Source organism: Ursus americanus, chromosome 14 (genome assembly GCF_024610735.1).
Source record: "Ursus americanus isolate L20-20 chromosome 14, mUrsAme1.1.p, whole genome shotgun sequence".
NCBI classification, from domain to species: Eukaryota; Metazoa; Chordata; class Mammalia; order Carnivora; family Ursidae; genus Ursus; species Ursus americanus.
The window spans coordinates 45,434,487-45,504,284 of NC_142140.1; the positions used below are offsets into that span (position 1 = coordinate 45,434,487).

The 69,798-nt window shown below is 52.0% G+C and overlaps 3 protein-coding genes across 6 annotated transcripts; all 3 read right to left on the reverse strand.

The window, feature by feature from the left end:
- Window positions 1-1,571: 1,571 nt before the first annotated feature.
- Window positions 1,572-20,300, reverse strand: RAB8A (RAB8A, member RAS oncogene family). Its single transcript, XM_045778635.2, has 8 exons — window positions 20,143-20,300; window positions 15,678-15,738; window positions 13,728-13,788; window positions 10,112-10,189; window positions 8,477-8,566; window positions 7,788-7,853; window positions 6,406-6,456; window positions 1,572-3,027 (listed from the first exon to the last, which is right to left on the reverse strand). Exons 1-8 carry the CDS (start codon window positions 20,264-20,266, stop codon window positions 2,935-2,937), a joined length of 624 nt encoding a protein of 207 aa, XP_045634591.1. The 5' UTR covers window positions 20,267-20,300; the 3' UTR covers window positions 1,572-2,934.
- A 2,860-nt stretch (window positions 20,301-23,160) lies between these two features.
- Window positions 23,161-44,676, reverse strand: TPM4 (tropomyosin 4). 4 transcript variants are annotated; one of them, XM_045778571.2, is made up of 9 exons: window positions 44,522-44,673; window positions 38,498-38,623; window positions 34,039-34,172; window positions 32,066-32,183; window positions 31,516-31,586; window positions 30,482-30,557; window positions 28,812-28,874; window positions 28,657-28,726; window positions 23,161-24,606 (listed from the first exon to the last, which is right to left on the reverse strand). In XM_045778571.2, exons 1-9 carry the CDS (start codon window positions 44,633-44,635, stop codon window positions 24,524-24,526), a joined length of 855 nt encoding a protein of 284 aa, XP_045634527.1. In that variant the 5' UTR covers window positions 44,636-44,673; the 3' UTR covers window positions 23,161-24,523. The 4 variants fall into 4 exon arrangements, with proteins under 4 accessions (XP_045634527.1, XP_045634528.1, XP_045634529.1 ...); XM_045778573.2 differs by lacking the exon at window positions 23,161-24,606 and adding an exon at window positions 24,613-27,628 and having other exon boundaries at window positions 44,522-44,676; XM_045778572.2 differs by lacking the exons at window positions 38,498-38,623; window positions 44,522-44,673 and adding an exon at window positions 37,957-38,244.
- An 11,686-nt stretch (window positions 44,677-56,362) lies between these two features.
- On the reverse strand, window positions 56,363-57,310 carry LOC123780037 (olfactory receptor 1f45-like). The gene has a single exon (XM_045778800.1). It carries the CDS (start codon window positions 57,308-57,310, stop codon window positions 56,363-56,365), a length of 948 nt encoding a protein of 315 aa, XP_045634756.1.
- Between the last annotated feature and the right edge of the window lie 12,488 nt (window positions 57,311-69,798).

Consider the following 69,798-nt stretch of genomic DNA (forward strand, 5'->3'; position numbering starts at 1 on the left):
GACAAGACGAGCACTGTCCCTGCCCGACTGGAGCCTGCAGTCCCCGGGGACTTGGTTACCGCCCAAGTCCCCACACGGGAAAGGCTTGTGTAAGAGGGAACGGCAAGGCAAAGGCTTGGTGTAGGAATACACCTGGCAAGCTTGAGGAACAGACGGCTCAGGCGTCCAGAAGGTGGAAATAACTGAACGACCCAGTGGATGAACAGATTGAGAAAACATGGTCCGTGCACACAATAGAATGTTACTCAGCCATAAAAAGGAAGGCAGCCCTGACACACGCTACATAATGGACCTAGAGAACCATGCGGAGTGGAAGAGTCCCACTGCAAAAGGCCAGAGTGTCTCTCTTTTACATGAAATGTCCAGAACAGGAGAATGCAGAGACAAAAGACTAATGGTTGCAGGGGGCTGGGTGGGGGGCATGGGGAGTGACCGCTCGTGGGGACGGGGTGATGAAAACACTCTAGAACGGACTGTGGTGACAGTCGCACAACTCTACGAATACACTGAAGACCGCTTAATTGCACTTTGGTGGGGGGATTGTTCCGTGTGTGAATTACATCTCAATAAAGACGTTATAAAAAAAAAGTCGAGGTGTCATCTCTCCCAGTACAAGGGGACAAGAGCTGAGGAGCCACTCCCCTGCGTGCCACGGCATCGAAGTCCTAGTGACTCTCTGAGGAAAAGGCTGGGTCTAAGGCGGGGACTGTGGAGTTCAAAGACCCCAGCCCGACCTGGTCGGGAACAATGGGGGCAAAATTGGGGCATCATGGGGCAACTACTTCCAGCTCAGAGCTGAGAGATAGTTCTATGACTTGTGCCCTGTAAAGAGACAAGATGTGAAGAGAGGAGTGAGTTTTCCTCTTGGGGCACAAGACAAATAGTGATGCTAATAGTGAGGATGAGGACCATGATGTCGATGGCAGCTCACCTCTTAGGGCTTCCTAGGCAGCTCTCCCAGTCCGAGATGCGCCGTCTTGCTGGCTTGTGCCTAGTTTACAGACCAGGGGAGTGAGGCTCAGCCCACGGCTACGCTGGGGTGAGGACAGGGGCTTGGAACCCAGCACTCAACAGACGAGAGAACGGAGGGGTTACGATGGGGTCTAATGTTGACCGGGCAGGTTCAGCAGCGAACGTGGTGTCCCACAGTGGTGCTGTGGGTGCATACACCTCTGCTCTCCTGGGGAGGGGGGGAGGGCAGAGCTGGGGTTTGGGAAGCTTCTTCCAAGCCGGTCTTGGTCACAGTCTCATCTCCTCAAGAGCTTGGGGTAACTGACCTCCTCTGCTTTGCTCCTGTCTACAACTAGGGTAGGGACAAACCTGGCACACTTGAGGAGTAGATGAGAGCCAAGGCACGCCAAAGTGGAACGGGTCCAGAGGCCCCACTGGCCGGGCCTGTGCTATTAAGTAACAGGCCTCCTGAGGACCCTCGACCCAACACTTGGCCATACCCGTGTACCTACAGGGAACATGGGGACATAAAAATCCATGAACTTTAATCTAGTCCAATCTCTAATTTTACAGATGAAATTAAAACCAAGAAATAAGGTAAGCTATAAAAAAAAAATCTGTTAACTTTAAAATGAGCTTTAATTTGTTTTCCTTAAGTGCATTTATCGATGTAAACAGAGCATGTTAAGAGATTTCAGGGGAGAGCAGACTATTGCTGGTATGTTGGTTTTAATTCACAAAAGAAAAAACTACAACGCCAATGGCTTGGACTGACAGCAGCTTGGGGGGGGGGGCGAAGAGGGGGGAGAAAAAGAGAAAGAAAGGCTCCCGGGTGACGCCCCTCCGACCAGGTCACCTAGCCCCAGTTGCACAGTCTCTACAGAAGGGCAGAGCTGTCCCAACAGAACCAGGTGACAGCAGTTAAAAACCAACTCAGACTGCTCTGCGGTCAGTCCGTCGCCTGGGCCTTGGCCCGCGCCAAGCACTGCCTCACGCTTCCGGCCCGTCCAGCCAGAGGTGTGCACGAACTCCCAGTCGCCTGGGTCTGCCACTGGAAATCAAAGACGAAATCACTTCATGGACACTACAGATCTGGAAAAATAAAAATCTCAGCTAGAAAGGACGTCCGATTTGGAGACAGCGGGAGGGAAGAGGCGTGGGGGGGCTGTTTGGGGGGCCAAGAGGCAGATGCCCCAAGCGCAGGTGGACCATGTGTGGTTGTGTGTTCAGGGTCACCTCTGGCCCACGTGGCGTCCCCTCGGTGCTACCAAGAGGCCCGCTGACCATGCCCGAGGCCTCGCTGGACTGCAGACCAGCTCCTGGCTGTGAACAGGAAGGGCCGCCCCATGCTTCTTTCCTCAGGATTTCCGTAATTTGTGCTTCCCTTTGGTTTGGTTTGACAGTTGAGAAGAAGAGAGAGGGAAGAAAAAGAATGGTTTTTGTCACTTGTCCAAAACTGACAGAAGAGGAGAAAGTAGGCGTCAGATGTGCTGGGTGGATGCTTCGTGGGCCCGGCATGCGTCGCCCCGCTCAGGGTGTGGAGCCCGGAACTCCTGGAACCCTCACTGGCCTCTGGGGGCCTGGCTTCTGTGATGGGGATGTGAACGGGCTTTCCGGTGGGGCTTTAGTTGTGTTGCAGTAAGATGAGGATTAAAGGCCTGGAGACGGAGGCCCACCACACTGGCTGATGTCGACGGCCACACCTCAACTCCATCTTTCTCTCTGGTTACACGACGAGAGGGCCCGTTCAGCAGACATTGAGGGAAAAATAGCAAATTCTTAACTTATTCCATCTCCAAAGTTGAAAAAGATCAGACAGTTACTAAAATAAACAATTTCTCAATTGTGTCTGGTGGCCATGGGCTCAGTGGCCGCGGCACGGCAGGGAGTGTTGGAGGGGGAGGGCCCCGGCTGAGTGAGGGGCTCACTCAGGACAGGCACAGTCAGCTCAGCTGAGCGAGGCTCAGAGTAAGGCAGTGTTCCTCACAGAAGAACACATCGGAAAAAGCTGCTCCTCTTCTGCTGGTCTGGTGTGATTTTGACTCCCTGGTTGCTCCCTTGGGGACTGTTGCCTTCCTGAAATGGCAAAAGGTTTTCTGGGGTCATGGCTGAGCATCAGCTCTATGTCTCTTAACCAATCAGCCAACCAACCAATGAACCAACCAACCACCTGTCCGCCAGTCCATCCACCCCTCTGTCCCCTCCCATTTGTCAAACCTCTGTCACCTTCCAACCAGCCAACCATCCAGCTGTCCTTTCCAACTGACTTTTCTCAGACCCACACAACTGCTACCTAGCTCCTCTTTCCAACCATCCATTCCTTCAATCTCGTACTCGCCTGCCCACCCCCCCTCTTCCATTCACCCCTTCAACATCTTCACTCACTTCATCCATCTCAACCTCCTTCTCCTATTTCCTTCTCTCCATCCATCTACCCAACTGTGCTGAGTCCCTTAAAGTGAGGCAGCCTAGGGGCAGCAGAAAGACTGTCCTCTGGGATTGGGGGGCCGGAGAGGGGGGTTGGGTTTCAAGGTCACAATGCCACTCACACCTGGCTGGTCTCCATGTCCCTGTGCCAAGGCTCTGACTCACCACCTCTCCCCTTGTCTACCTTCTGCCCCACAGCTGGTATTGTAGGCCCTAAACTCTAATCTGGTCCACTCAATCCATACTGAAACCCACCCATACTCCCCCATTTTCAGGGGGAATGCCCTAAATCGATCACCCAGCATTTGAAGCCTTTGCCTGTGATCTGGCCCCTGCCTACCCTGGGAACTCAGATCCTATTTTCTCCCATTCCACCCTCTTTGCATGGTTTGGTCCCCTTATCTTTGACTAATTCCATCTCCTCTTTCTGCTCTTAAGTCACACCTGAATTTATTCAAGTAACCATTGAATGCCTATGCTGTGCTAGGCTCTTGTGTGGGCACTGGGCATGCGGTGGTGGGCAAGTGGTCCTGCCTTGGGGAGCTCACACCGTACAGGGCAGACAAACCACGTGGGTCAACAAATAAGCAGTGATTTCCTGTAGCGGCAAGTAATGAGAGACAGAACAGAGGGTGGAGAAGAGTTTTGATGGTGATGTGTGAACAGAGGTGTCGTGAAGTGAGGCCTGGGACAGGCCAGGGGTTGTGGTCAGTGGAAAAAGTGCACCCCCAGATGTCCACGCCCTCATCCCTGGAACCTGTGCAGAAGGCAACCTGACCTGCAGGAGGGACTTAGCACATGTGATTGAGCTGAGATTGGGGGGGGGTGGCCTGGATCATCCAGGTGGGCCCCATCGAACCCTGTGACGCCTCAAAAGCAGAGCAACTTCCCAACTGTGGTGGAGAGTAGGGACGAAGAAGCAGGGTCATAGAGATGCTGAGTGGCTGGCTCAGAAGATGGAGGGAGGGCTCACAAGGCAAGGAATGGCCTCCAGAAGGTGGACAAGGCAAGGAAACAGGTTCTCCCCTGGGGCCTCTGGGGACGAGGGCGCCCCTGCTGACACCTCGGTCTTAGCCTGGTGAGACCCGTTTCCGATTTGCGACCTGCAGAACTTTGACATGCGTGTGTTGCAGAAGCTGCTAAGATTGTTACGGGAATTTGTTGCGGTAGCCCCAGGACGCTGATGCAAGAGGGGAGCACTGCAGGTGGAGGGGACAGTCCGAAGGAACTTGGGGGTCCAAGGAAAAGGAAAGGGCCAGTGTGGCTGCAGCGGACGACAGGGAAGCGACAGGGTGACAAGGTGGAGAGGGCGGCAGCTGCCGGGGCAGCATGGAGTGTGCTCTTGGCGCAGCGAGGAGCGCTGGGCTGAGCAGAGCGGGAGAGCGCCAGAGGTCTGGGAGTAGGGTGGGCACTGGTGGAGCCTGGCTTTCTATGACGCTCTCGAGAGAGAAGACGGGTGAGCAGAGCTGGCCCCATCAGTGCTGCAAGACAGATACGAACTTGCAACTAGGAGATACGTACTTCTGGAGAGCTAATGCGCAGCATAGAGATTATAGCCAACAGCACTGTGTTGACTCTCTTACACCGTGTTATAAACTTCAGAGTTGCTAAGAGACTCGATCTTAATTGTTCTCAACACAAAGAAGGAATGATAATTATGGGAGGTGATAAAGGTGTTAGCTCACGCTACTGCAATGATCATATTTCAAAATATCAACGTACGAAAACCAACGTATCGTACACCTCAAACTTGCTCGATGTTACGTGTCAATTACATTTCAATTAAAAAGAAAAGGCAGAGAGGAAGTGGTCCCGGGCTGCAACTCTGAATATAAACAAAGGTGTCAGGAAATGAGTAGGAATTTAACTGTCTGTGATTTGCAATTCAGTTCAGAAAAAGAGGAAATGCAAGGACTACGGCTGCAATCAGGGCCTCATGCTCTATGTCGTGGACGGAGGTGATCCACAGGCTGAGGAAAGCAGAGTGTCGCCAGGACGCTTAGCGTACCTGCCAGGGGTCAAGTGTCAGAGGATCACCAAGAATCACGATTTTACTGTCATATTGAAGAGGAAAGAAAGGATAGGAAAATGACACGCTGTTGTTGGTCAGTGTGTTTGTGTATGTGGACTGCTTTCTGTTATGGCTAAAAGGCTGCTACTAAATCGATCATATCCCTTATGATTCCGTTCACAGCACCTCAGAATTACGGAGGCACGTTTTAAATCAGATGTGAACTACCTGAGTGGTGTTTTTCGTCACACGTGCCCTCTTGCGTGACCAGATGGAACCCAAGCGACACATGGATGGCTTTATGCTCTTGTATCAGACAGCGAGCGGTGGGAAAGGGCTGGGAGAGAGGGGCCGCTGGGCTGGAGGCTCTGGGGCAAGACTCCCAGCAGCATTTAGGTGCTAAACACGCCCAAAGTATAGTCGAGTGCGTAGATAAGACCAAAGGCAGCACTAGAAATGCTGAGTGCCTCGGACTATGTAACAAAAAAGCCAGAAAACAAACAAAAAGGTGGACTGGGGGGGAGGGATCCAAGCAGGGCCCAGGGCCCTGGGACCCACTGAAGGTCACAGAGCTGTTCCGACCTACAGAATTAGGGATGGACTCATCAAGACGGGAGCCAATGACTGTCAGACACAGCCCTGCAGGTGGCCTCATATGGGGTGCGCTGTGGCTCTGGGCCTGCCTGGGGCTCTTTTGCTAGAGGCGCTCTGTCCTCACGCATGCGGTCTCCCAGGCAGATGGAAAGGGCCCTGTGTCCCCTGCTAGCCCATGTGCACAGCAGGCAGAACCTGGCACGGAGCAGCTCCGAGCCGCGGAGGAAGGATGGAGCAGAGCAGTGCATTCGGGCGCGGACGCCCAAACCTGTCCTGCTGATGCTCGCCACTCTCCCGGAGATGCCCTACTGGGGCTGGCTGCGCCCCGACGAGCAGGATCTGCCCTGGGCTGCATCACAGCAACGAGGATGGCTGGCTCCAACAGGGACCCGTGCAAGGATTCAAAGAGGACATACACTCACCAATTTTTTGTCCATTTTTGCTTTGATGTCTCTGGCGAGAGTGAAAAATGCCTGTGGAATAAGCATGTCGTTAGTGCCCTGGAGCAGGGAGCAGACAGGGGCTTGTTGGTTCCGGGCCACCGCTGTTTAGATGTGGTGGGACCGTGGGGTGGGCAGGGGGGGCAGTGTTAGGTCAGCTCGCTGGGTGTGGGTGTCCCCTGTCCAGCCCCATCTCCTGCCACTGCTGGGCTACTCCTGCCAACCTGGACCGCCACCTTCCCTGAGCCCCTGGGATGTGGTCACACCCTTGACTGCGTAGAGAGGAAACTCAGGTTCAAAGGGGTCAGTGAGTTGTCTGAAGGCACCCAGTACCTAACTGACAAGAGCTGGAAGAATCCAGGAGGAGGACCTAGCTTTCCATCCCCAACTCCTGTGTCCTGTCCACTTTTGTCCCTGCTTCTGATGGTCAGGGGCAGGGCAGAAAGAAAGACAAGCTGTTCTTAGTCAAACAAGCTTCATCTGGGGTCCCTGCCAGCAGGGAGGCCTGGAAGGGCCAGTACCAGGTGAAAGGTTTGTCTCCCCACGCTTGATGAAGACTCGACCTGGCCTCTCTTGGGGGCCACACGATGTGTAAAGTTCTGTTGTGGAAGGTGACTTGGGGTGCTAGGGAAGTCCAAAGCAGGGGGCCTATGGGTCTGGGAGACAAGAGGCTTCCCTAGGGAAGGCTCACTTGGGCAGGGCCCTGAGGGAAAAGGGGATATGAGGAGGGTGCTGCACAGGCCTGGGATGGAGAGTGGTGAGCGAGGCCCAAGCTGTGGGTGGTGCACACGGGCGGGGGCTGGTATGGGAGTGCCTCTGCGCCAGGTGTATTGGGTTGAGCTCAGGAGTGACAGGGAAGATCCACTTTAGAAAGATCACTGGGGCGGTGGCATGGACGTCGGCAGGTTAGCTGTGAGGCTGGCATCCCCGTGGAGAAGACAGGGTAGCCTGGGCCAAGGCTCAGCCAGGGCCCCCTACTCCATCTGGGCTGTGACTGGGGACTATCTGTGAGGGTGGCACGGCCAAGAGCATAATCTTGGAGCCAGGCCTGGGCACCAGGCAGCTGGGTCGGTCCGAGGCTCAGTTTCTCTGTCTGCAAAACTGTGCCTGCTCCCCAGGGCTGCCCAAGAGCCACTGAGGTAATACCCTAGGGGGCCAGCCGGGGCCTGCACCTGCTGATGTCACAACATGGCAGCAGTTCCCCCAAAGGACCTGGCACATGGCACTGCCCAGAAAGTGCCTCCCGCCCAGCTGGCTGATAACGTAGCCCAGAGCCTGAGGTCAGTCCCTCTGGTAGAGCCTCCCCAGAGGGTGCAGCCTGTCTCTCAGCCCAGAGGGGTCTGTGCTGTGGGCCCAGGACTCACGTTCTCCACATTGATGTTGGCCTTTGCACTGGTCTCCATGAACTTGATTCCGTAGTCCAGGGCCAGCTGTGAGGAAGGCAGACACACACGTGCACCTCAGCCACCAGGTGCCCCTGAACCCCACAAACCACCCTGAGTGGGGAGCAAGGAAGTTGGGGTGGGGGGCTCTCAGCACGTGGATGTGACCTCCTGGGCTGCTCCCTCAAGACCCCATGGAGAGCAGGTGGTAAAAGGGTGAATGTCTCTGGTAGGAAGATGGAGGGGGCCTGGCTCAAACCACGGCTCTGCCCTCTGCTCCCTGCGGTCTCCACAGGCTCCCATCTGACGCTGTATGGGAGAACGCAGAGCACACCCCAGAAGCCCTTGCGCTTGCAGCCTTTAGACTGAAGCCCAACTGGGTGAGTGCTTTCCATTCTCTCTTCCCAAACTAAGCACCATACCAGGACAACCAACATGTCCCGGTTTGCCTGGCAAAGTCCTGAGTCTCAGACCCCCTCAGTTTTGTACCAGCCAGGATGGCAGGTCACTGTATGCTCACAAAGACTGTGAAGGAATCTCCCCCAAAGCTCACTCCATCAGCGAGCAATCGGGGACCCCTTGGGGCAGAACAGGCCTCCATGCAGAGAACCCTAAAACCCCGAGGTCCCTCTGCCACAAGGCGCCAGGCCCACGCCGGTTGCTGTGCCCACCTTTTTTCCCCGTTCCTTGGAAACTTGTCTCTTGTCGTTCACATCACACTTGTTCCCAAGTATCATCTTTTCGACATCTGCAGAAGCATGCTGGGGGGAGAGGTAGACAGGGGAGGTGAGAGGTCAGATGGGACTACAGGCCAATACATGGTGTGTCCCAAAATCAGTGTGGTGGGCCAAGACTGCTAGCACACCCTTGTACAGGTGACAAGCTGAAGCTCGGAGGCTGAGTGGCCTGTCCCATGTCACACAGCCAATACAAGAGCAGAGTCCAGGTTCTAACACTCTGACCAAGCACACACATTCTGGCTCCTGGGGACAGCTCCTCCTTGGGCTGTGTCACCCAAGCTCCGAGGCCATCCTTGGGCTCCTGGCAGGGTCTGGTCTATAGGAGGCAAGCAAGGCTGGGCTATTTACCCCCTGCTCGCCTCCCTCCTTTTCTGGCTCCTCTGCCGGAGGTCCCAGTTGCTGTCCTGGGACCTTCTGCCCCACTCTAGCTCACTCTGTTTGGGCTCTGGAAGTGGGTGATGCCTGTTTGGGGTGCCCCCCCGAACCGGGGCCAGCCCTGGGTACTTCCCCATCCCCTGGCACTCCCACGAATGCCCCCCCATGCCTGAACAGGGTTCCTTCTCCAACCTTTTCCCAGGCCCCAGTGGAGGGGTCTGTGCTTCCTGAAGGACCAGGGTATGGAAAAGGACCTTTTTTGTGTAGCTCAGATCTGGTCTTGGTGAGACACGCTGCACTGCTCCCTGCCTAACGTCCTGTTAACTGCAAGACCCCCTATGGCCCACTGGCCAGAAACAGTGAGTTTCCACAAAGACCAACATGAGCGGTTCCTTGTCCTCAGCCAGGGCCCAGCCTCCCGCCAGCCAACATGGGGCTGTCAGGAAGGCGGCCTGGTGCCCCTGCTCATAGACGCCAGCGGCAGCATGACCTTCGGCCGTGGCTTTATGGATGGCTAAAGTCCTCTGGCTGCACCTCAGACCCGAAGACCCACCTGATGAGTCATCAGGAGCCTCAAGTGCCATCATCCAAGGCTTTGTGGGTGACAGCAAGCTCTATGGGGAGCCAGAAGGTGAGGACACCAGCTTTGGGACAGGGAGGTGGGGCTAGCTGCCTTCTTTTCGCTCCTCGGTTCTGAGCTTTCCTTCTCAGCCAGCTGCAGTTGAAGAGCCACTGGCCTGAACACGGGTAGCTTAAGCCAGCTCCCACCCTGCTCCGCTGAAACTCAGTACAATCTGAAATGCCTTACCACCATGTCCACCAAACACAAGGGTCATGTCTATTCTAGAACCTTCCTTTTCTGGAAAGCACCCAATGCTCATGGTAATCGAGAGCTTGGATACCTCTTCTCTTGTGACTGAGAACACTGCCCAAACCCAACAGTCCCTCTGAGGAATGGGCTCTCAGGGCCACCCTATGAAGAGGCCAGGCCCATGTGTGGTCTCCAGGGTCAGCCGCCTGGCTTCCAGTCCCCATTCCTGGTATGTCCTTAGCTACAGGGCTCTTGGCAAGTGACTTCCAGGGGTCTCTGCGCCTCAGTGATCTCATCTGTGAACCAGGCAGCTCTGGCGTGGGGACTGAGGAGAGGACATGTATGCAGTTCCTGTGCATGTAAGCAGTTGCAAGCCTTACCTCCTCAATGTTCCGAATCCAGTTCCGGATGTTGTCAAAGGATTTCTCGTTGGTGATGTCATAGACCAGCATGATGCCCTGAGTGGAGGGAGACAAGACATGCACGCTGGACAAGCCGTGAGCTGAAGGGGTGGCCCCCAGCAAGGTGGGGTGGCCAGGACCAACCCGAACAGGACACCCTTCCCACTAACTCCCTCCACTCCACCCCTGGGGCTCTTCCTTCTGCTGGACTGCAGCACCAGCTCCTCTCTGGTCTCCCAGGCTCTAGTCCTTTCTACCCGGCCACCAAGGTGACCCTTCACCCTGCAGACCAGATCCCATCACACCCATGCTTACAAACGAGCTCTGCAGGCTCCCCAGTGCCAGCAGGGTAAGTATGGCCCACACCCTGGCAGCCCTCAAGGTCCTGCCGACCTCCCAGCCTCATGTCCCACAGCTCCCTGCCCTGCATGCTGTGTTTCACGGCCCCAGTGACCACTAGGCTCCCCCTCACGTCCACCCTCTGCATGCTCAGCCTCCTCCACACCCTCCCTCACCCCACTCTGCCCGAGTCTCCTCTGGGTGCTCCAGCATGACCTCTCCTCTGGCACCTACTATGTGCCAGGTACTGCAGTAGGGTCTCCCTGAACCCACACAGGTCCTGATCAGATGGGTGCCACTCTGCAGATGAGGACCTTGAGGTGGGGGTATGCCCAGGCCCGTCTCCCATCCCATGAGAGAGTAAAGAGCACAACTGGAGCCTAAACCCTGGATGGCCTGATCCTGACACCCTTGTGCATTCCAGTGACTCCACCTAAGTGGGGGCCAGCTTGGAGCATGGGACTGGGCAGCACTGAGGCCCCTAAGGTTCCATAACCAATGCATGAGCACCCAGGGGTCCTGAAAGACCTGCAGAGTGAACCCACCTCCACCTGGGCTCATGATCTTGCTGTCACTGAGCAGGGCAAATATCCTTGTTTGATACAAGGGAAACTGAGGCACACAGAAGTGACCTTTAAGATGGAAGCCCAGGTAAGGCTAACTCTGAAGAAGCTGATCACACCAGCTCCCATTAGGAACGTCCCTGGGCCCTCATCAGCAATGCTGAGGGCCACCTTTGAGGCCAATGGCCCCTGCTGTCCTGCCCTGGCCTGGCTTACTCTAGTCCCTCAGCCTACCCTCCAAGGGCCCAGCCCTGCACCCATGACCTCTGGCGCTGGCTAAGAAATCTCTGAGGCTGCCTGAGTCTGCAGAGTGAGAACATGGGCTGTGGGGGGTGGGGGGATCATGGGGAGGATGTGTGACAAAACCTCAAAGACGGGGTGAGACAGCCACCACAATCCCGAATCCTGGCCATGAACCTGAGGGGATGCACAGCGGCCTCGTAGCCTTCCACAGCTACGGCCATGGCCAGGACCCCTCAAAAATGCCATGTGGGGGCCCTTTCTCAGGGCTCTCTTGGGGAGACTGAACAGAGGCCACTTGAGGGATAACTTGAGGGAGATTTTAGCAGCCACGCTGTCTACCACACCCCAGCCAAGGCCAGCCTGAGCAGAAGCAGCTGCCCTCTGGCCATCAGGGGCAAGAAATGCCACAGGGTCCTGAGGCCTTTCCACTTGTTTATCCAGGGACTGGCCCCTCTGGTGGCCCAAAACTCTGGCCACCACCAAGCTGATACTACAGGCTCAAGATTCCAAGGTCCCAGATATGTACCAAGAGGTACAAGCAGTGGGTAGATCTCTATCAGGAAAGAGAAGTCCCTAGAAAACATGGGATCACCCTATTCCAGGTTTTCCCAGAAACTCTCCTTGGAGCTGCAAATTCCCAGCCCCCGTTGTGCACAGCTCCCCGTATCGGGTTGTAAGCTCATGATGGGACAACAGACATCAAGTGTTGCCCAAATTTGGAACCCAAGAGTCTAGTACTATGCAGGGAGAGGATGATGGCTTACATGGTGGCAATGTTCTCTGAGCTGTCCCATGAGGTTACCACTGGCCACACATGGCTCTGGGGGTAGCTAAAATGCAGCTGGTATTACCGAGGGGCTGGATTTCTTAATCAATTTAAACTCAAAGAGCCACCTGTGGTTGCTGGCTTCTATATAGGTTAGCACAGATCTAGGACTGGAAACCACAAACACCTTGGGGCTGGACAAGGCCACACAAATGGCTCAGCCTAGTGTCACCAGGGGCTGACTGAGGATGTGGGCACTGGAGACAGCCAATCAGTACTGGCCCAGCCATCCACCCTCTGCCTGAACTTAAGCAGGGCACGAAACTGTGCTGAGCCTCAGGTCCCCCATCTGTAAAATGGGGATAACCATGGCACCCATGCTCAGGGGTTAATGGCCAAGACCTGGGCCCTGTAGCTGGCCCAGGAAGGGGCTCAGTGAATGGGGCAGTGGGGGGCTCTTTCTTTTTTTTTTTTTAATTGTAAAATTTTTTTATTGTTATGTTAGTCACCATACAGTACATCCCAAGTTGGGGCTCTTTCAAACCAGACAGGGACGGGGCCCACCTGAGGCCACACAGTAGAAGCTCCCCCAGGACCCCAGATCCCCAAGGCCCCTGCCCCACTACAGCACAGCAAGGTGAGAGGAAAATGAGTAAATAAATTTTAATGAGGAGCACTAAGGTTGCAACCCACATGACTGAATTTCTATTATGTTTCAGAAGCTGTGTGGGATACTCTAAATACTTAATGGCTCCATTCATTTCTGCTGTCTGCCAGTATTTCCTGAACACCCACCACATACCCAGCATGGTCCTGGGCACAGAAAATGAAGCAGTGACCAAGACGTGGCCCTGCCCTCACAGAGCTTACGGTCTAATGGAGGCAACAGGCATCTATACAGTTATAGGATGGGGTGTACACTGGGAAGGGCAGGGTACAGTGGGAGCTGGAAAGGGGGAGCTGGCCATCTATCCTGGAACACAGTCTGTTCTCTGTTCCACTTTCCAAGTCAGGAGACGGAGCTCAGAGGGTGACCCAAGGCGCTGAGCCAGATTGCAGGTGTCTGCCTCCCTCTCCCTCTGGCCCAAGCGCTTGGCTCTGTACCCGCCTCACAGGTAGACGACCTGCTCAAAGCCCTCGAGGGCAGGAACTCAGCCCATTCCAGGTCCTCCTCTACATCGAGCTCAGGCCTGGCCTACAGAAGGGCTCGGTAAAAGTACTCGAGCGATGAGGAACGAGTCTTCCTATCACATCACCCTGCCTCTGGCCCAGGTGAAAAATATAACGGCCAACAGCCCAGAGCAAGTCAGCTCCTGGATGATCTTCAAGTTTTCAGTAGCAGATTCCATAGAGACTACGTGGGCCACGTGAATACTCCTAAGTGTTGGGGCATGCCATCTCCAATTTCATTGACCTCACCTGGAAGAACCGGCTTCCTGGGTCTTCCCTCATTCCCAAAGAATTAGGTTTCCTTAAATCCTGCATTGTCTCTAAAGCAGAAGGGGATGTATGTGGGGGCAGGGGCAGGGTACACAGTCTTCTGAAACTAACCTGGGACTGAGGACCCCTGAGAAGCCCAAGCATGGACTCCCCAGAAACACCCAGGCTTTGGTATTCAAGATGGCGATGTTCATTTTGACTTTAAAAAAAACAAACAAAAAAAGAAACAAAAACCAATCCATACCATTGCACCCCTGTAGTAGGCTGTTGTGATCGTCCGAAACCGTTCCTGACCAGCTGTGTCCCTAAAGCAGAAGAAGGGATACTAGTGACAGCAACCATGAATAATCATTACAGTGGGAACAGTGGACATTTACCCAGGATGGACACCCACTTTCTCACAGGTTATTTCCTGATTCATCGTCCTGCCGTGCGGCACCACCCCCATCCTCCCCATTCTTACTGAGAAGGCAACGGTGACTCCAGAGGTGTTAAGGACCCAACCCACTGGGAATAAAGTCATGTCCCATCTCCCCCCGTGATTCCTCTGTTTCCTGGGGATTCTGCCCAGAGCTTCTGGGTCACCAAAGAGCCAAGGTCAGATACTATCTGTGAAAGTCCAGGGCCACATAGGGCTGGAAAGAGCTGGTTACATGGCGAGTGGGCCGAGCTGGGCAATCTCGGTGGGGCCCCGGAAGCACTTCTGGACTTGCTGCTTTGGTGGAGGCCAGGGAGAAAGCCCTTTCTCATTGCTGCAGGGGTGACACCAGGGTGAGACACGCCGTGCCCAGCCTAGCTCCTGGCATGGAGAGCATTCAGTGTTTGGGATAAAGGGGACTTCACTGATTGGTGGCAGGGCCAAGGCAAGACCCAAGTCTTTTGTCTCTGGACCCAGGGTTCCTTTCACAACCCTGTACCCCCTTCCTCCCCAGCCGAGGGCTCTGCCTGTCTGGACCCCACAGAAGCGCCTCACTTGGGGCTCTGCTGACTTTCTGACGCCAACAGCAGGTGACGTTAGTGGTTATGAACAGTCATTTTATTCCCAACCATGGCCCTTGTCTAGAAAAGTGTTATGAAAGTCACTAACCCCGTGTAGACTGCTAAGAGCAGAAGAAGGAAGAGAGGGGAAGAGGAAAGCAAAACTTCTGCCTGCTACCACAGTGTCACTTTGGACTTCGGGCACCGAGGCTGCTGGGAGCCACGTGTGGTAGGTGCAGGTACTTCTAGAGGCAGTCAGAAACTGCCTGATTACCAACAGACAAGGTGTTAGGCCTCATCCAGATTTGGACTCCGGAGTTCGAGTCAAGAGGTGAATGCCACGGAAACCGAGGGGATGCACTTGGCAAGCAGGGCAATGCTTGCGCTCTGACGCTGGGGTGAGGGAGACAGGCTGCAGGGAAGGTGGCTCTGTGGCCCATCTCAGAGCACCCCATCTCATCACAGGTGCTTGCTGGGACCAGGACACTGTACCAACCTCTCAAACAGGACTTCTCTTGAACTTTGCTCAGGACGCATACTTCCCTTTCAGTGACGTGGCTATAAGGAGGGACTCCCCTCCATCTGACCATCTGCGCTCAGCCTTCCCGGTGTCATGGGCTACAGACCACAGTCAGCGTCAGTGACAGGGACTCACAACATCTCTAATTTTATGTATCACAAGAAATCAGCCCCAGATAAGTAGAACAGAAATGGGTCTCACCATTGGGCCCAGGCTTCAGTTTATTTTTGGTTCTGGGGTTTCGGGTCTGCATGTTAGAGAAGTAAGGCCTGGGCTTCCCCAGGACAGAAAAGAGGAAATGATGTCTGGCCTCTTTCAGCGAGCTGATAGGCTCAAAGAGGAAATACTGGGCTGGGGAATTTCGCTGCCCCGCAGCCTTCACCACTGCCCAGGCACAGAGGGCGCTCTCCAAGTTCAATGGAAGTAGGCCACCGGGAAGCCCAGACCCAGCTGTGCCCACATCGGAATGCTGAGCTAACCAGGACTGGCAGCTATGTCCCCAGAAGGTGCTGACACAGACTCCAGGCCCCAGTAACCAGCAGAGCACAGTCTCTGCGGTTTCTGAAGAAAGCCTGACGTGTACACCTAGGCACAAAGAGATGGAGGCCACGGTCACAGGGAAGGGGAAAGAGGCACCACGGCTTCTGGCTCTAAGAGCTCAAGGGTGAAGCGGCTGATGGTGGCAACGACTCTTACCATATCTGTAGCTTAATTCTCTTGCCATCGAGCTCTATGGTCCGAATTTTAAAGTCAATTCCTGAAAGAAAAGAAAAAAAAAAGGCACATCACTGTCAGCCCATTTCCCAAGCACTGCCCACCTGTGCAGGTAACAGCATCCATGGCTTATAGAGCACCTGTCTGCACCAGGCACAGGGGATCTCGGAATCTCCCACAACAAATCTGGGGGCACCTGGAGAGCTTTCTCTTCTCGTGCAAGGGGAGGCTGAGGTTCAGAGGGCAGACACAGCTGCCCAGAGTGAAGCCGCAAGTGGCACAGCTGGAGGGTAAACCAGGTACTTCAGGTGCCAAAGCCCTGTTCTACCCCCTCTCCCCACTGGGCCACCTCTCGGAGTGGGCCTCCATAGAACACTTTGCAGGCCAGAGCCCCATGCTTCTCGCCACCCAGCACACAGGGCATGGAGCCCCATGACACCCCACAATGTCACTCCCACAGCCTCCAGGCCTCCAGCTCCCCCACCTGCTGTCCCTTCTCTGTGGGTGGTCCCCACCCCGGCCGCCTGTCAGCCCAACAAACTTTCTCCTTTAGGACATGCTGGAAGGTTACCTTCCAAGAAGCTTTCCTGGCCTTGCCCCCTTGTCCCCTTTCCCCAAGACCAGGGTGACCTCTCAGCCTCTTCAACTGTTCTCCAGGTTCCTACTCCCCCCTCAGTCCCCTCCCAGGCTTTCCAAACCACATTCAACCATGTCACAAAGCTAACCTCTGTTCCAGACCTTCCAGTGTGTCCACCAACGGATGGATGAACAACATGGGGTCCATCCATACTACTACTCAGCCACGAAAAAGAACAAAGCCCTGACACATGCTGCAACATGGATGAACCTTGAGAACATCACACCGAGTGAAAGTCGCCGGGCATGAAAGGTAACAGAGCATAGGACCCCATTCTTATGAACTCTCTGGGACGAGGCAAATCCAGACGAACAGAAAGGAGATCGGTGGTCGCCATGGGTTACAGGGGGAAAGGGAAATTCAGGGGCTTGACTAAGGGGAATGGGGTTTCTTTTTCTCATAACAAAAATGTTCTAGAATTGGCTGCGGTGATGGTTGTACAACTCTGTGAATATACTAAAAGCCGCTGGCTTGTATGCTTTAAATGGGTAAACGCTATGGTTCACGAATTATACCTCAATAAAACTGTTAAAAAACAAACAAAAAAACCACTTTCCACTGGCTTCCTACCACCCCGTTGGCCCCAGAATAAAGTGAGAAGAGTTGCGTGTGTGCTCCCAGGTCCTGCCTAGCCTAGCCACCTCTCCGTACCCGCGGCTCATGTGACTGTTTCCTAAATATCCCAAGTACGATCCAGTCTCAGGGCTCTCATGCCTGCTCTTCCCGGTTCTTGCAATGTTGTTTCCTTCCACAGCTACCTGGCTCCCTCCACCTGGGAGCCTTCCTGACCATCTTCACTCTCTCTCCTCCCACTTCTTTTTCTTCTTCATGCGCTTATCCCTGACATTGTCTATTTGTTTATATGCTCCATGGACCTTGGGATAGAACTTGCCCACCTGAATGGCCTGCATGGAGGGCAAACAGCCCAAATCTCTACCCATAAAGCCTTGACCCCTCAGAACTGATGATAGGGATGCTAATTGCATCCCTGCCAACCTCAGGAACTGTCCAGGGGCCACAGGGAATATTAGCCTGCACTTGAAATTTGCCCACTAGAACATAAACTCCAACAGGGCACGGATTCTCACTCATGGCTGTTTCCAGTAACTCAGCATGGCAGAGGCCAACTACGTATTTGTTAGAAGCTGATCGCCCAGTCCTGCACACACACCTTGACCACAGTCCTTGCTACATTTCTGTTTCCTTCTGATTCATCCGAGTCATCTCTGCAGCCCCTGCAGCCCTGCTGGCACACGGCAGGTGTCCAGGAAAGATGGCAGGACAACAGAACTAAGAGCAACGGGGTCTACGTGGTGCTGCGTGGTTTACAAAGCACTTTGATGCTACGCCATCTGTCTCCCTGAAGGAATGAGTGAATGGGGCCCTGAGGAGACGGTGGAAGCAGAGCCAGGCTGCGAAGAACCAATTCCAGGAGCCACGGGGCCAAGTTCACACCACAAATGATCGATGGAGCTTATGAGAATAGGCTTTGGTAGGAAACAAACAGCCACTTAATCCCTGATCTATAAAGAAAACCCAGAGGTACACTTAGTGCCAACAGAGAATCACCTTTATGCATTCAGTTGTATTTCAGGACTAAGAGGCCCAGTGCTGTTCCTGCCTAAAATACCACCCACCTCCTGTCACAGATGCACAGGGATATAGAAAATCAAGAAGCACCATTTCATCAGCAAAGTCCCACAGCATCACTCTGTCCTCTCCTCTTCTTGGGTTTCATTAATATACCAAATTTAATTAGAAGTGTAAATTTTACAAGGCTAAGAATTATGAGGCCATTACTTCAAGGTCAGGATGAATTTAATTTTCTTAGAAGACAGAGGCCTGCAGGAAAACTACAAATGTAATGAGAATACCAAGGTGGGAGGGAGGGATTCTGGGTTCAAGGGCCACCTCTACCTCCCCAGGTGACCTTGCCCAAGTCATGTCTTTGTCTGGAAGTGGAGGCCAGTCTCCTTAGAGCCCTAAAGTGCTAGCCTGGGTCAAGAATTAGGAACCAAACAAAAAAGCCCAATCCCTGAATTGATCTCACTAGTGCTTGTGCTGAACAGGAAGCTTCTGATGCTGGGAAACTGAGGTCTGGGTTGCCAGCCAGCCACAGTCTGCCAGGAGTTAACATCACTTCCTGATTGGTGGAGACACAAAGGTTATCCCGAAGTTTGACCTTGGGGTGGTAGAGGGGGAGGAATAAGAAACATCTGTGTCCAAGGATGGGCTGCTGTCACTACAGGAGCCATTATGCTTCCTCCAGGCCGCCTCTGGCCATGATGACAACCCCTTCCTCACTGTACCTTTCTGATCCTCAATCATCTAGGGCACTGGTCAAGGCAGAAAGCATTACTCCTAAACTGAAGAAACAGGGCTCACAGAGACTAAGTGCTTGTTCAAGGGCAAACAGCAGCTGGAAAGCAGGCATGGCCATTTCCAGTCCAATTCTCTCTACTCTGCATCCGGCACATAAAAGTGCAGCTCCTGGAGGAGGGCACAGCTGGAAAGAGCAGCTCCTCATGGGGTTCAGGGAGATAGGTGACAGGGTTCAAGTCACACCGTGGTAAAGCAAAACCTGGTCCCCAGGTCGTCCCCATTCAGAATTAACTCCTGGGCATGGTGACCAGTCTGGAGCAAGGCTGCATAGCTCACACGCCACTCCACTTGATGAGTGTTACTTTCAGGTCAAATGTTTTCACATGGGCAATGGCTGTTTTTGTGGCATGGGGAGAAGTCAGCTCCACTTTTGTGGATTATCAGAACTGAGAAGCAACAAGCCAATTCTGTTCAACCACAATGTGGGCTGGCTCTGCGGGAAAGGCCGTTCTGCAAAGTGACAACCGGTGTCCTGGGCCTCAAGATAGGGAAGTCAGGGCTGTCTGTGGCAGCGGCTGATTCTGGTTTCTCACTGAAGTTTTTATCTGGCATCTCCTTGGTGATGACAAGTCCTTGGACAGGCAGCTGTCACTCGCCATTGCTGTCACCCTCAAGTGATGGAAGGGTGGGCAGAGAAAGCCTCTAGACTCCTTCTCACCATTCCTTCTAGAGGAAACTCGCCCGTGGGGGAAACAAGGTCAGGGAGAGGGGCTTAATCCCTGAACATTCCAGAGGAAAAGAGCAGGAGAGAGCTGATTTAGAATTCTGGCTCTCAGATGGACCAGCTGTGCTTGCTGGGGGTGTGCTCACACCTCTCTGGGATGGTTGAGCCTTGAGTTTTGGGGTTAGACCCACATGGATTCAAAGTCCATCTTTGCCACCTGCAGACTGTGACCTTGGGTGAGTCTCGTCCCTCCCCGAGCCTCAAATTCCTCATTTGTGAGACGGGCTCATAAGGGCACCTAACACTGCAAACTGAAGAGTGTGATAATGCACATAAAGCGCCTAGCACACAGTAAATGCTTAAGAAGGTCAGATGTCATAGGCCTCTTCCTATGGCCTACTCCCCAAGCCTGTTTCACTTCTGCAAGGCGGGGACTCCAAAAGAACAGCTCCGAGGGCTGCTGTGTGGACAGAACGAGATGACCGGCGCCAGGACCCCAACCCAAGACACACACTTCCTGACGAGCAGGCTAAGGGTTGGAGCCTCAGTCTCCCTATCTGCAAAATGGGCACTTAGTTCTCTCCCCCCCAAAGCCCAGGAACCTCCGAAAGGCGGCGACGGCGGTTGCTCTTCTCCCCTCCGGTCCCCTCGACCCTCTCAGATCCCTGGATCCGTCCGGCCCAGCCGCTCCCTCAGCCCCAGCCCTTCAGGGGCGCGCCCGGCCCGGGCCTCCGGCGTCCCCGGCCGCTCCCCGGCCCCGCTACCTATGGTGGAGATGAAAGTTGAGTTGAAGGCGTCCTCGGAGAAGCGGAACAGGACACAGGTCTTCCCCACCCCCGAGTCCCCGATCAGCAGCAGCTTGAACAGGTAATCGTAGGTCTTCGCCATATTACACTCTCTCCCCGACGGGAAGTGCGGCCAGCGCCTCGCCACTGGCTGCTAGTCCCGTCCATCAGCGCCGAGCCCGCCCCCTATTGGCTCGCGGCCCGCCGCGCGTCACCGCGGCCGTCGCCCGCTCCCGCGCCCCGCCCGTCGCCGGGAGACGTGGGGAAGGGGCGAGCAAGGCGCGGTGCCGGAAGCGGCCCGGGCGCGCCGCTAATTGGTCGGCGCTGGGGACAGAGAGGGCTCCAATTGGCCAACAGTGAAGAGTCGAGGGGCTTCAAATGAAGACCAGCGGGGGCGTGGTATGCCGGGTCCCCGCCTTCTTCCAGCGACTCTGAGGCGGCCCCGCCCCCCGGTGGGAGGGGGAGAGGACGGGGAGCGTCGCCAACGGCTCCGCGCTCCCGCAGCTCGGGGGCGGAGCTCAGGGCGCGGGCGTACGCGGGCCAGGGAGACCGTTAGGCGCCAGCAGAGGGCGCACGCGCGGCGGGGTCTTCGGCTCCCGCCCTCACGGCCTGCGCATCCTCCGTAGGCGCCGGGAAGAACGCGGGAAGGGACAGCGGTGGTGGCTGTGTTGTCTGGAGGCCACTGCGTCAGGCCAGAGGGAACCGAGGAGGAAAGGACAGTGGTGACGCCCGTCATAGTCGAAGCGAGGACCCCTCGAGACGTCCTCCGGAATCTCAGCGCTGGCCAGGGGACTACTTAGTGTTACCCAGTCCTCCGCCACCTGAGCGGGTTCACCACCACCAGCTGCGCCGAGGCCCGCGGGGACTCCTCGCGACGCGCCCTCGGACCTGATTAGAGATTGTCCAGACCACTGTCTGCCTTCAGCTATCCCCCAGAGCCTTGGCCGCCCCAACCCAGTCAGCCGCCGAGGGAGCTAGGGTCGTGAGGATCCTAGGTGATCGTTCCGAGCGTTGTTCTTTGCCTGCAGGTGTTGTCCGCTATTAAAAAAATACACAGAAAGTAGTTAATCCCCACCCTAAACTGGGGTCTGTATTGGGTTTCCTGCCTTTTTATGGTGGGAAAACCGAGGCCAGAGCTTCAGTGATTTTCCCAGGCTCCAGGATGGGAGGTTGGGTCCCAGCTCGGACGCGCAGGCTTCGGAGGCCGGAGATCACCAGGGTTTCCTGCGGGTCAGAAGTGGGCCATGCAGTCGCTTGGGCGTCGGAGAGGCGTCTACACTCGCGGCCGTGGCCGCCCCTCCTCAGCCCACCGCGAATCTGACGCCGGGGGGAGAGGGTTTCAAGTGGAGCCGCCGCGGATGTCGTCCGTGCCACTGGCTACCTTCCTGGGACGCTCCCCATTCTACTTGCTTTTTTCTTCCGTCGCCCACACCTCCCCTTCTCTGGGTGCTGCTTCTCAGATTGCGTTGCAGTCTTGGGGTCCTTTAAGAGTTCCCCGTGGTCCCAGGTCTGCTCGCACTCTGGGGGAGCTCGTTCGCTCCTGCGGCTAGTATCTCTGAACGGGTGATTCTTTCAGGAAATCCACAGCCCGGCCATCCTTGTCTCCAGCCGCTTTCTGGATCTGGCAGAGGTACTTCAACATGTCCGCAACTGAACATGGCAACTTCTACTCAAACTAGCCTGGCCCGAATTCCCTCCTGAGTGAAACCGAAGTCATCCTCGATACCGCCCTTTCATCCCCGCACATCTTAGCTCTAGATAGTTGTTGACCCTTGCTCTTCTCTCCAGTGGTCTCCCTGATTATTCTGTTCTTTAATTCTGATTGCACTCTGCAGTGTGTTCATTCTAAAACACTTATCCAGTACCCATCCAGGGTCTGTCAGGATCAGGCTTTCACCATCTGGCCCTAAGCTCACCCTGTGTTCCACATACACGTCATGGGATTGGGAACTCCCGGAGATGGGAGATCAGTTTAACAAACATTGAACACTTCTGTTAAGTGCTGAGGCATGAGATTGACTGTTACAGTATCCTGAGATTAGATTATAGCCCAAGGGGGTAGGCAGGAGGGAGAGAAGGAACTTCAGTCTAGTAATGGTAGAGCCCTTAGAGAAAGCAATTATGCTTTAGTCATTGATATTCCCTGCATCTACCATCTAAACAAGCTCACAGCATCAGCTAAATGTTGAAATCATATGAAGGAAATGTTTTTAATTATACTTGGTGACAAAAAATTGTTTGCATACCACATTAATGTTTTAAAGGCTTTCATTTCTCTTTTTGATTCCCTACCCCACTTCCCCAAGATCAGATCTTGAGGCAGATAACAGAGCAATTCAGGTAGTGAAACTGCAGTCATCTTTGACTTTCTTCTTTAAGTACCTGCCAGGTGGTCAGCTGTCTTAAGACTACTTCCTCCAGATTACTTCTTCCTTTTCATTCCATGGCAAGCACTACCTGGGATTAATGCAACATCCTCGTAACTAGCCTTTCTGCCTCTAGTCTGGCCCTTCCTGAAAATAAGTGGATTTTCCTAATGTGTTTCTTTGTTGATTAGTCTTCAGCGACTCTCCGTTCCTGACCAAATTAAGTTCAGGCTCTCATCAGTATGGACCCAGCTTACCGTCCAGCTTTCCTACTTCCTTCTTTTATATATGCAACACACAGAAGCCTTACGCAGGCAAGCCTTGTGCTTTCCTGACTCAAGCAACAGAGACCATTTTCCCTGCTCCTGTCTCATTGATTAAAATTCTAGTTATTCTTCACAGCCTGGCTCAGGAAGGACGGGGTTTAACAAAGGACAGGAGCTTTTGAATTACTGAGGCAAAGTGCTCTCACTTGAATAGAGATCATAATCCTTATATGAAGTCATGGTATAATGCAAGTAACATTTGTTAATGATCTTGGCACGGTTATCTTTCCCTCCCATCCCATCAGCGTTCATTGAACCAGAGTACCTTCAGTATCCCCCCAAACACATTCTGAGGTTCACACAAATTACAATTTATGTAAAAATTTATTTGACCAAAATGTAGAAAAAGTGATACTATTACATATGATACAGTTGCAAGAATCTAAATGAAAAGTGTGGGTTTTATTCAATTGCACAATTTGCTAGTGTACCTTCCGGGTAGTGTGATGCTTAATAAATAGGAGTGAGGGGCAGAGGATTTGGATAAGCTAGAAGCAGGGTGATTTTGTCAGAATTGTAAACTTGAGTTGGCCCCCACATTGCTGGGGAATGTGGAATGTTTCAGCTCTGAGATGTTAACCAAGAAAGCAGAAATATAACAAAGCCAAAATGTGCAGCCCTGCCTACAAAATACTCCATATCCAGTTTAATCAGGAGTTTCTTGGTCTTTTATTAACTTGGTCCTGAAGAAGGAATTAAAGTCCTACATAAGTAAGTCTTCAGTCTGCCATTCCCTGAAGTATAAAGGAGATGAAGCTACAGGCCGATTACTTTATCTCTATTTTGCTGTCAAAGGCCCCTTCTGCTCAATATTTGCTAACAACTGCTCAGTTATTGATGGCTAGTGGTCTTCTTGATAGGACTTCTCTGAATAAGACTGAATTCTACCACATTCATTCCTGCTGAGGAGATGGTCTCAGATCAGAGCAGACAAGCATGGGTCATTATTGGAATAAGCTATCTGCTCCTCAGAGAACAACTTTAGAATGAAAGGAACATGTAGAAGAGCCTAACATCAAGAATCTACCCAGAAAATATTGGGGTAATTATTATTATTATTTCCCAAGCATTCTCATGCTGACTGCCCAGAGGATGGTTTGTTCTGCATGGCGGAGTGTGGGAAACAGCCAAGATGATTAGGTTAATCTGTCTATGGTTTACGACTTCCCACAAAGTCAGCCCCGTCCCCCTGGCTTTATTTTTTATTTTTTTGCTCTACATGGAAAATCCCTACCCATATTTTAACCTGGTTACCTGTCATGTGACCAACAGTGGCCCAGAAGGTTATATATTCTTTGGACTTTTAAGTTGACCCATGACTAGATACTGGAGTTGTTTTAAAAAAATGTAGGGTTGTCTATTCTCCCAGGAACCAAACGCCCTCAGTCTTAAGAGAGTATGCTCAATATGAAATACCCTGCCTACCTTATGAATAAATGCAACTTAAGGATAAAAAATAGAGCTGAAAAAGCTGGTGCCATTTGAAAAAAGGAAGGAATTAGATTTAACTGGTGCTCAAAGCTTCTCTGATACAAAATATTTGGTCATATATTCATAATTCGCTTGACATTTCCAGCAAAGCGAAGATTCAATAGCAAAAGAAACTTCTTACAAGAGAAAGACATGGAGCTCTGGAGTTTCTGTTGGAACAAGACTCTTCTGTTTTGGTTATATACAGTTAAGTTCGTTTAGCGTCTGATCCAGTGTCTGATGTAAGCCCACATTCTCTTCTTTGGCCTGGGCAAGTTTTTCTGGTGAGGATTAAGAGTGGGGGAAAAATAAATTAATAAGCATCTTTGTTCAGGAAAAAAAGTTTTCAACTCCATAAACTATCATAGTGAAAGTCATAGCAGAGAAAGTACTTTACATTTTAATTACAGCAGAATACCATGGAATAAGAGAGCTCAAGTATCAAATATGGGAGGCAGGGTTGCAAGATAAAATACAGTCTTAAATTTGAATTCCAAGTAAACAACAAATACTTTTTTAAGGACAGGTATTTCCCAAATGTTGCATGAGATGTACTTTTGCCAAAAAATTTTTCATTGCCTATCTGAAATTCAAATTTAACTCAGTGTCCTATGTTTTCATCTGTTAAATCTGGCAATCTATAGAGTTAGAACACCTGGACTTAAGCCCCAGTTGTGCCACTGAAATACACCATTTAACCTTGCTAAATTCTGTTTCCCCATCTGTCAAGGATAACACTAGCAATATGGGGCATGGGGAAACGAGAGGGGCTTCAGAACTTAGGAAGTGCTACACAAACATAAGACTTCAGTCCAAGGTATGGGAAACAGTACACTTCCCCCCTAGTGCCAGTTAATTAGCCTTTGGTAGGAAATTATAATCCTGAAACCCGTTTTTCCTTTGGAGGTTTTGGGAACGGCCATTGAAATTTCAGGCATAATTGTGTTACTGTGTCTGTGTGTCCATAGCCATGTAGTCAAACTCCAGATAAATGCAGCATAACTGAAAATCTAAGTCAGACTACAGGTGAGTTACTAAGTGCCCAAGCTGATAAAATAAATTTTCAAAAACTGAAAAAGTAAGATGCCATTTAGAGCTCGGCACAACAGCGATCAAGACAGAACTGGTTTGCAATGAGTGATGGCTGATAAGACACTAGGCCAAGAATCATTAAAATACTGGAGGAAAGCAAAATGCCTCATAAACTGTGATAGGATCAGCTTGGAAATTTTCAGAAAGAAAAAAAAAATGACTGCAAAGACGGCAGTCTTTCAACTAGAACTGCTGAACCTTTCATCTCATGAGGCACTTAAAAACATCAAGTTGCTATGAGCGGGGTGGATTCGGTCAGAGAAAAGAACAGTGAGTGACCTGGGCCTGACTAATGTGGATGGACAGTGCCCACTCCGTGTGAGCCAGTTTCTCCGTGGTCTCACCTAATCCTCACTCACGGAGCAACCACTTTTGTTTTGCAGAAAAGCTAAGCAGCTTGTTCAAGCGCCCACAGCTAAAAAAAAATGGCAGGGCTGAGATTCAAACCCAGGTCTCCCCACCATAAATCCTGACCTCATTCACCTTGCCACTTGGATTCCCTGGCATCTACTTTGTATTAGATCTGAGATCAAATACCTTTCCCTAAAGTATCAATTGCCCTCGAGAAGTGTGACAGGCCCACAGACCGTCAACAGGTGGTAGGAGATGTCCATAGCCCAAACCTCTGGAAAGGAAGTTCCACTTAGGTGCTTAGTTAAGTAGAATGACTGAATAAGCAGGGCTGCAGTTATTTCAAAGGGTGGAGGCCACCTACATCTGGAAAAATCCCAGGAACAAATATATAGAGTGAGCAAACAAAAAAAACCACCCACCCCTTCATAGTCTAACCTTTCCACGGTCATTCAGTATAGAGGTGTGTGAGGGGAGAGGTTTCTGCAAAAGTTCGGGGTGGATGATAGAAAACCAGGGAGAGGGTGAAACGGTGTGAATAGTTTAAGGGAGGTGGATTTTGGAGGAATGAATATAAAGAACTGGGACAGAGGTTCCCACCTGAATAAAATTATAGGATGAGGAATAATAAGCTATGGTGACGAAAAATGGTGGCTCTAACTGGAGATCTTCCTGCTACTCCCAGGTTCAAGGGGCAGTCTAGAAGACACGCGCGGACATCAACAGGGCAGTGGTTCTGGGATAATTTATGGTGGTGGTGGTGGGGTGCAGGGGAGAAGTGGATAGAATATTTAAAATTTGGATTCTTGTGGAAAAATCTATGAGGTTTTGGTCACTATATGACCTCTTAATGCCCACAGGCTAACTTTAAGAGTTCTCACCAAAGCAAGGTTCCTGATTCGAGTTAAATCAAGTATGAGGAGATAGAGGTTAGTGTCTCAGGCAACTTTGGAACTCGGGAATGAATCATCTCTCTCTGTCTGGCTTTCCAGCAACTCCCACCCCCTTTCCGTGCTGATGCGATACGCTTTCATCCCTTGTGTAGTTGTTTTCTAAGGGCAGGGGATAGAGTGAGGCTCACTGGCAAGCTTCCTCCCGGGACCGAGGGCTGGGTAGATGTTCCGTGAACAGTGAAGACACAGGGAACCCCGGACACCACTCTCAGAGTGTAACACAGAGAAAACAAACGCGAAAAGGAAGCATAAGGAGACCAGAATGCCACTGCCGCTTTTTGAATCCGTAGGTCAAACCCCATTCAAGAAGAGCCTCTTTTTAGGCACAAGCCTGCCAGTTTTTGCAAGTTCTGCTGACTCTCACAAGCTGCTTATGAGGCTGGATGAGTCTCCATTCAAAAACAATTTCTATTTAAGGAAAAACTGCTATCGGCATGCAGATATAGTTAGCTCGCACATATTTGAGAGCTCATGCCAAACTGGCTTTTGTTTTCATATAGGCAGAAAGAATCATGTGGGCATCATTTTCCTTTTGAAATGAGCTCTTCATCTGAACCACCCACTTTCTGTTGTAGCCACAGGCAAGGGCATCAACAGCTACGGCTCAAAAGCGGCAAGTGAAGAAAACGAAAATGAGGGCCTGGGCACGAGGAGCGCCTGTCTTTATTTCGGTCACACAGCCACAGACACAGCAGAGGAAGGCTTGAAAGACCAAACCAGGAGGCAGGAAACGAGCTTCTAGAAGCCCACGGGAAGTGTAGGCACCACAGTGAGAAGGCCAACTTCGGTATTGCTAGGACAGAGGGCGGCACCCCAGCTCCCTCTTAGAGAGAGGTCATGTCGTTGAGAGCATGGTCCAATTCCTCGCTGATAGCTTTGTACTTGAGCTTCTGAGCGTAGAGCTCGTCTAGAGGGCGGAGGTCCCCAGGGAGAAAGTTCAGGAGAAGAGGTACAGGGAACAGAACGTGAGGGTCGGAATGGAGTGCCACAGATGAACAATGAGAGGAAGAAAAAAAAAAGTGAGAAAACAAAGCACGAACTAGAAGAAAGTTGAGTCCTATGTAAAATAAACGAGGAAGCAAAAGATCAATGGAATGGTTTCCCAGTGGCTCGAAACTCTGTGGGGGTCAGCCATAAGGAACCTTTAAAAGAAGGGGGACCAGAAATGGAACACAGCTTCTACCCTCAGTCTCCCGCCCCAGCTATTTCTGACTTTCAGTGATGTCACCCAGTCCAAAGGTTATACTCTGGAACGGGGTATTTTCCCTTATATGGAAACCTCACCTCCCAAACCAAACACTGGGACACACGGTCTGAGGAACAAGTTTGGCGCCCTTTCTGGGTGAGATAGTTTTAGATTTTGTTTGAGTCCCGAGATGCTAGAATTTCCCGGTTACTTTATGAAGAACATGGGACAGAATTCTTTTTTTTTTCCTTTTCTTTCCAAGTTGGAACTCTTCAAGAGATTCTGGGATATGTGGGCACCAGACTTGCAGACTGGAGTCTTTATTCAGTCTCTGCATTCTCTGTATTTCCATTTTCTCATATTGTGATAAGCTCTGAGCTCTCTGGGAGAGAGCTTCTGTAAAAATGTAAGGCATTTTAAAAACGCAAGGTGTCTCTCAGGAATGAGCAAATTGAAGGAAATTCTAAAGACTTTTAAAACAAAATCAGCCATATTTGGGTCTCTGTATTCACATGTGCAGCCAATTAAGCAGAGAGCTTTTACTTCTTGAAAAATGGCAACCCAGGTCTGCATGGGACTTGCACTGTCCTGTTCCAGGGCCCCAGCCCGCCAGATGTGCCCTCACTCTGCACTTGACTCTCCTAGGGTGAACAAAGCCCAACTCAGTCCTTCCACAGACTCCTCCCACCTGTCCGCAGATTGTCACCAAGGGGGAGGCAGAGCAAACGTAATCAGATGTAGTTTCGTACCTTCCAGGTCATCAATTGTCTTTTCCAGTTTTGCAACCGTTCTCTCTGCAAATTCAGCACGGGTCTCAGCCTAGAAGAAAAGAAAGGAGTCACTATGATTGCTTCGACACCAGCCGCGAGAGAAACCTGAACAAGCTGGCTGTGATCACGCTCACCTCTTTCAGTTTGTCGGACAGAAGTTTGATTTCTTCTTCATATTTATCCTCCTTTTCAGAATACTGTGGGAGAAACCAAAACAGTACTTAAAAAAAAAAAAAAAAGCACAGAAGAACGTGGGTTCTCCGTTCCTTGGAGAAAAGCATGTGCTTGAAGCACCACGAACATGCCCAAGACGCCAAGTGGAGACAGCACCTTTCCAGGCAGAGGCAATGTGCACACAACTCAGGGGAATGTGTAGAAGGGCCCTCTGGGGTGCGACTGAGCTGAAGGCCTGGGTGGGATAGCTAGAGATGGAACTGTGAAGAGGACGGAGCAGAGGGCTGCATGGAGATACATGGCACGGGGAGCCCTCCAGAGTTGGCCCGATAGATGTTTCCAACCCCGCTTCCCACCGACTTTCCCAAACACGTTCTGGGAACGCTCCAGTCTCCCAGCCTTAGCCCCCCACCTCACCCCCCCAGCATGGGATGATGTTCCTTTCCCCATGACTACCCGTCAGAAAGGATTTTTGTCTTGCAAGGTTCAACTCAGATTGGTATCCGCTAACCCCTACAGCTGCCCGCTAGGTTGCCAGATAGCCTCAGTCCCATTTTACAGGTGAGTAGAAGAGTCACAGAGAGGTTACGGAATTTGTCTAGGGTCACACGGCCATGAAGCGACCACACCATGACTGACTGGAATTCGAGCTCCTGGCCTTCCCTGCGCTTACAGCCCTTTTCAACATCACCTCCTCATGACAACCTCCTCATTCCCCAACTTTCCAAGGTTCCTCTGTTGAAAGTCTCGAAGCACTTTATTATCGGGTCAGTCTCTTCTACTCAACTACACCCTGAGCCCTTGCAGAGCAGAAGCCATATTATCACTGTAACATGTACCCCCAAGGCCCAGGACAGCATCTGGCCTGGCCCATGGGAGCTAACTTGGCGTGCACACAGGAGCTATGTTTGCTCTTCAAAATATCCTTGTATCCCTGTTAATACTAATGACATAGCTCTAAACAAGACAGATGCAGACCCTGTCCTTAAAACTTACAATCTAGCAAGGAAGGCGTGTCATTAATTATGGCAAATGTGATCCACCATCAGGATAGGAAAAGCAGCACATGGGGCTATAAAGCCGAGAAACCCCTAACCTAGATGTTCAATGCAGCTGGAAGGCAGGAGGCGGCAGGGAGAGTGAGGAAGTGAGCAGGATGGCGAATTCACAGGGCAGGCCACGGCAGAGTGTGTACGTTGCTCCTATGTGGTTCTCTCCGGTAATGACTGCTTCGGGTGCTATCTCAACCTAAAAAGCCCAACTGCGCCTCTCCTATCTGCTGCTCGACCTTCTAGAGTGTGTTTCTGAGGATCCAGGGGATTCCTGAGCGTGAGGCTCTGTAGACAGTTATGCTCAGATCTCCCTAAGAGGAGCCTGACCAGGTACGAATCTCTTATTCCCTCTCCACTCTCATCGAAGGCAGAGATAAAAGACGGTGCAAAGACTCCACACAAGAAGGAAATCTAGCCACCAGACATGTCTTTTTGTGGGGGAAAAACCTTGCTGCTGGGCACCAACCCCACGGGTAGCCAATACAGCTCAGATCCCGAATACCCTGGCACATATTCCCGTGCACCGTGGAGGGAGAAAAGAAAGCCCAGCAAACCACCAGCGCAAGCCAACCACCAACCTTTTCAGATGCAGCCTCGAGTGACTTCAGATTGTTAGTGACATTCTTGAGTTCTTCTTCTAGGTCACCACATTTTCTGTGCAAAGACAAAGGAATTTTATGTCCTATCCCCCCTTAGAGCAGGCAATTCCCCTGAAAGCTTTCAAAAAGAGGAATCCACGCTGCCTAGGGCCCCTGGAAGGAATGCGGGGGAAAAATGTTAATGGCTTCTCTCTGAGCTGCAGCGCTGTGCACTTATCCAAACCCTATCATGCCTGGCAGAGGTGCCGCAGGCCGAGCAGTATTTGGAAGGTTTGTAAAGCACTCCTGAGCTCCCGCCAAGGGTGAGGCAACAGGGACTTGTGAAATCTAGGATGGATGAGGCTGCCTCCGGAAGGTGTAAGAATGAAATGGAGCGCGGGAGGTTGGGAGACAGCAATCAGTGTGCACCGGACACTCCAGGAGGCAAGCTCTGAACGGATCTGCGAAACTGAATCCTCTCTCTCAGCACCACGGGATGCTCCTTGGAGCTGAATTCCTCACCCGAGGCCGAGGGGAGAGGCTTTTTGTTTGTTCAGAGCTCGGAGCTGTGGTCAAGCATCTCACCTCCCCCTCCCCCCGCTCCAAACCCAGGAATGTGTCACGGGCAGACAATGCCATCAAGAACAGAGCAGAAACGCTGACAGGGAAGCCTGCCTTCCCCAGGTAAGCATTCTCTTGAGAAGGCTCAGCCTCCCGAGATTTCCTCTCCAGGAAAATGGGACTTCCGGGCTTCTCTGCTATTGCCCGTCTCACTTCTATTTCCCAATACCTCTGTATTGTTCCAATACCTTGGAACACGCAGGCAGCGCTTCCCAGGGCAGTCAGAACAAAAAGACATTCTGTCAGCCATGGAGGCAAGGAGGGAGGGCTGAGCTAGGAGTCCCAGATGCCCATCCACTCGAGCAGAGGCCTCAGAGAGTCAGGGTCAATTGTCCACACAACCAACCCCCCCCCCCCCAGCTCTGCCCAGGGGCCGAGCTGGGCCCCCCTCTCAGTCCCGCTCTGCCACTCACAGCTCAGACACCTCGGCGCGCTCCTCTGCCCTCTCCAGCTCGCCCTCCAGGATGACCAATTTACGAGCCACCTGCAGACAGAGAAGATCGATTAAGACCCCAACAACCACGTCTAGTAGGATGCCTCCCCACCACCCTTGTGGACGGCAAGGCGTCGCCCAGACCATCTGCGAGGACGTGGGCCCCAGGAATGAGGCAGACGGGACGGGAAGCCGACCACGGAGACCGGCAGAAGACCAACTGAGCTTTCGTGGTCTGAAGACCCATGATGCCCAATTTTAGCCAGAACACCCAGCTGCGGGACAAAAAGTGATCTGATCAACTGGTCTCCCTGCTAAGTTAGACAAGTGTCACAGAATTCCCCAGGACTTGCTGGCATTGTGGAAGATACGGATTCCTAGCCAAGAGGCTGTCTCTGGAAGAACAGATGTGGATGCAGAAGGCCAGCTGAACTAACCAAGAGCTTCCTTTAGGTGGCCCCAGGGCTCTCCCTATCACAGAGCCATTTCCTCCCCACTTCCTGCTGCTGCCCTCTGCCAGCTCCACTCACCTCCTCGTATTTGCGGTCGGCCTCCTCAGCGATGTGCTTGGCCTCTTTGAGCTGCATCTCCTGAATCTCCATCTTCTCCTCATCCTTCATGGCCCGGTTTTCTATCACCTTCATTCCTCTGCAAGGAGCAACGTCGTCATGATCTCCACACGCGGGTTACGGCCCATCGTACACCTCCACACGTCTGCTCAGCCAAACTCCTCTGCAAGAACCGTGCTCCAAAGAGGAAACTGTGGAGTGGTTCTCATTCACTTCCCCTTTGCCTCCTATCCCAGGAGCTGCACCATCCCCATCTTACAGAGGAAGAAACGGAAGCACAGAGAGGCCAAGTAACTTGCTCAAGGTTGCGTAGCTCGTAAGTGGCAGAGCCGGGATTCAAACCCCGGCGATCGGGCTCCAGGGTCCAGGCTCCCATCCTATACGGCCTCTTGCTAACCAGTAACAAGAAGTACTTATACGCTAACAGTTACCACAGTGTGATGGAGGTGTGGGCCGGCCCGGCTGTGGGATTGATGAACTCTAGGGCACTGGGGGAGGACGTGTGCATGTGTCACGGGAGGCTTTCCAGAAGAGGAACCACAGGAGGGTTTCAGAAAGAGGAGGGACTGGAAACCAGAAAGGTGAAGGGACTGCCGTGGGAAGACCAGGAAACAGGCAGGTACCCACAAGGTGAGGGGTGAGGAGGAGCCGAACCGAAGTGGATACGTCCAGTTTGGAAAGGACAGTGCCCGGGGGACGGCTGGATAGCTACAACGCAGCTGGCTCCCTCTGGCCTGCACTGCTCGGAATGCACCAGGTAAGCCCAGATACCTCCAAAGAGGCCAACCCAGGATGGCGTACTGATGCGTGTCATGCCTGCCCGGAGCGGAGGACCATACATGCCTTGTTGTTTAATAAATATGTCACTGGCTTTGCTAGCTCACTGTCAAGACACCTTCACATCTGTGCAAAGCCTTAACCTCAGCCCACGAGCAAGCCAAGGAAACCTTTGAGCACTGGAGAGATCCAAGTGACTTGCCCAACGTGAAGTGTACGGACTTCAATCTAGATCCTTCAGTTCCCAAGTAGAGAATCCTTTCTACGAAAACTAGCAGTCTTTCACCAAGGGCGTCACCAAAGGCCTCTGGTGATACGACACAGAGAAGTGAGGGGCCTTCCCAGGCTCTCTGGGTTTGGTGAGGTCCTGGAAGTGAGACATATGGCCGGGAACATGGGCAGCAGCTAATCCAGGCCCCCGGCATAGCCATGAGCAACATGTGACTGGATCCTTCCCACTCCCTGGTGGCTGACCGGGAAGCCTCCGCTGGGCTGTGTGCCCTCGCCTGGCACAGGCTGTCCTACACTGCACGGGAAGAAATTTCCCGCATGGGCAACCGACAAAGTCAATCTCCAAGATTCCCTGGCTGGTTCTTGATGTCACAACAGCACAATCAGAAATTAATCCTTTGGAGGGCTTTATACCAGGAAGCCATGGTGGATGGGTGAAATGAGAATCCTGGTGTGATCGTGGGGAAGATACACAATGACCACTGGCTCGGCCCACACTGTCACCACACAAGGAGCCCATTTACCACCACACAGAGACTGCTGCTTCTGGGAATGACACAATCTGCCCTCAGTCCTCCAGAGCCCGCACCAAGGCATGAATTATCCTGCTCCAGAGGACGGCGCATCCCGCTGGAGGCCCAAATGCAGAGGGCGTGCCACTGAGGTGAGGAGCGCAGGCAGTCTCAAGTATACTGATGGCGCTCGTCTGCGAGTGTCCCTGACATACAGTGGTTCCTGCCTGACAGCAGGCTTAACGATTGTCCGTGCAGATGGCCCACTCCAAGTTTTCATCTCCCGTCCCCTCTCCCATCACCCCGGAACTTGGTATTGTGAGAACACCAGTGAGACGCACAGTGGCTCTCAGAGAATCTGCGAAGCAGCCCTCTGCAAACTGGTGCAAACCCGCTTCTGAGAAGCAGCCTTACCTCTCGCTCTCATCGGCCGCCTTTTCTGCCTCCTCCAGCTTCTGCAGGGCTGTGGCCAGTCGCTCCTGAGCCCTGTCCAGCTCCTCCTCAACAAGCTGGATGCGTCGATTGAGAGCTGCCACATCCCCCTCGGCCTGGGGAGGTCAGAGGTGCAGCCGGGTTAAGAAGTAAAAGGCCAGCCCAGCATCCCCAACTCACATGGCGTTCTTCCCCGGGTTAACACGCTTCCCCCCAACCCCCGCCCGACAAAGCCCACCTGGGAATGCAGGCAGTAAGGAATTCATGTTCTCATCTGGAGAACATGAATTTTCCATATGATCTTCCCCCCAAAACGCCCGGGAACATCCACCACTGGAGGACAAAGGTGTGTATCCCAGAAGAGGACAGGCAGTCAAGTCAACACGGAAGAGTGCCAAGCGCACCGCATGCTGGGAGAAGACCGTGCTGGCCTCTCTGGGATTGCTAGAGAGTAAGGCCACCCGTGCCCTGGCTCACCAGGGCATATAAAAAGCTCTGCTCCCAGTCACCTCAATGGTAAGAAACGCAAGAATATGGATGCCTCAGTTAAATGTCAGCCACACAACGTGGGGGAGGGGGGCAGCGCCATCAGAACACCACCCTGAACTAAGTCTGGCCCAGAGAGGATGCGACAAAAAGATCTAAGTAAGAAAAGAAAAGAAAACTTGGTCACGGGCACGGAAGGGATGTCAGAACGGCGATACTGGCTTTCAAGGTATTTGCACCTACAAGGAAGGTCCTACGGCGGCATACGTAAAAGCAGAACTCCGGGCTCAAAAAGCGCTCGGTCAGAATCCCTGTTTTGCCAATTTGCAGCCGTGTGGCATTGGGCAGGCTGCTTCACTGCTCTGAGCCTCCCCATGCCAGCCCCAGCCCCGTGAAGACTGTAACTGAGGGTGTGGCCCTGCACCTGGCATGTGGGAAGTCCCATGATTTCACCTCATTTAATTCTCCGGTATTTTTACAACGGGGAAACGGAGAGGTCCAGCTCGGGGCACTAGTTCTGCTCAGTCTCACAGAACTGGCGAGAAAACGGTCTCAGGAACCCCAGCCCAGGGCTTTTCTCTGGCTGTATCTGTACCCCGCAGAGAGTCCTGTGGGGGCTTCGAGACCGGCTGCCCTCAGCAAGAAACACTGAAGACTTGGTGAAATTTAACTCAATGGAGGGAAGATGCGTAAAGCTACACAGGTTTCTTCCTATCAAGACAATCTCTGAATGGGGGGAAGGCCATAAAAATTAGTAGGAAACTGCTCCCTCCCCTGCCCCCTGAATTTATACAGCAGGAAAAAAAAAAAAAGGAGTAAAAGAATGAGGCCAGAGATGCTGAAAAACACAGAGACTCGGGAAACTGTGCTTAGCTCCAGGGTCTTAGCAGCAGATGGAAGGAAAACTCCCACAGGTGTTTCATCGCAACTTCCTCTGAAACACCAATTTGGAGACTACATTAAAACCACCAAAGAACTATTTTAAGAAATTCACCCACTCCTTCCAACGAGTGGGTGCCTTTTATTCTTTTTAATAACATGAATTTTAACTCCTTCAGCACCGGGGGCAAGAATTGATTTTTTTTCCCCCAACAGTTATTAGTACATTAGCAAAACTGCATAACCAACACCACTATCTAATTCTGGAACATTTTCATCAACCCCCCCCCCCCCCGCCAAAGAAACCCCATCCCCATTAGCAGTCAAGGTACTGATTTTTAAGATCATACAAAACTGCTTGCTTTCTTATGAGTTGTCTTTAAAAAATGAAAGTGAGCCTTTCCTTCTGTGGGGAATTTGGAATCCTGATAACCACGCTTTTGGCACATTTTCAACTCCCTGGAATTGAAAGAACGCTGACACACACGACTATATACGTGCTTACATATATATGTATTTTTGAAAAACTGCTAGTCACTGCTAGTCCTTTTGGGCTCCACCCCTTCCTGCAATCAAAGCTTCTACACTCTACAAAGGATTTCCCTTATAAGGTAAAAGAGGCTTGCTAGATACATGTGGCAAAGGAACAGGAAGATGTCGGTTAATCACACAAAAATCTAAACGAAACCAGCTGTTGGGAGGCAGACCCAGAAGTCTGCCACACGACGGCTCTTGGCTTTCTCCACAAGAGACTGAGAAAGGCTTTTTTGCCCCCTCTGGGCTCAGTTCCTTTGCCCAAGTACTTTTTTCAGACTTCCCCGTCCTGACCAAGAGGAGCACGCTTTGAAAAGCAAACTTTTGAAGAAGTCCGCAACTTTCCAAAAACATCTTTTGTCCCAACTGGACTGTCCTATTCCTAAGTCTTGGCTCGAGGCTGAGGGCCATTTTTAAGCCGAAGTAATTGTCCTCCAGCGAGATGACTTGGGATGAGATCAGAGGGAGGGTTCTGCCGGTTCCTTGTGTGAAAGAGGCCAAACCAGCTACTGTTTGAGGCTTGCACCAGGTTTCCGAGGCCTCTTCACGCCACAGCAACCCTGACAGGACCCAATGCTTCCACTCAGGCCAACACTGGGGCGGTGTGGGCCTCTTCTCCAGACTTGTCAACACCCAGGGCATCTTTTCCACTTCTGGGGTCCCCCCTCCTCAGCCTCAACACTCCAGCTTTCCGGGACCCTGGACTTCCACCCTCTCCCCCAACTTTCTTGCACACCTAGGGCTCTTCTGCCAGCAAACTCTTATTCTATGATAATAAATGCTCCACATTTTGAAGCCTACCCCATGGGGGGGGGCTGCTCCCTTGTCCTGCTCCAACAGAAAGGACACTGAACCCCTCTGCAATGCTATCCACCCTTATTTGTACCCCTCACACCCATTAGACTTTGAGCTCTTCTGAGGTGACAGGGAGTGGAGGAAAAACAGCCCAGGAACTGAGCACCTACTATGTGCCACTACTCCCCGGACCCTCCCAGCTATCGTAGGGGGTCGGCATTATTGTCGCGGCTGCTTTACAGATGGGGAGACCGCTCCTAGGGGTTAAGTACCAAGTGGTATGAGATGGCATTGGAATCCGATCTCTCCGCTGCCCCAGGAGTTTTCCACCATCTGTCCTGCCCCGAGGGGCAGTCCGAGGACGAAGGGAGGCTAAGAGCGCCCTCCTCCGTCGGCCCCATTATCTGTCCTCAGGCCCCGCAGCATGGAGCTGAGGCACACCAGACCATCTTGGGTCCAGGGCCCCGAGCTAACATTCCTAAGTTCTTTTGGAGAAAGGCGGGGTCCCGCGGCCGTCGCTCGGCGGTCGTTCCCGCAGGGACCAGCTGGGGAGAGAAAGGCCGGCGGCTCCGGGCTGAACTTCCGCCCCCCGCCAGGAGCAGACACGTCGCCGCCGCGCCCCTGGGAACAGCTGGGAAAGTTCAGCAGGAGCCGGGAAGCCGCGTAAGAGGGGAGAAAGTGCGACGCCCCCCCTCCCCGAGTCCGTGTCGGCCAGTCCAACCCCAGACAATGGAAGCTCAATGTTTCCACTCTCACTTCCCGCTCCAGGGTCCAGTCGCCTGTAAACCCCCCCCAGCCCCGCCCAGGACCCCGGCGCCAGCCCGGAGTCAGATGGCAATGCGGCGCCCCCCCACAACCCCTTCCCCACTCCAGGATCGTGCATCCACCTCGAGCCCCTCCCCCCATTACCCGCTCCGCCGGCCACACCCGATCCGGATGCGGCGCCCCCTCCCCCGTCCCAGGCTGACCGCGGAGAAAGGGAGTCTCAGCAGCCCGCTCAGGGGAGGGGGGTGCGGGTCCGCGTTCCGGGAGCCCCCAGGCCAGAGGGCGCGAAGGCGGGCTAATGGGGAGCGGGGGGGAACCGGGTAGCCGCCGCCGCGGGCGGGCGGGGAGCGCGGGAAGCGGGCGGCCCCGGGAGAAGGGGAGAAAGGAGCGCGCGCCGGGCAGGGGGATGCCGGGGCGCGGGGCCAGGGCGCGGGCTCTCACTTTCTCGCGCCGCTCGCGCTCGCCGTCCAGCTCCCGCTGCAGGCCCTGCGCGCGGTCCTCCGCCTCGTCCGCCTGCTGCTGCAGGGCCTGGATCTTGCGTTTCACCGCCTCCAGGGAGTTGAGGCCGGCCATGGCGCGGAGGCGCGGAGGCGCACGCAGCGGGCGGCGGGCAGCGGCGGGCGCTCGGCTAGGCTTGGCTCGGCTCTGGCGAAAGCTGCACCAGCCGCGCCCCGGCCCCCGAGCCTTTGCCTGCGCCGGGGCCGCCCCCGCCTCTCCCCGCCCCCGGCCCGGCCGCCGTCGGGGCGATGAGGTCACCCGGCCCGGCCGCCGACGTCAGCACCGCTGGGGGAGGGCCTGACGTCGGCACCGCTGGCCACAGCTGCTGGAAAGTGCCCCTTTTCGGGACTTATTTGGAGAAAGCGCCGGGAGGCACCGCCTTCTCCTCTTCCTCCTCCTCCTCTTCCTCCGGCGCTGCCCGCCCACCCGGCCCCGGGGCTCCTGCCTGGCCCAGCCGCGGGCGCCCCCATTACTAAGCACGTACGTCGGAGGCTTTCTTCTCTGTCAGCTCCAGCTTCTCCTGGGCGTCTTTCAGGTTCTCGGAGTATTTGTCCAGCTCATCCTCCGTCCCCTTCAGTTTCTTCTGGAGGTGCGTCAGCTCCTCTTCCACCTGGGGACAGATGGGGGGACGTGTAAGCCTGGGGGCCACGTACCCGTGGCGCAGGGGCGTCTCCTACATTCACAAGAGCCCTCTTCTGTCTCCCTGGGCCTCAGTTGCCTCATCTGCAAAACAGGGATAACGATACTGTGCACCAAATGCTACCTGTTAATACGATTTTCACCTTCTTCTCATCTCTTGGGACAGCTGTGTGTGCTTATCTTTTGGGGGGTCCTGGATACCCTTTCAGAATCGATTACAGCTTTTCGGAAACAAGTTCCCGACACACTTCCCAGAAACACTCGTTCAGTTTTGCATCCCAGTTTCAGGGGTGCGGACTGCTGGTGATCCCGAGTTAAGCAGAAATAGGAGTCTCATACTCTGGGCCCAGGTCATCCTCCAAGCCCCAGCCTGTCCCTCTCTAGTTCTGCCTCCTACACTGGCACCCAGAGAAACTTTCTAAATGTATGTTTGCCTTCCTTCTGCCTAGAACTGCCATGGCTCCCCATTGACCAAGAGAGTGGTTCTTCGACTTTCCCACAAAATACTCTGAAAGGTTGGGGCACCTGGCGGGGGACTCAGTGGGTTAAGCCTCAGATTCTTGATTTTGGCTCAGGTCATGATCTCGGGGTCATGAGCTCAGGATGGTGAGATGGAACCCCTAGTCCGGCTGGCGCTGGGTGTGGAGCCCGTTTAAGATTCTCTCTCTCCCCTAGACCGGTGATGGGTAGTAAGGAGGGCACATATTGCATGGTGCACTGGGTGTTATACACAACTAATGAATCATCGAGCCTTACATCGAAAACCGGGGATGTACTGTATGGTGACTAACATAATATAATAAAAAATCATTATAAAAAAAAATAAGATTCTCTCTCTTCCTGTACCTCTGCCCCTTGCCCCCACCCCTGCCCCATGCGCGCTCTCTCTCGCTCTCAAAAACAACAAAAAACTCGGAAAGGTTGAAAGGCTCAGGCCCACCCCACTCCTGTATTTGGGGGTTTTGGCTAGAAGAGAGATCCCCCTCAAAGACCACTTCCTTTGAAGGCTAAGGTTAAATCTTTAAAATTACTGCACATCTGGCTTAGGTTCATTTTAATAAAAATGTCCCCCACGTTCCCTAAGTTTTCAGTTCTCTTTGTTTATCCTGGAAGGCTTGCCCCTCTCTTGGCCCTCCCACCTTGAAAAGCTCAGATCTATGGGATACAAACCACAGACCCCTTCACCTCTCCATCTCCATCACCTCCACCACACCAGTCAAGAGTCAGTTCAGGAAGCCTTCTCTATCACCTCCAGGCTGCACCTCCCTCCCCTGCCCCGAATTCTGGTCTGCGGTGGTCAGTCCGGCTCATGCTTTGATCTGACTTCTGTCTCTGGTAGTTTGACCCCCTGGTCCAGTCCATGCTCCCAAGGTGGACAAGCAGCCCTCCCTGGGCCCTGCTTCATCCTCCTGCTTCCTTTTCCCAGCAGGAAGCCCAGAGAGGTGGAGTGACTTTCTCCAGGTCACCCAGCCCAGGATTTGAACCCACTTCTGAACAGGCCCTTTAGGCCAGGCCTGCTTTCCTGTGTCCCTTTCTGACTTCCCTCTTTTTTAGGACTTCCCAAAGAAGGTATGTTAGAAAAGCTGATGCGGCTTCTAGGTCAAGCTCTGGATCTGATCTGGGTTGCACACTCACCCCTGAGATGATGTGTAAAATGTGCCAGATGCTTTGTGTGTGTGTGTGTTTGTGTGCCTGTGCAAATTCTTTTTTTTTCTTTTTTGAGATCTATTTATTTATTTGAGAGAGAGACAGCAAGAGAGAATGCACAAGCGGCAAGGGCAGGGGAAAAAGAGAGAGTATTCCAGGTAGGTTCCATGCTGAGCGCAGAGCCTGATGTGGGGCCCGATCTCAGGACCCTGAGAAAACAACCTGAGTCTGAGACCTGAGAACAAAACCAAGAGTCTGACGCTTAACTGACTGTGCCACCCAGGTATCCCCTGTGCAAATTCTTAAAAGGCCTCCTGTCCTGTCTTCAAGGCCACTGAGTGTCCTACTGCTGAGCTAGGGAATGGGGAGGGGATTAGGGGCTCAGAGGAGGAGAAGGGTGAGGAGCTCAGGCCTATGTCAGACTCCACAGGGCCTGATCTTGACCTTCAGGCAATAAGCCTAGATGCCTGGCTCCAAATCCCAGCTGTATGTCCCCTTTTCTTGCCTCAGTCTTCTCATCTGCAAAATGGAAGCCTTGTCGTTGTGGTCTCCGAGTGTCCCAGCAGCTGCTGCGAAACTTCTGCCTTGATGGAGAAAATGAGCCAATTTCCTTAAAGACAAGTCAGTATGACCCAGCTTTCATCTGACTTCCTTCTGGAAGGATCTGTGGGGTGCAGCATTTATTAGGTGCCAACTATGTGCCCAGCACAGCACTCTCTTAACATGACAGAGTGAGAGCAAGTTCTGCAGCTTTGGGCTCATCCAGGTGTAAAGGTGGTTGTGTTTTTCATGACATTTTCCAGCAAGGTTTGCACAACAAGGGGTGGGGACTGGGATCATGTGGGTCGGGGGCTTTGAAGCATTTAGAAAGTGCCAGGCACACGATACGTACTGTCTCACTGAAGCTGCATGTCACAGAAGGGTAAACTGAGTCCTAGCATGAGGAAGGGACCTGCCCCAGGCCATACAGACAGGGGATTTGAACCCTCATCGGACTGATTCCAAAGCTGGTTCTCTTGACTTCTAGGTTGTGCTTCTCACTGACCTTCCACACCCAGCACCAATGCCGCCTCCCCCTGGGAAGCCTGCCCTGCCGTCCTGGGCAGAGCCTCACTGCCCCCTTGGGCCCCCCAGTCCCTGTCCCTCCCCTGGCCCAGCCCTGACTGCTGAGGCAGGGAGCCTTTCTCTGCATCTAGCTCTGTCTTTCCCAGCCTGGGCTCCTCCAGAGCTGGGCTGGGCTGAGGTCACTCTGAGCAGAGCCCCAGCATCACTCAGCGTGGGGCTGGGCCCAGTGCTCACCAAGGAAGTCCAGGGGAAGTTTGCAGAATGAATCAATGACACACCCCAAACCCTTCAGTGGTTAGAGCCAGGTAGGAAAAATCAGTAAGACTGACATGAAGCGGGTTCCCTTCCCTCTGCCCAATTTCTAAGCACAAAGTGTGTGCTGGTGTGTATGGCACCTCGCCAGGGAGGGTAGTCTTGCCCTGGCTCTGGACGGTCTCTGACAAGTCACTCCCTCCTCTGGGCCTCAGCTTCCCTGCCTGTAAAATGGCTGGGAAGGTCATGGACTGTACACCTTGGTCCCTGTAAATGGGGCCTTAGGACAGGGCCGAGGCAGGATGTGGGGTCAAAGGCCAGTTGTGGCGGATGTCACTGCCCTGGGAGGGGAGCGGGCAGGAAGCGGGAGGGCTGGGCCTCCTGGTCCTGTTCCCACACTGGACAAACAGGGCCTAGAATCAAGACTTTGCTGCAGGGTCTCTAAGGGGCAGGCTGGCCCCAGGACCCACACTTGGGCCTCCTGAAGTGCAAGACACTCCAGTTAAGTCAAGTCCCTCATTGCCTCCTGCCTCCATACTCAGGTGGGACAGGCCATTGGCCCCTTGGGAGTGTGGCCTCTGCTTTGGGCCTCTGGAATCTTGTGTTCTGCGCCTGGCCATCGGAAGGTAGCCCATGCCCCCATGTCTCAGTTAAGAACACTGAGGGTTCAGAGAAGGGCAGCGATGTGTCCTGAGTCAAAGTTAGAAGAAGATCCAGCCTGGTTCAAGTACAAGGCCACTTCAGTGGGTGGCTTCATGGAAAAACAAGAACAGAGTGGAAATCCAGCTGGAGGCCAGAAAACCTCTCCCTGCCTTTTTGGCTATATAGCTGGCAGAAGTGAAGGCTTTGAGAAGCCTTCCCTTTTGAGTTTGTGTCTACCTTGGGAGATGTGCTGTATCAGTCACTCACACCTTAGTGAAAATTAGAGCCATACACTTGCTTTTGTCTGAATCCCTAGCTGAGCCTCTCGTGGCAAGGGCTAAATAATGGGTGGAAGTGGGCAGCTCCGGGCCAGCACAAGATGGGTGTCTGTGTTTGCCAGGGAGGAAGGAGGAAGGGAGTGTGGCAGGGAGTGCTGGGGTGGGGCTGGCCTCCAAGAATGTGTCACAGGCTCTTAGGGAAGCCCCGGGATGCTGGGGGATGGGGAGGCCCACAGGGGAAGTAGGGTGTAAGGCGGGGCAGGAAATAATCCTGCATTTATTGAGTGCTTACTCTGTGCCAGGCACCAGGACAAGGGCTCCACCTGCAGTCACCTCTAATCCTTCCACGGCCGTGAGGGAAGCACTGCTGTCACCTTCCTATCTCAAACATGGGGCCACTGAGGCACAGACCGGTGAAGGCCTTTGCTCCACGGCGCTCAGTGACCCAGCTGTGAACAGAGCCAGTCTGAGCTCAGAGCCTGTCCTTTTTACCTTCCACGCTGGCCTGGCATGTGGGCTGGGCAGGGCTAGGCATGTGGTGTCTCTGTCCTGGGCGGCTCTGGGGGCTTATCTGAGACCCCAGTGCTCCTGAGGGCTGGGTGGTTAACCCCAGGGTGCGGATGAGGCCTCGTGGGGGTCAGGGTGCTAAGGAGAGAGCAGCACCCCCTTCCCTCCTCCCAGTGGCTGATCTAGCCGCCCAGGCCCGGACAGCTGACTTCTGCTCTGCTCCAGACCATGGCCTTGGGACTGCCCAGCCCAGGCCTCCGCCCACTAGCCGCTCAGCCCCCTGGTGCGCCCTACCTCCGGAGCCTTCTGCCAGACTCGTCTCTAGAGCTCTAGGTCAAGGCCTCTGCCTGCCACTGGCACCACCACCTCTCCCCTCTGGGCTCCCCGCAGGGATGGCGGGGGCACCTGAGATATGCAGAGATGCACTGAGATCCTCAGGTTTACCCCCAGATCTCCAACTACCCCAGTCCTGACTCTCACCCAGTTGCCCCCACCACACACCCACACTCGGCCACCCTTCCTGCACAATCACACCTGGGTCTGTCCTGACATGGGGCAGGGTGACCCACACTCACACACAGCTCCGCACGGCCACCCTGACTACTACAGACACGCGCACACACACGTAGCTGGGTGCTGCCACCCTCACCTGGACGCTAATGTACACACACACACACACACAGTCTGACAGAAACAATCGCCCAACAAGCACACACACGCCAATACAAGTACAGTCACCTTGACACACACACGCTCACCCTGACACACACACATTCCATTATTGTCATGTCAGCTTTGGCACAAGCACACGCACACACAGCCAGCCTCTCCCCGCTACACACAAGCCCACAGCGATACCACCACCCGCGCCCTTGCAGACTCACGAACACAGCCAGACTCTTTTCACCCCCACTTTCCAACAACCACACACTCGTGCCTTGGTCTGCACACACTCACTGTCACAGACGCTTTTACCCTCCCATGCTCTCTCCAGCCAACACACACACACACACAACACACACAACATACCACCTGTGCGCACACCACCTGCGCACACACAGAAATGCCCAGACACACAAATACACTCTCACACACGGCATCGAACCACCACCCCATCTCTTACACACCCCCCACGCTCATCCTCTCATCCCCACACACCTACACGCGCTCCAGCTTGCACACCTATCCCGCACGCACAAACACCCCTCCCTTGCCCGAGCGCGCCCTGCCTCTCTCTCTCTCTCTCTCTCTCTTGCTTTGCTCGCCCTAGCCCTGCTGGGGTACAGTGGCCTCTCTCTCCCAGCTCAGGCACCCTGGAAAGACAATGGTCCCCTCACTCTCAGCCAGACAGCACCAGCCCTGCCCCTGCCCTGACCTCGGGTACCGAGCTTCCTGAAACCCCCACCTCGGGTCTCAGAGGCCGGCCTCCCCGCCAGGAGCAGCCGCCCAGACAGGGCACTGGGCGGCCGGCCCCTCACCTGCTTGCACTTCTCCTCCGCGGCTTTCTTGTCTGACTCGGCCTGCTCCGCCCGGTCGATGGCGTTCTCCTTGTCCAGCTTCAGCATCTGCATCTTCTTCTTGATGGCCTCCATGCTGGGCGCGGGCGTGCGGGCACCGAGGACTCTGCGGAGGGGGCTGCGCTGCGGGCCGGGCCGAGTGAGCAGCCAGGCGGGGGCGAGGCCCTTATAGGCTCCCGGGCGCGCCTCCCCGCTGCCGGGCGAGACCTGGAGGAGGCCCAAGCCCGGGCTGCCGGGCCAGCCGCCACTCGCTTGCTCAGGACGACTTGGCCAGCTCACCAGCCGCCCCGCAGCCCTCGCCTTATTTGGGCCTAGGATTTTCTCAAAGGAAAAAAAAAAAAAAAAAAAGAAAAAGCCCGACCCGTTTCCATTTTTAACCTGGTGACACAGGTCCCTTGTGGGCGTGCGAGCACAGCACTGGCTCAGGAGGACCCTGGTGGCCTATCGGCCGGCCTCAATTTCCCTCGGTGCTGGGGAGCACAGAGGAGGGCTTGGGTGTGGGTGCAGAGTAGGGGTGACGTGGGCTGAGGAGGCATCCGTCCTCCCTTCTCCTGCCCTCTGGTCCTGTCTCCAGGTATTGGGTGGGATCCCAATCCCATCACCCTCACTGCCCCAGGGGCTCCCTGGGTTACCCCCTCTTTCTGGCAAAAGATGCATCATCTTCTCCCTCTGTCTCCTTTCTGATGAATGTCTCTGGGTCTCTCTCTGTCTCTGGGTCTCTCCATCTCTCTGTCTCTGTCTCTGTCTTTCCACCTCCAAGTTGGTGTGTTCATTTCCCTGTCTCCCTGTCTCTTTTGGTCTTGTTCTCTTGGACTCTCCCTGTATCTCTTTGTCTCTCTCTCTCTTTATCCCTTCAGGTCTGCCCTGTCCTTCTTGCTGTCTGTCTCCTCCTATGTCTGTCTCTCTGTCATCCCCCCTGCCCCTGCAGGCCAGCATCACCAGGGCGAGACTGACCTGGAACATCTCTTGGAAATTCTTGGGGCCCAAGGCAGGCCCAGACCAGGCCCTGAGATGCACACCCTCCCTTCCCTGCTCAGTATCTGTCTGTGGCTCCCTAGCACCCCAGGACCTGGAGGTGGCCTTAACTCAGCTTCCACTCAGATCCTGCCCGCTGCTCCCTCCCCAACTCTCCCCAACAGTGTTTCCCAGGCGGGGCTGTGGTTTCCCCACCTCCAGGCCTTTGCAGGCAGGTACCCCCGCCACCCCATTAGGCTTCCCCTTGTCCTCCGGCAATCAGCCTTCAGGAGGTGTATCACTCATTCTTCTGCGTGATGAACACAGAGAGCCTTTCGTGCTGAGCCCCAGCAGCACATGCTCAGAACGTGGCACCTGCTACTGTTACTGTTATTCGGGCATCAGTTTCGGACTGTGAGCTGCTTTGGGGCAGGCCTGTGTCTCAGTCTTGTCTGCAGCCCCTGGCCTCCGGAAGATCAGAGAATCCTTGTTAATTAAAGTGAACAATTACCCCTATACATTCACACGCTCTCTCACACCCATTCACACACCAGCTCCTATGGCCCCCCACCCTGACTTCTCCAACTAGGAAACTCTCTTCATCCTTTAAAGTCCAGATCAGATGGCTCCTCCTCCAGAAAGCCCTCCTGGACTCCTAGACAGAGCCCTGGACCCTCAGCCCCAGCATCAAAGCTTCATATGGGATGAAGTAGAAGGAGTGAGGCTTCCGTGTTTCCTGCCCAAGACCACAGAAGGAGTGGGATAAAGAGGGACTGGGCAGTGACCAGCACTGCTGGGGAGCGCGGGTGTCAGGCCCAGATATAGAGTCCCTGCTTCCCTCTACACCCCCTTAAGCCAGCTTCCTTTTCTTTGTCACGTTGAGAAGTCCTGTCCCTCCCCCATCAGCATGGGAGCCCAAGCAGTAGCAGACAGAACATTCTGGAAACTTTCTCATGCTCCAAGGACATTGGCTTCTCCCCATGTTCAGGAATCGAAGGGACTCAGCCCAGATCCCTCCCCAGCTCTGTCTCCATCTCTCTCCCTTATCCCACCCCTCTCCACGTCCTGGCTGCAAAGACCCAGTTTCCTCTTAGGATACAAGCAGACCATCATGATTGCATCTCGAAGAACGTCAGTGGTGATTGAAAGACTGGGGACAGATGGTGAAGTGCTGTGCCTGGTGCCATGCTGAGCACTCCACTCAAAGCACCTCGCTTCGGCCTCCCTGAATCCTAACAGGTAGAAGACTGGATTTATTCCCATTCGTAGAGGAGGAAGCTAAGGCCCAGGGTCGCCCACCCAGGGTCACCCAGCTTGTGAGTGGCAGAGCTGCAACCTGACCCAGCTGCCTCTAGACGAGCTGGAGAGAGGTCCTAAGACGCCCTACCATGTCTTTCTGCCTTCCTTCTCCCATCCTTTGTGTCAGGCTGAGTCATCAGAGGTCATCTCCCTCCACTCCCTGTCCCCCCCACCCCCACCACCTCCTGGGAGTCCCTGGGACCAGCCTTACCGCAGGTGGTGTGGCTAATTCCAGGCCTGACACCACAGGCTCAGGAAAGGGATCCTTCCCCCAGGAGCTGCCGGCTAGCTCGGTGGCCTTGTAGGGTAGACCCTTGTCACTGGAATGTCCTCTAGCTCAGGGAGCTCCCAGAGGTGGAATCTGATGCTGAGGAGAGGAGAAGGAGGCTAGGAATGGTGTTAGAGCCCAGCTGCGCCCCCTGCCCTGCAGCCTCGGGACTTGTGCCCTCTCTGTGTATCTGCCCCAGGGACACTCGAGGACTGCTGACCAGGGCTGGAAGGGTCATCCAGGGTTCCTGGGGGCCCTGGCCCAGTTGTCCAGGCTGTGGGGCATGGGGGGGTGGAAGCTGCCGTTTATAGCTCAGAAGGAGTGAACTCCCCTCCTGACAGTGGGTTCTGAGGATGGTGGTGAGTGTAGAGTGACTGCTGCCATCCTGGCCACCTCACAACCGTGAGACTTGGGGTCATTATTGAGCATCTACTACATGCCAGGCACCATATGGGCTTTGAAGACATGGTGGTGGACCTGACTCAGCCCAGGGAGAGAGGCGACCAATAACTGCAAACAGTTATGGAATTCACTATAATAGGGCAAACTACTGTCTTAGGCTGGGCTCCCCCAGAAGGAGACGCTGAGGCAAGAATTCGAGGGCAAGTAATTTATTTGGGAGGCAACCCAAGGAGACATGGGTAGAGGGTGGGAAAGTGAGGCAGAGAAGGGAAGGAGGCCAGTAAAGAAGGCTGCCATACTGAAGCCACTTACCTCTCCAGACAACTGGGGCACAGTCCCACTGGGGACTTCTGGGGGTGCAGCAGAGAACACACTCAGAGGGGCGGGGAAGCCGGGGTATTTATCCACCAATCCCCATCCTCCTTGGTTGAAGGCTGCTTGTTTGGGGGGGGGTGCTCTTGCGTGGGGCACCCTTCGCCCCCACCCCCACGCGGGTTCAAGAAGAAGGAAGCCCTTCATGACAGGGGAACCGTGGGAGCTGAGGGTCCCAGGGTAGGCACTGAGCATGTCAGATAAAATGTTAATGGAATATACAACATGGGGACCTGATGGGCCTTGGGTGGAAGTCAGGAAAGACTTCCCCGAGGAGGTGGCAATTGAAGTGAGGTCTGAAGGAGGACTCAGAGGTGGGCTGGTAGAAACCGGTATTGCATGTATAAAGACCACAGATGAGAGGATCTGAGAGGAGGTGAGTATGCCTTGGCTGTGGAGAGACAGGTGGGAAGAGCATGGTGGGTGGGAGATGAGCCCACAAAGGTCAAGTGACAGAGGAGAGTATGGGGGGCCCCTGATGTGTCTTCTGGAGTTTGAGGCATGCAGGGAGACCGAGGGGGCCAGAATGAACTTAGTATTGGTGGAAAAGAGCAAAGATCTCATCTTGCACCCTATGGAGTCTTGCTCATTGAATAAGAATATGACAACAGTGACAACCCAGAGTATGTGCTGGGTGGGTCACATGCAGTGTGTGTGTGTATAATATTTGTGTGAGGGGAGATTCATGGATCCTTTACCCAGATCCTTGTGTAGTAAGAACTTGGAGTCCCCCCACAAGGAAGCTGCTCACCACGGTCACACAGTTGGCACAGGGCAAAGCCAGGATTTGAACCTAAGTCTGTCTGATTCCCTGGGCCATGAAACCACCACCACTCCAGCCCTGCTGCCCTGTTTGTTAAGTCAGTGTGGGGAGGAGGTGAGCAAAGAGCCCTGTGTCCTCCCAGAAATCTCTGAGACAGACTCCACGGGAACTGTGTGGGTTATAGAACTTGCCCACAAATGCCGAAAAACAGGCATGACCACAAGCTCTGCGGCATTGTCATGATAATTAATAATAATTACAGTTAACACCGACATGAATCTCAATCTGCTCACACTCTTCTAAGTGTCTTGCATATATAAGCTCATATATTAATTTTCACATGACCCTGTGAGATAGGCGCTATTACCATTTCCCTTATATAGCAGGAGAAACTGGAGCACAGAGAGGTCAAGTACTTGCTCAAGGCCACCCATCTAAAAAGTAACAGAACCCAGGCTGTCTGGCTCTAGAGTCTATTCATTGAACCACTACACTGTATCCTGAGCAGCCTTCTGTGCTTGACCTCCAGCCCAAATTACCCTTAGAAACGATGGCCACCACCCATTGGGTGTCAATGCTACCGCTCTTGAGAAATAACTCTCTGAGGCTTTGGCATTTCTGTACAACTCACAAGCAGAGGCGTGGACAACGTTTTTTATTGTTTTTTTTTTTTTTTCTGGCTATCTTTTCAAGGATGTTTGTATAGCAAACAGCCACAGAGGATGGAGTTTCTTCCTGCAGAGCAGAGGGCAGTCTTGTTTGCTGTCCATATAATAAAGATAATGCCTCCCTCTGAGATAAGGGTAGAGCAGGTTTGTTTATAATCTACTAGAAAAGACTGGGATTTCACAGCTCGGCGTTCCTCGGCTGTAGTGCAAATATGGTTTGCATCAAGTGCCTATCTGGGTTCACCTGCATGGTCTCTGTGGGGCTTAGGAGGAAACAGCACAAACGGGAAGTTTATGCTGCGGGCACCACATGTAATAAAGTCCTTTGTCTCCGACCCTGGAGTCTCATGTCTTCTGCCAGTATCCATAACTGCGGCAGGTTAAATTGTCAGCCTTGCAAGTAGGGTGAAATCCCAGACCCTTCATAGTTCTTGATACCTATTTGCTCTCTCTGATGCCACCTGTCACCAAGGTGTGTCTCATGGGATCCTGGAGTAGCCTGTTGAGGTCCCACCTCTGCTGCTGCCTTTCTGAGCCTGGTGATGAGTTGAAGAATGCCATCCTTTTAAAGCTTATTTCTCATCCTTGGCACTATGGGCATTTGAGGCCAGATCGTTCTTCATAGTACAAAGCTGTCCTGTGCACTGGATGTGGAGTGGCGTCCCTGGCTTCTACCCATTAGATGCCATTAGCACCCCCCCCCATCATGACAACCCAAAAGTGTTCCTATACATTGCCAAATGTCCCCTGGGGGGCAATCTAAATTGTCCTCCTTGTTGAGAACCACTCCTATGAAGAACCAACAACTTGGGCATCCCGCAAAGCTGCCTTGTTTGACTTGGGAAGTCTGTTTTTTTGAGGAATCCCTCTATACTCCCACATTATATGGAAATGATTCCTGAAATACTCTCAGTTTGAACATTGGCATATCAGAATTCCTGACTTTGAATGAATGAATTAATGATGAAAAGTAACAACAGCATTGTGTACCCAAGTTCATAGCAGCATCATTCACAATAGCCAACAGCTGGAAGCAACCCGAGCTTCCATTGACAGATGAACGGCTAAACAAACATGGCATATCTATACAATGGATTATTCAGTCTTCAAAAGGAAGGAAATTCACACGCTACAACATGGATGAACCTTGAACACGTCATGCTGAGTGAAAGAAGCCAGTCACAAAAGCATAAATACTGTTTGACCCCACTTATAGGAGGTCTCCCTAGAAAAGTCAGATTCATAGAGACAGGAAGTAGGATGGTGGGCGCCAGGGGCTGGGGGAGGGGGAGGGAGTCAGCGTTTGGTGGGGACAGTGTTTCAGTTTTGCAAGATGAACAAGTTCTGGGGCTGGCTGGTGGTGATGGTTGCACAACCATGTGGATGTGCTTAATGTCACTGAACTGAACACTAAAAAATGATGAAGATGGTAAATTTCATGTTTTGTATATTTTACTACAATTTTTAAAAATAACAACAACAACGAATAATAACTGTTAAGTACTTACTTCGTGCCGGGCACTGAGTATATTAGATGCACTATCTCAGGGTTTACAAACGTCAGTTATTCCTATATCAACTCTACCTTTTTGTGCAGTCTTACTTTGGGTTTCCCAAACAGTAGACCCCAAAACAAGGATTTGTGGGAGACGGTCCTAGAAGCCCGGTGAGAGAAAGGGGAAAGGAGACAGATAGGGGACGTTCATTCATGAGTAGACCTGGGTGTTGGTTCCTCTTGGGATCTTCTGAGTGACTTCTGACTTTCACTCCACAGACGGTTCAGAGTCATCTCACTAAAGATAAGGAAGCTAGGGGCAATTGCCTACCAACTGTTGACCATCAATGGTTGATGGTTACCCTCTAGGCATTAATGTCCTGGTGCTTCTGGTCTGCCCCAGGCAGGGCCATGAACAGTCCATTTTGGAAACCGTAGGCATGTAATGGGAACTATCTGCAGGTGAAATATGGGTGGGTTGAATACAGGGAAGCAGCCATCACCAGTCTGCTAAGGCCATGTCTGTATACCAAAGGTACTATATCATTTACTTGACTTTTTTTCTTTAAGTCTATTACTTAAAAAAGTCTCAGGCGGATGAGTGAGGCCTTTGAGAACCAAAAACACAGAAGGTGACAGTACAGCCCATCATCTTCAGATATTTGTGAAAGAGATCTCAGATTCAGGAGTCACTTTATAAGGAATTGAATATGTGGACAGAGGGCTGTATCATTGGTTTCAATGAGTATAGGGGCCTTGTATTAGATGGTGCAAAGAGATTCATTGTAAAGCAAGGTCAAGAGAACACCTGGGTCGGATCATGCTAAAAGGAGATGATATTACTCTGCTCCAAATGAAATGATCAGGGGCACCTGGCTGGCTTGGTTGGTGAAGCATGTGACTCTTGATCTTGAGGTCATGAGTTTGAGCCCCACACTGGGTGCAGAGTTGACTTAAATAAATAAAACTTAAAAAAGAAATGATCACTGAAGTGAGAAATTGTTGAGAAGACAACAGAGTTTGTTTTTGTAGGTGTCCTTTGTTGGGAGTATAGTTCTAAGACATTTCTTCATATTGTTTTGGTTACCATTATGTTATTACCAGATGACAGTAAATGCTGTGTGCTGAAGGTTTTAGAGGGGAGGGGTGTGGGGGGTGGACTAGCCTGGTGATGGGTATTAAGGAAGGCATGTATTGCATGGAGCACTGGGTGTTATCTGCAAACAATGAATCATGGAACACTACATCAAAAACTAATGATGTACTGTATGGTGACTAACATATCATAATACAAAAAAATAGAGAAAAAAAACCCCAAACTCAAATAACTCCTTTGCTTCACCTAGTGCAAACTTGAGGTACGAATTTGTTTTAGAAGTGGGGTGCTGCCATGACCGTAGATGGCATTATCTTAGTGGCTGAGTTGTAAGGACACAGTATTACAGGCTAGAAAGCCAGGTGTCCTCTTTAGGTCAAAGCCAAGGTTAAACTATAATCCTTGAGACCTTGGGAGATGGTTCAAGTGGTTGTGAAGCCCGCATCTCTAGAGGAAGTGATGAGAAGGAGCAAGAAATCATTGTGAGTTGGTGGCTCTTTGCCAATTTGTGCAAAGTATTACAAGAAAGGTGTGGATTCCCGGGGAGGGGATGCAGGGGAGGGGGGGGGGACAAGAGTCGGCCCACAGAGATAGAAAACTCCAGAGCTGAGAGTCCTTGAAGATTTAGAGAAGCCCCATGATCCTGATTTCTGAAACAGGGGTGAGAGGACATAGCCTTCTGAATGGTAAGTGGCTGACCTTAAGCTTTTAAGCACCGAGGCATCCATTTTCAAAAGATGTCCATTTTTTTAAAATGTATCTTAATCCAACTTTATTTACCAAACAGTGGTGGGCCCCATTTGGCCCATAGACTGAAGCTTCCTGACCCTTGTCCTAACTCAGATTGTAGTGTTTGCTTGCTTGGGTGTTTGTTTTTAGTTTCAGGTGTACAATATAATGATTCAATATCTGTATCTGTTGCAAGAGACCACAGTGGGTCTAGCGAAGATCTATCACCACACACTCTCCTTTTTCTTGGGAAGAGAATTTTCAAGATCTAGTCTCTCAGCGACTTTCAAATATATAATACAGTTGACTAGAGTCACCGCACTGAACACTACACCCGATGATTTATTTATTTTATGGCTGGAAGTTTGTAGCTTCTGACCCCTTTCACCCACTTTCCTTATCACTCACCTCAGCCTCTGGCAACCATCCATCAGTCCTCTGAATCTGGGAGTTTTTTCTTTTTTTGTTTGTTTGTTTTGTTTCGTTTTAGATTCCCCTTATAAGTGAGATCAAGCAGTATTTGTCTTTCTCTGCCTGACTTATTTCACTTAGCACTGGCCATCCGTGTTGTCCCAAATGGCAGGGTTTCCTGCTTTTTCACGGCCAAATAATTCATCCGTCTTGAAGAAACGTGTTGCCATCTGTATGACCGGTCTACTAGCAGGACAACCAGATAAGGAATTAGGCCACCCTCACCACCAAGTTCCCCTTTTAGAAAGCTCTGGAGATTCTAGGTAACTGACCTCTTGAGTGACCCCGCCTGTCCCTTCCCACTCCCGAATTCCTGCTCTTATGCTTCATTTTTAAAAAATTTTTAAGTTTATGTTTTAGTAATCTCTACACCTAAGATGGGGCTTGAACTCACAACCCCAAGATCAAGACTTGCATGCTCCACGGACTGAGCCAGCCAGGCAGCCCTGCTCTTATGCTTCAAATTAGCCAATACAGAGTGGACCCTGAAACCCTAGACACCTCATCCATGGACCCTAGTAACTGCAGAGCCTGAGGCCTGTGCTCTCTCTGTCTCCCCACAGCCTTGGTGCACAGCCCCCAGGATAAGCACCAGGAGGGCTGGTCCCACCCCACTACTGACTTGGTGGGGAAATGTGTGTGGGGACTCCCACAAGCAGCACATGCTGGGTGGGGACCTCAGGCCTTCCTAGCAGGGCAGCACTATCAGTGGGCTGAGACCAGCACACCATCCCACCCAAGACCTTTGTTTCAAATGACCTCAAGTAGGGGCCATTAACATGATAGGGAGACCTGAGTAAATCAAGGAATGCAAAAACTCTCTCTGGGAAAGAGCTTTGGGTGTGGTTACTGACAAAGCAAAGAGCCTCCTCACTGTTCTAGAGAATTCCTTGGAAATCAAGAGCCCAGCCTGTGCTTGCTTGAGCCTTAAAACAATACCGATTTGCACTAATCTGCTCCTGAGGAATCAATCCATGACAGTGGCAGAGGGCCTGCGAAGGGCACGTCCTTCTGTGTTCACTTTGCCTGTGGCCACGGAGGGTGAACGGGCAGGGTGGCCGGTGGTAGAACAGACACCACAGTGAACTACAGACAATGGAGCCTCCCCCAGCTCGCCCAGGAATGCATTCCACGTCACAAGCAGGGCCTTCCTAAATAAACCCTGCCCCCACGAGATCTGATCATTCTTATGGAGGAGCAGCTGGTCTTAACATTGTACATTGGGTGAGGGGAGGACCAGGTAAATGGACGTTTAGTTGACAAATTATTGGATCGGGGGAACATTCCACCGTGTTGAAGAAGGCTGTGTATCAGCCAGAGATTTTGAACTGAGTTGAAGGCATCCACGACCTGGGACGTCAGGCTGCCTTCAGAGAGGGGTCTTAGGTGGTTCCTCTGGGCGGGGCAGAAGCCTGCTTTCATGTCATTGGTGGCTAGAGGGACAGGAGGGGGACTGCTAGCTCTCCACAAAAATCTACCCTCCCCCTCTTCTATATAACAGATCAGAGCCTGGCCACAGGGCTGGCCAGCTACACCACGTTTCCTGGCCTCGCCTGCAGCTAGGTGGGGTCGAGTGTGGGATGGGAGAAGTGTGTGGTGCTTGGAGGGACGGTGCTTGCCTGCCCTGCAATCTCTGATTAGGTTTTTTTGTAATAATATTGTAATAAGAGTTTCCGGGAAATGGGCCAGAAATAAGACATGGGGAACTTGGGTCTGTGAATGGTCTAAAGCAGAGTCACCCACTGACCTAGAACACCCACTGTCACATGAGACAAAAATGAACTCTTACCTTACTCAAGCCATATTCCTTTCGAGCTCTTTTCCTTTTTTTTAAGCAAATGTAATGCGTTGAATTACATCCTCTCCCCAAACTCCTACCTTAAGTCCTAATCCCCCGTATTTCCGAATTTGAGCTGATTTGGAAATAGGACTATTGCAGATGTAACAGTTACGATGATGTCATACTGGCGTTGGGTGGGCTCCTAATCCAGGAGAACTTGTGTCCTTCTTTTTAAAAAGGGGACGTTTGGAAGAGACAAGCACACAAGGTGGATGCCACGTAGAGACGGTGGGTGATCTGCAAGTTAAAGGATGGTCAGAGGAGCACCAGTGCCCTCCAGCTAGGAGAGAGGCTCGGGACACATTCGCCCTCACAGCCTCAGATGGAAGCAACCTGCCAACACCTTGATTTTCTACTTCTGGTGTCCAGAATCGGGAGATAACAAATTTCCGTCTATGTCACTTCGTTTGTGGTTGGTTAGTTTGTGTTTCCTTTTGTTTTTGCTTTTTCAGAATCCCCAGGGAAGGAATACAGTGACTGGTACCAGCAATGAGATGCTGACATCACAACAATGAAAAATGAGTGGTCTTCTGGTAAAGACACAAAAAAACTCAGGCTGGAAAGCTAGAGACCCTTGTTACGCCAAAAACCATCATTGGGTAATACCGTCCCTGGCGGTAACCTGGAAGGTAGATCGTATGTCCACTGAGCCTGTGTTTCTGGAAGTCATTGCAAAGAGCTATGACATCACTGTGAGTTGGCTGTTTCTTGCTGCTTTGCAAGGATTCACAAGAAAGAGATGATCCTCGACAAGATCTGGCCACTTTTCAGAGCCAGAAACATCACACGCTTAGAAGAGCCAACAGCTTCCTGTCCTTCAAAAGCAATAACAATAAGGATCTTGCCTCCTACCCAAGGCTATTGTTTCAGATGACCATTAACTGAGAGGGACCAAAACCTAGGTGGTTCAAGGAAGCAAATATTGCAAAATCAATAAACACAAGAGCTCTGGCTAGAAAAGCACATTGGCTCTGGGGCCTCGCAATGGAACTGACCAGAAACAACTAGACCAGATGTCTACTGTAAGGTTTTTGATGGAACCATGCAGTTCCGAAAACAAAGAGTTCAGTCTGCAAAATCTTATGACTTTTGAGCCTCTGCATTTGTGTCTTTTTATTAGAGCAGATTAACCTGAACCTGAACCAAAGTGGGGCTTGTATCCCAGTGCCTCTAGTTTGCTGAGCACTTCCTTTCAACCGTGATGTGTTCCTCAGGCTGCAGTGTGAGCGCCACAGGGCAGAGATTTTGTTTGTTCCCTGCCGGACCTTCAACCCTTAAAAGTGTGTTTATGGTGTCACAGATGTTCAAGAAGTAGTTGTTAGAGGAAGGAAGTAATACATAGAGAACCAAGAGCGACACAAAGGAAACATCTAAACTTGGGACTGTGCTGGGAAACCTCTTCAGATGGGCACTGGATTTGTCACTCCAACATCCCAGTGCTATGGTCACCGAATAAAAACTGGCTTCCTATTGATGAGGGCCCCCAAGGCCCCCTTCATGTCTCTGTTGCGTAGACTGTAGATGAAGGGGTTCAGCATGGGAGTGACCACGGTGTACATCACGGCAGCGGCTGTGTCCTTCTGGGCCGTGTGCGAGGACGCGGGGCTGAAATAAACCCCAATGAGTGTCCCGTAGAACAGGGACACCACAGACAGATGAGAGCCACAGGTGGAGAAAGCCTTCTGCTTGCCTCTCGTGGAAGGGATCCTCAGCACTGTGGCAAAGATGCGTGTGTAGGAGACCAAGATGCCCACAAAGGGAGTGACAGTGGGTAGGGCACCCACGGTATACACCACTGCATTATTGAGAAAGGTGTCGGAGCAGGCCAGCTTCAGCAGAGGGCTGAGGTCACAAAAGAAATGGGGCACCCGGTTGTGGGTGCAGAATGAGAGGCGAGTCAGTAATACTGTGTGGGTCAGGGCATTCCCGAAGGCTGCAGTCCAGGATGCAGCCACCAGGAGGCCACAGAGCTGCGGTATCACAGACCTGGCATAGTGCAGAGGGCGACAGATGGCCACATAGCGGTCATAGGCCATGGCAGTCAGCAGGAAGCTATCGATGCCAGCAAACCAGATGAAGAAGAACATCTGGGTCAGGCAGCCTGCGTAAGGGATCCCTCTGTGCCCTGACACGTGGTTGGCCAGCATCTTGGGGACGGTGGTGGAGGTGAAGCACATGTCCACAAAGGCCAAGTTAGCCAGGAAGAAGTACATGGGGGTGTGCAGTCGGGGGTCAGTGGCGATAGCCAGGATGATGAGCAGGTTCCCCAGTCCCGTGACCAGGTACATAGTCAGGAAGAGTATGAAGAGCAGCTGCTGTTGCTTGGGGCTCTCTGAGAGGCCCAGGAGCAGGAACTCAGAGACGGAGGTGAGATTTGCCCCTTCCGTGGCCATCCTGCATCAATCAGAAAGGACACCCAAGAGTTGTCCAGGGTCCTGACACGGCCAGCCCTTCCCCTGCACCCTGATCTCATCCCCTCTCATTAGACCAGACATTCCTCAATTCTTCCCACTCTCTCCTGCAACAGGACCCCACCCACTCACCTGTTTGCTGTTCCATCCGTGACACACCATTCATTCCCCACAACCCACCTGCAGGATGGATGGACCGCTGCCAAGCACGCGGACTGTTTCTCACCCTCACCCCCTACACCTCTATGACCCAGGACATCACCTGGGTACAGCAGGGAGCTCAGCCGGCACACTGGGTAACATGGAAATGTGGACATTAACACCCCCAGGAGTGACTTTCACTCGGCAAAGGACCTGTCCTTGCTGGGTGGCTCCCTGGCTTCATCACTCCTGAGTGAGGCAGCTCTGAGGTGTGTTCTCTTGGGGATCCCTAGAAAGATCACTGCTCAGCTGTCCTGAGTGGGAATCTGCTCATCCATGCCTCCCTTCCCCAAATGCTCATTGGATCTCCTGGGATTACCTCTTAAATATACGATTTGCACTCAAGCCCTTGACTCAGAACCTGCTTTGGGGAGAATCCAAAGTTAGACTCAGGATTCCAGAACTTCTTCCATCCTTGAGAGAGTCCCTTCTTTGTGCCCAATAGGCCTCCAGCTTCAGCTCCCTTTCTCTGTCTCCCTGGACCTCAACACTCCTCACAAATATTGCCTGTCCTTGCATGTCAGGAGCAGCTGTGACCTCCTATTGCCCCTCCAAGGCTAGTATGCAGCCAGTATGAGCCAGGACAGTTGTCCATTGCTAAAATCTGGAAATATTTGGCACACGCTAGGACATACCCTCACGGTACTTCCAAAGAAGAGTAAAATTAATTAACAACACAAATTATAAGGTAAACTCAGTATATCTAGTTCACTGTCATTGAAGGTTGCAACGAGCTTCAGTACACCAGCAACATCTGAGATGTATTTGCAAAACTTTTTGCCAGTTTGGCTATTGTCACTGTGAGCGGCATGGTCGTGTGCTTAGAAATGCTCTGCTCTCTAGGAGAGGTACCAGTCTGTCAGCATCCTCAAATCTGAGGTTGGCTCTGGTTTTTAGATAGTTAAGATTTACTTCGGTGTTCACCGTTTGTGCATTCTCATTTTTGCATGGAAGTGTGCAGTGTTTGGAGAATGATCAAATCACGTTTATAATAATACATTAAAAGAAAGGATCTAGGGGCGCCTGGGTGGCGCAGTCGTTAAGCGTCTGCCTTCGGCTCAAGGTGTGATCCTAGCGTTATGGGATCGAGCCCCACATCAGGCTCCTCCGCTATGAGCCTGCTTCCTCCTCTCCCACTTCCCCTGCTTCTGTTCCCTCTCTCGCTGGCTGTCTCTGTCTCTTCAAATAAATAAAAAATAAAATCTTAAAAAAAAAAAAGAAAGAAAGGATCCAGAATGAAAAGGCAACAAAGCTTGCAAAGGCTTTTTAAGGCTCTGATTAAATATCATGGACAGTGCTCTGCTGGATTTGGGGGAGAACAGAGGAGGAATGCTATTCACTGCGATCTGTATTCCAGCCACATCGATGCTAGCAAAGTCAGGGCAACCTGAAACAGTTGTGCTTCTGGGTAAGACTCACTGTAAAATATGACAAGTCATTTATAATTTGGCAAACAATTACTTAACACTAAAAGCATGGGTAGTTTCTGGTATCAGGTGAAGGAAATATTGGATCCAAATACTGCTTACAAGCTGTTCACTGAGGTTGGAAATGCTGATACCCGATGACTTCCTCGGAATGGCAATCATGTTCAGTTCATTGGGGCTCAAATAAAGAAGATTTGTAATAGTCAATGGTGAAAGATGAAAAGAACGTTGTTATTAAGTGTCACGCTAAAAAAAAAATTGGAACAATAAAAAGTTTCCGGAAAAATTGCTGTATGTCAAAGTATGTTGGTAAAGCAGACAGATAGCATTTTGAAAGCAATATGCCTTCTAAAAGACGCTGATGTATGGCTAAAAGTCATTGAGAGTTCTCAGATACGAAATAATTAATAAAACATCAAAAACCATAATATCGATATGGGCATGACAACTGCCATTCAGACTCGTGGATTAGCTTGTAGCAAAACCATTTCCTGGACAGAGAAAACAGCTTTGCAAAACGTTACTCAAGTAAGGAAAACCTCACCCGTGATCGGTGTCACTGCTGTTCCTTCTGTAATTTATTTTAAAAGCAAAATTCACAGATAAAATTTAAGTCCAGAGTTTTGGGCAAAACTTGCAGAACTTTCTGGATGTTTTAATTTGGTATCGTTCAAGTCTCTTTGTTCAGCTTTTGCTGGATGATTCAAAAAAGATACAATGATAACGAAGCACTTTAAATATGCCTCTTAAAACTTTATGTATGCCACCGTGCATCCAATAAACACAGAGAGAATAAATCAATGTGTCTGAAGAGCTGGGGACTGAAATGAGAAAATTGGAAGTGTATATGGACGCAAATGGACGAACTGAGGAGCTGCGGCTGCAACGGACAGCCTGGAAATAATTCTGGGTCTCGTAAATTCTTCTCAGTAGTAATTGTGGGAAAGGAGTCAGCACTTAGAAAATAAAGGTGGGTATTTTTTGGTTTATTTTTAGTTTTTCATTTTTATTTTTTTAGATTTGATTTGTCTTTAGTCTTTAAGAGTTGGCTTTAATAAACGCAATTCTAAGAGTACGTGGGTGGCTTAGTCAGTTAAGCATCTGACTTGGTCTCAGGTCATGATCTCAGAGTCCTTGGATCAAAGCCCACGTGGGGCTCCCTGCTCAGCAGGGAGTCTGCTTCTCCCTCTCCCTCTACCCTCCCCCCCCCACTCATGCTCACACACACTCTCTCTCTTTCAAATAAAATAAAATAAAATAAAATAAAATAAAATAAAATAAAATAAAATAAAATAAAATAAAATAAAAGCAGTTCTAATAGGGACATCAACACTTTATCTGGTTTTACAGGAAAGCAATAGTTGGGTTATTAAAGCCGAAGATAACTTGGTATATACAAAGAACTGAACACATGCAAATAAGTGGAAAAAAAACCCCACTGAGACAGAAGTGTGAGGTATTACAGGAATGAAGAAACGTGGGATGATATCTGAAATCCAACCAAATGAGCATCGACCCCCAGCTGTAGGGGCTGGGAGACTATTTTGGGTCCACGACTAAATTTCATGAGATGAATTTCTTGTTCATTGACAAGAGTAAAAGTAAATTCATTTATTGAATCCTAGAAGTTGATCAAAGTTTATCTGTGATGCTCTGTGGGACAAATATTAATAAAATCAAGTTCTTCAAAAAAAGAGGAAAATTAAACCATCGCTACAGCTTCAGCCCATGCGGGGGTACCGAATATATAAAAATCTCAGACGGGATTACAACAGCTAGGACTTGCCTTCCGATTCAAACTGTTTGTTCAAAAAATAGTTGAGTAGAAAGTGAGAGAGAAGTTTAGCACCCTGAACCACAGTATTGATGTTAAGAGAAAATCTTGACGTTTTTGAAGCTGCAAGTAACCTAACACCTATCACCTTGAACTGTCCCTCCCGCCATCTTTCCCTCCTCATCTCTTATCACCTCACCTCCTACTCTCCATTCCCTCAATCTGGTGTCATGGACGGCCCTTGAACAAGCCAGGCATGCTCCTGCCTCAGGGCCTTTGCACTGTCTGTTCCCTCTGCTTAGCACACTCTTTTCCCCAGATAGCCACATGGCTCTGCTTTCCACTTGAGCCCCTAAAATAACCTCTTCATGAAGCAGGCAGGAGGAGCTTCTACAAAAGTAAACTAGATCCTGTCCTTCACTTAGCACCCTTCTCTCCATTACATGTAGAGGACAATCCCAAATCCTGGCGCGGCCACTGTGGAAAACAGTATGGAGAGTTCTCAGAAAACTAAAAAGGAAATGGGAACAGAATGTCTGAGAGCTGTCTGTAATGCCACGTTCATTGCTGCATTATTCCCAGAAGCTGAGTGATGGAAACAACCCAGTGTCTGCCAGTGGATGAAGGAGCAAGAAAATGTGGCATATACACGACTGGAATATCGTTTGGCCATGGAAAAGGAGGACATTCTGCCATTTGTGGCAACACAGATGGACCTGGGGGGCCTCGTGCTAAGTGAGACAAGCCAGGTGGAAAAAGACAAACACTGCACGGTGTCACTTCCGGAATCTAAAACCAAACCAAACACACAAAACACAAACCTCACAAAGTCTAGGCCCTGCGGACCTCCCCAGTGTCCACTCAGGTCACGGTCCTCCAGCCACACGGGGGGGTCCAAGATTGGCCCATCCTCAAGGACTTGCTGTTTCCTCCTTCTCGAGCTCTCTGCCTTTAGGACCCCTTTCCAGATTTCAAGATCCACCCAGATCCTTCTTTCTCCTCCGGAGCTCAGCCCCCAGTGGCTGCTGTGTCCCCTGTCCTCCCGGGACTGTGTTCTCTGGACCTGAAGAGGAGCCGCGTCCCTGGGACCCTGTGCCTGCCGCTCCCCTGCCCAGCAAGTAAGCGTGCCCTGTTCCACGTGCTTGCTTAGCCGTTTTCCACCTACGAAGCATCTTCAGTGTGGCATTCCCCAAGCAGTGGATGGGAATTCTGAGATGATGGCCAACACAGGGAGCCCCACCCAACCCTGCAATTCCACCAGGAGGAATTCTCCAGAAGGTGCGTGGTGAGATGTGTTCAAGGGTGTTTGGAAACGAGTAGTGCTCATCCACAGGAGGGGAGATACCTCCATCGGGACACTCTTACTCGGTGGACATTCCTATAGTCACAGGGATGGAAGACACCTGGAACTGCTCTCACGGACCTGGGTGAATCTCAAAGGCAGGGGCCAAAGAAAACCAGTCATAGAAGGATGTGCACAGAATCACGCTGCTCAGGCCAAGTTTGAAAACACGCAACACCGTTCCGTGGATCGATCGTGGATTCGTCCCATGCAGTAAAGGTTCAAACGTGTATGGAGTGATCCACACTAGTTGTAGGATGTGGGCTATCTCAGAGCCAGGGGAGGGGGAGGGAGAGGGAGGGAGGGGCGGGGCAGGGGTAGTATGGGAGTACGGGAACAGAGCAGGGATGTAAAGGGATGTTTCACCTCTTAATCTGGATGATGAATACAAGCCGAACTCCAGCTTGAAGTATGATCTATGCTTTTTAAAAATACTTTATTTATTTATTTGAGAGAGAGCACAAGCACCGGGTGAGGCACAGGGAGAGGGGCAAGCTGACTCCGTGCTGAGCAGGGAGCCTGATGTGGGGCTTGATCTGAGTGCCATCATGACCCAAGTTGAAGGAGACACTTAGCGAATGAGCCACCCAGGTGCCCTTGCTCTGTGGTTTTTTGAACACCGGCAATATCACACACACACACACACACACACACACACACACACACACACACACACCAGTTCCCCACCTTCCTTCAAGGATCTCATAGGAGACAGAGATCCATCTGGGTCGGTAAATAAATGATGGATTCCACCTCATTCTCTGGCCAAGGTCACTGTGACCCCCGAGGGCCCATCCCAGGTTCCAGACGACCCACCTCTGCTGGACTTACCCCGGCTCTCACAGACCCTGTGTCAAGCCCAGCTCACCGTCTACCCCCAACCCCATTCCTCCTCTGCACCCAGGCCTAGCGCTGGCACGTGGGCCAGACATGCGGGTGGCAGCCTGGTCTCCTTCCACCCCTCACTGCATCCCGATGCTTCCACCTGAGCCTCTTCTTCCTCTCCTCCCGGTGCCACACCAGGTTCTCGTCTTGTCACTCTTCAACTTCCACCCTGCCCCTTCTCTGGGCTCTTTGGGGCCAGGCTGCTTCTTCTGGCCGAGCCTCCACCATGGCCACCACCACGGTGAAATGACCTCTCCCTTGCTTAGAAGCCTGCACTGGCTCCCCATGGCCCTGCTGCTAACAGTGAACGTTTTCTCCACGCCTCCTGTGCACCTGACACCACAGCGAAGACTTGGACATGCTTTGTCTTACTTAACCCTCTAAGAGGGGCTCTCTTACCTCCATTTCTAGGATGAAGACGCTTGGGAAGGACAACCAACGACCCACCTCGCAGTCTCTCTCGTTCCAAAGCCCCTCAAGCTCTGCGGTGAGGACCCAGAAGCTGGAACCTCTGAGCAGGGCTTACACTCTCACCACACTTCCTGTTTTGTTTTGTTTTCAGTATACAGACAAGCGAATTGAGCCCAGAGAGGCAAAGACACTTGCCTGAGGTCACCCAGCAGGCCGGTGTGGAGACTCCACAGCCCCTGCTTGCTGCGTACTTACCCCATCTGCCTCCCTCTCTCCCCGCTCACCTGTGGAAGGTGTCTCCTCTGGCTGCGGAGATGCCTGGTCAAAGGTGAGCCAGCTTTTGCTGGGAGAGCACCGTGGGCCACGTGTGATGGAGTGGCAGGACTTTGGCCTCACGGGGGGAGCCGGAGGACCTGACGGAGCCCCATTTACCCCTGCATCCCACTCCCCTGGCCCACTCCCTCGTGTCTTGTTAAGGCACCTGTAAATTGTCCTCTCCACACTCTGTCCCTGCTGGCCTGCCTCTTTGGGGAGGAGGGCGACCGCAGCTTGCACTGGGCTTTTCCCTCTAGCCCTGAGCTGGGGGTGGCAGGGGCTCTGGGCCTCTTCCGGGGGGACCTTCCCCATGGGGCCTGCGCCCAGCAGCTTTCCCCAGCTCTGCTGGGGCTGCCTCACCACGGGGCTAGGTCCTTGGCTTCGCATCGCCGGGGAGCGGTCGCCTCCTGACCTTGATTTCTTCCTGAGGGTGAAATTCACACGACACAGGACTAACCATTTCAAAGTGAACATTTCCATGGCCTGCAGCATATTCATGACTTTGCGCAACCCCCACCTCCGTCTAGTTCCAGAACATTTGTATCCCCCCAGAAGGAAACCCCGGCCCCGTGAGCAGTCCCTCCCCACCCCTCCCCCAGCCCCTGGCAACCACCAGGCTGCTTTCTGTCTCTGTGGCCCTACGTGTTCTGGACACATCACATGCGTGGGATCCTACAGGGCGTGGCCTTTGCGTCTGGCTGCTCTCCCTTAACGCGATATTTTCACCCTCATCCACGGTGCAGCGTCAGTCAGAGCCTCATTCCTTTTCATGGCTGAGTAGTAGTCCGCTAATGGATGTTACTCCATGTTAACGGAGCCCTACTCCGTCCTAAGAATGAACCATGTCTCGCTTATCCATTCCCCGTGACCGTTTGGGGTGCTGCCCCCTTTCGGCTGTTGTGAATAGTGCTGCTGTGACCATCTGCGTACTGGCCTGTCCTCGGGTCCCTGTGTTTAGTTCCGTGGGGAATATCCCTACGTGCAGAATGACTGAGCCATGTAGCAGTTCCGTGTTTAACCTTCTGAGGAACTGCCAAGCCGTTTTCTGCAGCGGCTCCCCCATTTTGTGTCCCCCCACCGACCACGGCAGAGCCCCAGGGCCCTGATCTCTCCACATCTCACCGACCTTGCTGTCCGTCCTTCCCATGAGCGCCACCCAGCGGTGAGAAGCGTTATCTCATTGTGGCTCTGGCTTGCATTTCCTTTCGCGAGGAATCAGTTTGAGCATCTTTCCAGGTTCTAACTACTTGGGAGCTTGCACCTCTACTCGTAACATATATCTGGGCACGTACTCCCGCTGTATGAATATTTATTTAAAAACTAACTTTTGCACCACCGTGGAATGCTAGGAGCTTGTGAAACACTCCTCCCAAATCGAAGTTAAAAAGAGAAGCTCTTAGGATGAAACAAACTCTGGGTTACTTCAAATCATCCCGACAGTAACCCTGACAATAGCTAATACTTCAAGGTACCCTGGAGTCAAGTTCATGGCTAAGGTTATGGCTAGAAACCCTTGTCGCAAGGTACCTGGGTGGCTCAGTCAATTGAGCACCAGACTCTTGGTTTCGGCTCAGGTCATGATCTCAGGGTCCCGGGATCAAGGCCTGCATTGGGGTCTGCCGCTCAGTGGGAGTCCGCTTGAAGAGTCTCTCCCCCTCTGCCCCTCCCCCATCTCATGTTGGCTCCCTCTCTGTCTCTCTCCCTCTCTCCAAAATAAATAAACAGATCTTTAAAAAAAAAAAAAAAGAAAAGAAAAGAAACCCTTATCACGTGGGCTTTTTGGCAATTGAAAAATGTTTGACTATTTCCAATCACAACTGTTTTCTTTGTCATTGCCTTTCCCGGTCACAACGGGGCTGACACAGAGCTCCTTTTAGGGGTGGAAGTGACGCCAGCAGCATTTTCTGGTTGGCATTGGGGTCCACGTGCAGTCTCATAAAATTGTTTTAAGAAGAAAAATACTAATATTTCCAGTATTTTTAAGATAGTCTATGACTCATTCTAAGCAATGCCTGGTTTCTGAGGTCAGACTTCACTCTCTTGCTATTTTCAGAGTTTATTTGAAATGCAAACACTTACCTATAGACACAAATACTTTGGGAGACCTAGTGACAGCAGAAATCTTTCCTTACAAGAATCACTTTTTTAAAAAAAGATTTTATTTATTCATTTGAGAGAGAGAGCTCACAAGCAGGGGGAGCAGCAGAGGGAGAGGGAGAAGCAGGCTCCCCCACTGAGCAGGGAGTCAGATGCAGGGCTCAATCCCAGGATTCCTGGATCACGACCTCAGCCGGAAGGCAGATGCTTAAGGGACTGAGCCACACAGGTGCCCCAGGAATGGACTATGGATACAAGTGACAATCTGGATGGTTCTCAAGGGTATTGTGGTGAGTAAAAGAAGCCAATCTCAAAAGGTCACATACTGTATGATATTATATACATGACTTTCTTGAGATGTCAGAGTCAGGGGGGTTTTATTGACCAGAGTATAGTTGCCAAGCGTTAGGGAGGGGAGTATTGACTACAAAAGGGAGGCACGGGGGAGTTTCTCTGGGATGACAGAACAGTTCTGTGTCCTGACTGTGGTGGTAATTGCATGAATCTACAAAATTTCATAAAGCATTTCAAAGCAATTGAGTGCATATAAAAAGTGATGAATTCCAAAAAAAAAAAGAGTTTTTAGTTAATAGTATTATGCCACTGTCAATGTCCTGGTTTATATAAATGTACCATAATTATATACTATTAAATATATACAAATCTATAATTATACATATATTTTTATGTAATATATAATTATTTTTTAATATGTTTTTTATATATCATTATATAATTATAAAATGCTTTCATAAGGGAAGCCAAGTGAAGACTACAGGATCACTTAATCTACGTTTGCGACTTTTATGTGAGTCTAAGATTATTTAGAAATAAAAAGGGTTTAAAAAGTAAAAGGGAGGTGTACTTTGCTAATATTTTCTGTTTCACCAGATTGACACTTTAGCTCTCAGCCTATCTAGACATGCATTAATGAAATTTTCATGTGCCACGATGAGTAGATTTATGGGTTGTATTAACCATTTTTATATCAACCAATCGTCAAAAATGAGCCTGTGACAGGAAAGACTGCACATGGACCCCAATGCCAGCCAGAAAATGCTGCTGGCGTCACTTCCACCCCTAAAAGGAGCTCTGTGTCAGCCCCGTTGTGACCGGGAAAGGCAATGACAAAGAAAACAGTTGTGATTGGAAATAGTCAAACATTTTTCAATTGCCAAAAAGCCCACGTGATAAGGGTTTCTTTTCTTTTCTTTTTTTTTTTTTTTTAAGATCTGTTTATTTATTTTGGAGAGAGGGAGAGAGACAGAGAGGGAGCCAACATGAGATGGGGGAGGGGCAGAGGGGGAGAGACTCTTCAAGCGGACTCCCACTGAGCGGCAGACCCCAATGCAGGCCTTGATCCCGGGACCCTGAGATCATGACCTGAGCCGAAACCAAGAGTCTGGTGCTCAATTGACTGAGCCACCCAGGTACCTTGCGACAAGGGTTTCTAGCCATAACCTTAGCCATGAACTTGACTCCAGGGTACCTTGAAGTATTAGCTATTGTCAGGGTTACTGTCGGGATGATTTGAAGTAACCCAGAGTTTGTTTCATCCTAAGAGCTTCTCTTTTTAACTTCGATTTGGGAGGAGTGTTTCACAAGCTCCTAGCATTCCACGGTGGTGCAAAAGTTAGTTTTTAAATAAATATTCATACAGCGGGAGTACGTGCCCAGATATATGTTACGAGTAGAGGTGCAAGCTCCCAAGTAGTTAGAACCTGGAAAGATGCTCAAACTGATTCCTCGCGAAAGGAAATGCAAGCCAGAGCCACAATGAGATAACGCTTCTCACCGCTGGGTGGCGCTCATGGGAAGGACGGACAGCAAGGTCGGTGAGATGTGGAGAGATCAGGGCCCTGGGGCTCTGCCGTGGTCGGTGGGGGGACACAAAATGGGGGAGCCGCTGCAGAAAACGGCTTGGCAGTTCCTCAGAAGGTTAAACACGGAACTGCTACATGGCTCAGTCATTCTGCACGTAGGGATATTCCCCACGGAACTAAACACAGGGACCCGAGGACAGGCCAGTACGCAGATGGTCACAGCAGCACTATTCACAACAGCCGAAAGGGGGCAGCACCCCAAACGGTCACGGGGAATGGATAAGCGAGACATGGTTCATTCTTAGGACGGAGTAGGGCTCCGTTAACATGGAGTAACATCCATTAGCGGACTACTACTCAGCCATGAAAAGGAATGAGGCTCTGACTGACGCTGCACCGTGGATGAGGGTGAAAATATCGCGTTAAGGGAGAGCAGCCAGACGCAAAGGCCACGCCCTGTAGGATCCCACGCATGTGATGTGTCCAGAACACGTAGGGCCACAGAGACAGAAAGCAGCCTGGTGGTTGCCAGGGGCTGGGGGAGGGGTGGGGAGGGACTGCTCACGGGGCCGGGGTTTCCTTCTGGGGGGATACAAATGTTCTGGAACTAGACGGAGGTGGGGGTTGCGCAAAGTCATGAATATGCTGCAGGCCATGGAAATGTTCACTTTGAAATGGTTAGTCCTGTGTCGTGTGAATTTCACCCTCAGGAAGAAATCAAGGTCAGGAGGCGACCGCTCCCCGGCGATGCGAAGCCAAGGACCTAGCCCCGTGGTGAGGCAGCCCCAGCAGAGCTGGGGAAAGCTGCTGGGCGCAGGCCCCATGGGGAAGGTCCCCCCGGAAGAGGCCCAGAGCCCCTGCCACCCCCAGCTCAGGGCTAGAGGGAAAAGCCCAGTGCAAGCTGCGGTCGCCCTCCTCCCCAAAGAGGCAGGCCAGCAGGGACAGAGTGTGGAGAGGACAATTTACAGGTGCCTTAACAAGACACGAGGGAGTGGGCCAGGGGAGTGGGATGCAGGGGTAAATGGGGCTCCGTCAGGTCCTCCGGCTCCCCCCGTGAGGCCAAAGTCCTGCCACTCCATCACACGTGGCCCACGGTGCTCTCCCAGCAAAAGCTGGCTCACCTTTGACCAGGCATCTCCGCAGCCAGAGGAGACACCTTCCACAGGTGAGCGGGGAGAGAGGGAGGCAGATGGGGTAAGTACGCAGCAAGCAGGGGCTGTGGAGTCTCCACACCGGCCTGCTGGGTGACCTCAGGCAAGTGTCTTTGCCTCTCTGGGCTCAATTCGCTTGTCTGTATACTGAAAACAAAACAAAACAGGAAGTGTGGTGAGAGTGTAAGCCCTGCTCAGAGGTTCCAGCTTCTGGGTCCTCACCGCAGAGCTTGAGGGGCTTTGGAACGAGAGAGACTGCGAGGTGGGTCGTTGGTTGTCCTTCCCAAGCGTCTTCATCCTAGAAATGGAGGTAAGAGAGCCCCTCTTAGAGGGTTAAGTAAGACAAAGCATGTCCAAGTCTTCGCTGTGGTGTCAGGTGCACAGGAGGCGTGGAGAAAACGTTCACTGTTAGCAGCAGGGCCATGGGGAGCCAGTGCAGGCTTCTAAGCAAGGGAGAGGTCATTTCACCGTGGTGGTGGCCATGGTGGAGGCTCGGCCAGAAGAAGCAGCCTGGCCCCAAAGAGCCCAGAGAAGGGGCAGGGTGGAAGTTGAAGAGTGACAAGACGAGAACCTGGTGTGGCACCGGGAGGAGAGGAAGAAGAGGCTCAGGTGGAAGCATCGGGATGCAGTGAGGGGTGGAAGGAGACCAGGCTGCCACCCGCATGTCTGGCCCACGTGCCAGCGCTAGGCCTGGGTGCAGAGGAGGAATGGGGTTGGGGGTAGACGGTGAGCTGGGCTTGACACAGGGTCTGTGAGAGCCGGGGTAAGTCCAGCAGAGGTGGGTCGTCTGGAACCTGGGATGGGCCCTCGGGGGTCACAGTGACCTTGGCCAGAGAATGAGGTGGAATCCATCATTTATTTACCGACCCAGATGGATCTCTGTCTCCTATGAGATCCTTGAAGGAAGGTGGGGAACTGGTGTGTGTGTGTGTGTGTGTGTGTGTGTGTGTGTGTGTGTGTGTGTGATATTGCCGGTGTTCAAAAAACCACAGAGCAAGGGCACCTGGGTGGCTCATTCGCTAAGTGTCTCCTTCAACTTGGGTC

Excerpts from the sequence above, each read along its gene's own strand:
- LOC123780037 (XM_045778800.1), bottom strand. The coding sequence starts at position 57,310 with ATGGCCACGGAAGGGGCAAATCTCACCTCCGTCTCTGAGTTCCTGCTC.
- RAB8A (XM_045778635.2), bottom strand. The coding sequence starts at position 20,266 with ATGGCGAAGACCTACGATTACCTGTTCAAGCTGCTGCTGATCGGGGAC. Across the intron at positions 7,854-8,476 it reads CCAAGGAACGGGGAAAAAAG|CTGGCCCTGGACTACGGAAT; the intron begins GTGGGCACAGCA and ends CCTTCCTCACAG. Across the intron at positions 3,028-6,405 it reads CAAAAATGGACAAAAAATTG|GAAGGCAACAGTCCCCAAGG; the intron begins GTGAGTGTATGT and ends TTGCCATTTCAG.
- TPM4 (XM_045778571.2), bottom strand. The coding sequence starts at position 44,635 with ATGGAGGCCATCAAGAAGAAGATGCAGATGCTGAAGCTGGACAAGGAG. Across the intron at positions 28,875-30,481 it reads TCGAGGCTGCATCTGAAAAG|TATTCTGAAAAGGAGGATAA; the intron begins GTTGGTGGTTGG and ends TTTCTCCCACAG. Across the intron at positions 28,727-28,811 it reads TGTCCGACAAACTGAAAGAG|GCTGAGACCCGTGCTGAATT; the intron begins GTGAGCGTGATC and ends CTTTTCTTCTAG.